This window comes from Entelurus aequoreus, linkage group LG19 (genome assembly GCF_033978785.1).
Source record: "Entelurus aequoreus isolate RoL-2023_Sb linkage group LG19, RoL_Eaeq_v1.1, whole genome shotgun sequence".
In the NCBI taxonomy this organism is placed as follows: domain Eukaryota; kingdom Metazoa; phylum Chordata; class Actinopteri; order Syngnathiformes; family Syngnathidae; genus Entelurus; species Entelurus aequoreus.
Genome location: NC_084749.1, coordinates 10345849 through 10417937, shown reverse-complemented (window position 1 = coordinate 10417937; position 72089 = coordinate 10345849). Strand labels below are relative to the sequence as shown.

The 72089-nt window shown below is 36.3% G+C and overlaps 3 protein-coding genes across 6 annotated transcripts in view; 1 reads left to right on the top strand and 2 right to left on the bottom strand.

Annotated features, from left to right (window-relative positions):
* gclm (glutamate-cysteine ligase, modifier subunit) overlaps window positions 1-8921 on the bottom strand; it is an 18783-nt gene extending 9862 nt beyond the window's left edge. Inside the window, exons 1-3 of one of the 3 annotated variants that reach the window (XM_062027489.1) lie at window positions 8771-8921; window positions 8564-8712; window positions 3841-3903 (exon numbers count right to left, since the gene is read on the bottom strand). In XM_062027489.1, the coding sequence (XP_061883473.1) occupies window positions 3841-3903; window positions 8564-8698 (198 nt within the window). In that variant the 5' untranslated portion in view covers window positions 8699-8712; window positions 8771-8921. Of the gene's footprint in view, window positions 1-3840; window positions 3904-8563 lie in introns of all 3 variants that reach the window. The other 2 variants (XM_062027492.1, XM_062027490.1) reach the window with 2 other exon arrangements.
* Window positions 8922-24710: 15789 nt separating this feature from the next.
* LOC133635103 (C-C motif chemokine 5-like) lies at window positions 24711-50948 on the top strand. The gene is made up of 6 exons (XM_062027873.1): window positions 24711-24789; window positions 29527-29614; window positions 39511-39588; window positions 48857-48974; window positions 49037-49139; window positions 49221-50948. Exons 2-6 carry the CDS (start codon window positions 29551-29553, stop codon window positions 49239-49241), a joined length of 384 nt encoding a protein of 127 aa, XP_061883857.1. The 5' UTR covers window positions 24711-24789; window positions 29527-29550; the 3' UTR covers window positions 49242-50948.
* Window positions 50949-67817: 16869 nt separating this feature from the next.
* LOC133635100 (serine/threonine-protein kinase NIM1-like) overlaps window positions 67818-72089 on the bottom strand; it is a 21034-nt gene continuing 16762 nt past the window's right edge. For both annotated transcript variants that reach the window (XM_062027870.1, XM_062027871.1), the window contains exons 4-5: window positions 71492-71760; window positions 67818-68799 (exon numbers count right to left, since the gene is read on the bottom strand). In XM_062027870.1, coding sequence (XP_061883854.1) covers window positions 68053-68799; window positions 71492-71760 — 1016 coding nt within the window. In that variant the 3' untranslated portion in view covers window positions 67818-68052. The remainder of the gene's footprint in view (window positions 68800-71491; window positions 71761-72089) is intronic.

Sequence of the window (72089 nt, the reverse complement as noted above, 5' to 3'; positions counted from 1 at the left end):
AGGAACAGTCATAGGGAAATTTCTTAAGCGCAAAAATGAGGACTAAATTAATGATTAATTTAGTTTATTTTAACGCAACATAATTGTAAGTACATTTATTTATGAGTCCCCTCTCATGCAGTATATTTGCTTAGTGCTTATTTTTCTAATCAGCCTGACCTAAGCCTAAGGTTTGTGTTAAATAAATCATCTTTGTGATTGACACGTTTTATATCATTTGACAAGGTTGTAAACTGTAAGTAAACCCACTTCAAGAGTAAGATTACTGATTCCTTGTTAATATTTGAGTGGGCCTCACGCCCCTCTGTAGTGGAAAAGTTGGGCCTTAAGCTCAAAAAGCTTCAGAGCCCCTGATATAATGTATGAATGGATGGATATATCCATCCATTCATTTTCTACCGCTTGTCCCTCTCGGGGTCACGGGGGTATATTAATGTCATATATTTGGGAATGTTCTAATCTTTTTATGGCTGTTGAGTAGAGGGGACACGGACATCAGCTTTATTTTTCAACTCACTTACGTAAACAACTTACGCAATGGACGCCACATAAGCAAACAGCGTCAATTCAAGTCTTTCCACAATCTCTATTTCTTTGGAATCAAAATATATATTTTTATATCATATATAGCCTATTATTTGCGCAGTATTTACTAGTGATACACCAACAAATTTGGCCGCCGAAAAAAAGAAACCGGATGTGATGACGTAGGGCTGGGCGATATATGGAATATACTCAATTTATCGCGGGTTTGTCTCTGTGCGATATAGAAAATGACTATATCGAGATATTCGAGTATACGTTCTCACGCAGTTGCTTTTAGCTGCGGGCATTATGGGGTCCATCGTCTGGCGGTGGTTTGGCTTCAAGCGGGAAGATGTTGAACAGACTACCATAATATGTCAAGTATGCTGCAAAAGCGTTGCTACAAAAAGTAGCAGCACTGCTAATATGTAGCATCATCTGAAAAGTCACCCGCTACAGAATGAAGAGTGCTTGAAACTCCGCATGTCAACATCTCGGGCCGGTGCCACACCCACAAAATGCCCAAGCAACCAGCACTGACCCAATTGAGCCTGGCGTCTTCCATTTCCACATCAACACCGTATGAAAAAAATAGTCAACAACAGAAGGAGATAATGTCCGCAGGAACCTACCACATAGCGAAGGACGTACACTATTTGATTTCATATTATGCAGCTCATTTTTATTTGACAGTTATTGAAATATCTTGTGTGACATCATGCACAAAAGTGCACTTTATTTGTTTTAAACTATTGTAGTGGTGTTCTGTACAAAAGGTGCACTTTAATTTAGTGTTGTTTTGATATGTCACAGTGTTTCCCACACATTCATTTATTTGTGGCGGCCCGCCACGAAAGAATTACGTCCGCTACAAATTTTAAAAAATAAATAAAAATAAAAATAAATATATATATATTTTTTTTATTTTTTTGTCCTGTCCAGCTTCTCAGGCAAATCATACAGTTAAAGTAGATGCCCATATCGGCTGTTCAGATTTACTTTACAAAAGAGAAGTGTAGGATACTTCTCTTGTTGCCTTATTTGTATTTGACCACTACTGTTTTCTGTTTATTTGTTACTGACTGTGGCAGGACACCTCTGCCTCTGTTTCACTTTATGTTGCTGGTAAATAATATGGTTGTAGTAGTAGGCTAAAGTTAAATTATTTACTTTGCACTAATTAAAGGGGCAGAGCTTTAAGAGACATTTTAGCTTTTATATTTTATAAGATATATTTTTTGTAAGAACCACAATTAATAAATATATTTCAGTGAATAACTTATTGTTCAAATCTGTATATAAATATGTACATACAGTGTTGTAATTATATTGTAAAATGGATGGATGGATGGATGGATGGACGTTTAAAACAAAACTGTTACTATTAATTAGTAAGTATACATTTTTTGAGCCTTTTTAGAGAAAATCATATCATTGTAGTAAATTATGCAAATTACTCGATGATGTCATGGTGACCACGCCCATAGCCACGCCCACACCGCCACAGGTATCTTGGCAGTTTATGGGAAACACTGTGTCATCTTAGTGACATCATGCACAAAAGTGCACTAATAGCTTGTTTTAAAATGTCTCTGACAATCTTGCACTTTCTGTTTTGGAAATAACGTGAATGTTTGTGCCACTGCTTAATAAATAAAGTTTTGGTAAATTTACTTAGTTGTGATTTCCCTCTCTGCATGAAAGTTTGATAGTAGCATATATTACTGCAGTATGAAGAAGAATGTTTTAATGTAGACACATAGAATCATCATACTGCTGTGATTATATGCATAAAGTGTTCATTCAAGGCTTAGGCAAAATATCGAGATATACACTACTGTTCAAAAGTTTGGGGTCACCCAAACAATTTTGTGAAATAGCCTTAATTTCTAAGAACAAGAATAGTCTGTCGAGTTTCAGATGAAAGTTCTCTTTTTCTGGCCATTTTGAGCGTTTAATTGACCCCACAAATGTGATGCTCCAGAAACTCAATCTGCTCAAAGGAAGGTCCGTTTTGTAGCTTCTGTAACGAGCTAAACTGTCTTCAGATGTGTGAACGTGATTGCACAAGGGTTTTCTAATCATCAATTAGCCTTCTGAGCCAATGAGCAAACACATTGTACCATTAGAACACTGCAGTGATAGTTGCTGGAAATGGGCCTCTATACACCTATGTAGATATTGCACCAAAAACCAGACATTTGCAGCTAGAATAGTCATTTACCACATTAGCAATGTATAGAGTGTATTTCTTTAAAGTTAAGACTAGTTTAAAGTTATCTTCATTGAAAAGTACAGTGCTTTTCCTTCAAAAATAAGGACATTTCAATGTGACCCCAAACTTTTGAACGGTAGTGTATATCGTGTATCGTGACATGGCCTAAAAATATTGAGATATTAATAAAAGGCCATATCGCCCAGCCGTAACAGCCATAAAAAGATTAAAATCCTCCCAAATATATTACACTATATTAGGGCTGCAACTAACAATTAATTTGATAGTCGATTAATTTGTCGATTATTACTTCGATTAATCGATTAATAATCGGATAAAAGAGACAAACTACATTTCTGTCCTTTCCAGTATTTTATTGAAAAAACCCAGCATACTGGCACCATACTTATTTTGAATATTGTTTCTCAGCTGTTTGTACATGTTGCAGTTTATAAATAAAGGTTTATTTAAAAAAATAAAAAATAAAAAAGCCTCTGTGCATGCGCATAGCATAGATCCAACGAATCGATGACTAAATTAATCGGCAACTATTTTTATAATCGATTTTAATCGATTTAATCGATTAGTTGTTGCAGCCCTACACTATATATAACCATTCTTACATTATATTACTTTAAACGATTTTCACGTAAAAAAAAAATTAAAAAAAATTAGGATGTGGTGATTTATTTTATTTTGTAGTCATAGCTACTTCCTTGTTCATTTACGGAATGCGGTCAACTTCCTTTGTTTGGATTTAGAAAAAAAAAACAAATTTGGGCGACTTTGGCCTGCAGTGTAAACGTAGTCCCTGACGTGGCCCAGACCTGATGCAAAAAGATCAGATGAGATGCACTTTGGAGCGTTAAGACTGGTTTAAAAAAACAATCTGAGGGCAAAAAAAATGAGATTTGGTGTGCAGTGTAAACAGATGTGAATCATCCCATCCCCCCCAGTGACAGACTTCTGCCGCTGCATGAACATTGGCCCTGACGGATCCTTTGAAGTCAGTCACATTAGCGGCGTTGGAATCCTGAGTGGACGCTTCAACTAAACACAGCCTGGCCTTTCAAACCAGACTCTGCCCGAGGTGGCCTTACCTCCGTCGGGGGTTGTATCGTGGAGACCCAGCTGCTCAGTGTCGCTTGGATGCACTCCTGGAGCTGGAGAAGATCAAGGAAGGTCAAGTTAGCACACAAAGCTGACATTTCCTCAACTGGACGCCAAGAATGTATTAATGTGCCACGCTTCCAAATGTAACATCTGGACCACATGTGGCTTCACTAGTACTGTACACCTACCTTCCACATTTGAATCGACGCGGTACCGTTTCCTGGTACCTTGGAGTCGATACCAGTACTAAACTGCATGTTAAAATAAAAATATAAAATAGCTGATAATAATAACTGTGCCGTCCAGTTCAGTGTTCGTACACCTTTTCCATGGCCAAATTCAAGCACTTTTTAAGGACTTTCATGATCAATTTTCCAGTTTTTCCAGTACCCTTCAAAAGGCAAAAACCAGTGTGAATCAATCCACAGCCTTGTTGTTTGGGGTCACCAAATGCTGTCTGTAGGAAATATAGGGAAAAGTCTGCTAAAACCTAACATTGAACCAGCAGTTATCATTAACTGAATGGGGCATAGAAAATGAAGCAGTGTGACTATTCAATGTCATCCGTGTTTGCAAACGTGTCTCCATTTGTGTTGTTTTTCACATTGCTTTTTTTCTTTTTCTTACTTACAGCACTCGATGACATCGAACAGCAAGGATTGATTCACAGCGTATTTGTGCTTGTAAACTGCATAATGTGATATAAATACACGCACCCTCAAAATGTCAATTTCACTCATTTATTACCAAAACTGTTCCACATTAATATAAGGGTAATAAATTAAAGGAACATATTTAGTTTGTTTCACAACACCTCAGTCACCTTTCATTAAGCATATCTAGCCTTATAACCGTGGCTATGATAACAAATGAGTTTTACACCCCTGCTCTAAGACTTATCAGGTCGGTAGTGCCTTCTTCACTCACGCTTTAAAAACCAACCCACACTTTGATTAAACATGATGGTAAAAAGAAGTTCGGTGTGCATACTGAACTGTAAAAATGGCGTAGCTAGCATCATTTCCTTTGCAGGCACCTCACTAAGTAATTAGCAGGACATTAACACAATACAAGCATATAATAACCCGTTTCATGTCTTCCTTGAACGCTATTCCCCGCACCTGCTTTGTTCTCGCAATCAATACTATTTAAGTTGTGCGGACGCTATCCTTCTTTGTGGGGACATTGTTGATTTGCTTTTGCAGGAAAATGTGGATATACTTTGTGGACGCCGTCTGCTCCACACGCTGTAAGTCTTTGCTGTCGTCCAGCATTCTGTTTTTGTTTACTTTTGCAGCCAGTTCAGTTTTAGTTTCGTTTTGCATAGCCTCCCTAAGCTTCAATGTCTTGTCTTAGCGGCACTCGCCTTTTATTTATTTTTGTTTTTTAAGTGTTAGATACCTTTAGACCTACACACTACCTCTCGCATATTTTGATCACGACAAACCATGTTCCCGACATCTACAAAGCGATTAGCTACCTGCTGCCACCTACTGATATGGAAGAGTATTACACGGTTACTCTGCCGAGCTCTAGACAGCACAGACACTCAACAAAGGCACATTTGCGGATTATAATTACTCGTTTGCGAAAAATATTTTTTACCCAAATAGGTGAAACTACATAATCTGGTTGAAAAACACTGAATTAAGTATCGTTTATGACAACCTTTTTCCAAAACACAATATAGAATAGGACAGTGTTTTTCAACCAGTGTGCCGTGAGATACAGTCTGGTGTGCCGTGGGAGATTATCTAAGTTCACCTATTTGGGTTAAAAATATTTTTTGCAAACCAGTAATTATAGTCTGCAAATGATGTGTTGTTGTTGAGTGTCGGTGCTGTCTAGAGCTCGGCAGAGTAACCGTGTAATACTCTTCCATATCAGTAGGTGGCAGCAGGTAGCTAATTGCTTTGTAGATGTCGGAAACAGCGGGAGGCAGCGTGCAGGTAAAAAGGTGTCGAATGCTTAAACCAAAAATAAACAAAAAGTGAGTGCCCCTAAGAAAAGGCATTGAAGCTTAGGGAAGGCTATGCAGAACGAAACTAAAACTGAACTGGCTACAAAGTAAACAAAAACAGAATGCTGGACGACAGCAAAGACTTACTGTGGAGCCAAGACGGCGTCCACAATGTACATTCGAACATGACATGACAATCAACAATGTCCCCGCAAAGAAGGATAAAAACAACTGAAATATTCTTGATTGCTAAAACAAAGTAGATGCGGGAAATATCGCTCAAAGGAAGACATGAAACTGCTACAGGAAAATACCAACAAAAGAGGAAAAGCCACCAAAACAGGAGCGCAAGACAAGAACTAAAACACTTCACACGGGAAAACAGCAAAAAACTCCAAATAAGTCTGGGTGTGATGTGACAGGTGGTGACAGTACATCTACTTTGAGACAAGAGCTATAGTCACGCATGCGTGGTTATGCTTTAGAGTCATATCCAACAATTGCGACGACTTTTTACTGTCAACTTAGTTTCGTTTTTTTAATGATTTCTGCTGGTGGTGTGCCTCTGCATTTTTTCAACACAAAAAATGTGTTGAAAAACACTGCTCTACATACCAATTTTCAGCACTTTTGTGTGGGTTTATTTGGTAATCAATGTTAATTTGTCTAATAATAACACAATCTTAATTGTTTTTATACAACATTTAATACACTTTTATTATTTACTATTATTATTATTTACTATTATACCATTTATTATTATTATTATTTGTATTTATGTATTTATTACACTGCATTTATTCAACATTTAAAGGCCTACTGAAAGCCACTACTAGCGACCACGCAGTCTGATAGTTTATATATCAATGATGAAATCTTAACATTGCAACACATGCCAATACGGCCGGGTTAACTTATAAAGTGCAATTTTAAATTTCCCGGGGAACTTCCGGTTGAAAACGTCTATGTATGATGATGTTTGCGCGTGACGTCAATGGTTGAAACAGAAGTATTCGGACACATTGTATCTCAATACAAACAGCTCTGTTTTCATCACAAAATTCCACAGTATTCTGGACATCTGTGTTGAATCTTTTGCAATTTGTTTAATGAACAATGAAGACTGCAAAGAAGAAAGCTGTAGGTGGGATCGGTGTATTAGCGGCTGGCTGCAGCAACACAACCAGGAGGACTTTGACTTGGATAGCAGACGCGCTATCCGACGCTAGCCGCCGACCGCATCGATGATCGGGTGAAGTCCTTCATCGCGCCGTCGATCGCTGGAACGCAGGTGAGCACGGGTGTTGATGAGCAGATGAGGGCTGGCGTAGGTGGATAGCTAATGTTTTTAGCATAGCTCTGTCGAGGTCCCGTAGCTAAGTTAGCTTCAATGGCGTCGTTAGCAACAGCATTGCTAGGCTTCGTCCGGCGGTACAGCATTAACCGTGTGGTTACAGGTCCAGAGTTTGGTAGTATTGTTGATTTTCAGTCTATCCTTCCAGTCAGGGGCTTATTTATTTTGTTTCTATCTGCATTTAAGCACGATGCTATCACGTTAGCTCCGTAGCTAAAGTGCTTCACCGATGAATTGTCATGGAGATAAAAGTCACTGTGAATGTCCATTTCGCGTTCTCGACTCTCATTTTCAAGAGGATATAGTATCCGAAAGGTGGTTTAAAATACAAATCCGTGATCCACAATAGAAAAAGGAGAAAGTGTGGAATCCAATGAGCCCTTGTACCTAAGTTACGGTCAGAGCGAAAAAAGATGCGTCCTGCACTACACTCTAGTCCTTCACTCTCACGTTCCTCATCCACAAATCTTTCATCCTCGCTCAAATTAATGGGGTAATTGTCGCTTTCTCAGTCTCGCTTCTGGTGTAAACAATGGGGAAATGTCAGGAGCCCTTCAACCCGCGACGTCACGCTACTTCCGGTACAGGCAAGGCTTTTTTTTATCAGCGACCAAAAGTTGCGAACTTTATCGTCGATGTTCTCTACTAAATCCTTTCAGCAAAAACATGGCAATATCGCGAAATGATCAAGTATGACACATAGAAATGGATCTGCTATCCCCGTTTAAATAAGAACATTTCATTTCAGTAGGCCTTTAAGAGATATTCCTGGCTCTGAAATTGCTCATTGCTATTTTGATGTTTTTGTGCATTATTTGTTGCCGTCATCATTAAACGAACAGGTTAATCATCAGTTACTCAGTACTTGAGTAGGTTTTTCACAACACACTTTTTACTTTTACTCAAGTAAATATTTGGGTGACGACTCCTTACTTTTACTTGAGTAATAAATTCTCTAAAGTAACAGTACTCTTGCTTGAGTACAATTTCTGGCTACTCTGAATAGGAGATATAACAGGATAACGCATACATTAATCATTTGTTTTCCAAACGGTTACAAAAAAAGTGGGACCCCATACATTTACTGTGGGACCCCATTTTTATGACTTGATGGGGTCCCCCCTGGGACCCCATTTTGAAAATTCCTAGCGCCAACACTGAATAACATATACAAAACAAAGAAATATGCAAGTACTACATTGTGTACCACAGAGTGAGTTATCGACGTGGTTGTTGTAGGAAAAGTCGACATACATGTTTCCAAACTTCATCCAGCCATTGTTGCCCTGTCACGTGACTCCTCCCCTTCAGGTGTTAGTTAGACAACCTACGCCGCTCGCTCATTAATTAAACATGTATTTACTAACCTCACGTCGACGGTAATAAATAAGTTTACCTCCTCGCTGGGAGAGCACGGACATTTCTTTTTCAGGCGAGTTCTGTTGACGAGGTTTCCAGTGTGGAGCCTCAAGGTCTTCGCGTGGCTCAGCAACATCTTCTTGGCCTCCGTGTTCGGGTTGGGGGGATCCATGTGTCGTTATTCGCCTTCAGGGAGTTACACAATAAACAAAAAATAGGTGAAGAACCGCGGCAACAAACTCACGTTCTTGCCTTCGCTGCCGGTTGAAGAAAGTGGCGCCGTCAGGATGACTTGCTGCTTCTGTCATGGAGGTCGGAGGTAAACGCCGGCAACGACACGCCCCCTGGATAATGGCAACATTTTTCCTTTTTTTAATTATAAATAAAAAATGAAAATGTTCCATCACACTTGAAGTGAAATCATGTCAACATTGCTTTTCTTAATGTATTTATTTTTTATAATTATTTGTAATTTCAACCGAAGGCGGGTCCTGGGAAAAATCCGGAAGCGGAAGTTCCGTACGTTGAACCAATCGAAGCCCGCCCCTTTTAAGATTTTTTTTTTTTAAACACTTTATTTATAAAAGTGGACAATTTTACAAAGCACCTTACAAAGTAAACATATTGCATAAGAAACACACAGTTTCCGCCATTAAAAAGATGAAAATACCCCAATGGTAAGTCGTAACCATGAGATAAGAAAGTCGAAATTATGAGATAAAGTCGGAATTAGGAGATAAAAAGTCAAAAGTATAAAATGAAAAGTCGTAATAATTGCTACTTTTTAAACTTTTTATCATAATTAATTGCAATTTTTTTAATCTTATAATTTTTACTTCATCTAATTATTTCATATTTATGACTTTTTTCTCATGATTATGACTATTTCATAATTATGATTTTTTTTAAACTTCAATCAATCAATCAATCAATGTTTATTTATATAGCCCTAAATCACAAGTGTCTCAAAGGGCTGTACAAGCCACAACGACATCCTCGGTGTCGAGTGGGTCTGACATAATATTGTGAAAGTCCAACACATCAGCGAAAGTCCAGTCCATGGTGGGGCCAGCGGGAACCATCCCGAGCGGAGACGGGTCAGCAGCGTAGAGATGTCCCCATCCGATGGACAGGCTAGCGGTCCACCCCGGAGCAGAGTAGAAAAGAAAAGAAAAGAAACGGCAGATCAACTGGTCTAAAAAGGGAGTCTATTTAAAGGCTAGAGTATACAAATGAGTTTTAAGATGAGACTTAAATGCTTCTACTGAGGTAGCATCTCTAACTTTTACCGGGAGGGCATTCCATAGTATTGGAGCCCGAATAGAAAACGCTCTATAGCCCGCAGACTTTTTTTGGGCTCTGGGAATCACTAATAAGCCGGAGTTCTTTGAACACAGATTTCTTGTCGGGACATATGGTACAATACAATCGTCAAGATAGGCAGGAGCTTGACTGTGTAGTATTTTATACGTAAGTACTAAAACCTTAAAGTCGCATCTTAGGTGCACAGGAAGCCAGTGCAAGTGAGCCAGTATAGGCGTAATATGATCAAACTTTCTTGTTTTTGTCAAAAGTCTAGCAGCCGCATTTTGTACCAACTGTAATCTTTTAATGCTAGACATAGGGAGGCCCGAAAATAAAACGTTACAGTAATCGAGACGAGACGTAACGAACGCATGAATAATGATCTCAGCATCGCTTGTGGACAAAATGGAACGAATTTTAGCGATATTACGGAGATGAAAGAAGGCCGTTTTAGTAACACTCTTAATGTGTGACTCAAACGAGAGAGTTGGGTCGAAGATAATACCCAGATTCTTTACCGAGTCTCCTTGTTTAATTGTTTGTTTGTCAAATGTTAAGGTGGTATTATTAAATAGATGTCGGTGTTGAGCAGGACCGATAATCAGCATTTCCGTTTTCTTAGCGTTGAGTTGCAAAAAGTTAGCGGACATCCATTGTTTAATTTCATTAAGACACGCCTCCAGCTGACTACAGTCCGGCGTGTTGGTCAGCTTTAGGGGCATGTAGAGTTGGGTGTCATCAGCATAACAGTGAAAGCTAACACCGTATTTGCGTATAATGTCACCTAGCGGCAGCATGTAAATACTAAAGAGTGCAGGGCCAAGAACCGAACCCTGGGGAACTCCGCACGTTACCTTAACATAGTCCGAGGTCACATTGTTATGGGAGACACACTGCATCCTGTCAGTAAGATAAGAGTTAAACCAAGACAAGGCTAAGTCTGACATACCAATACGCGTTTTGATACGCTCTAATAAAATATTATGATCAACAGTATCGAAAGCGGCGCTAAGATCAAGAAGCAGCAACATAGATGACGCATCAGAATCCATCGTTAGCAATAGATCATTAGTCATTTTTGCGAGGGCTGTCTCCGTAGAGTGATTTGCCCTGAAACCGGATTGAAAAGGTTCACAGAGATTGTTAGTCACTAAGTGTTCATTTAGCTGCTGTGCGACAATTTTTTCGAGAATTTTTGAGATAAACGGTAGGTGGGACACCGGCCGGTAGTTCACCATGAGGTCAGGATCGAGGTTAGGTCTTTTGAGTAGAGGATGAATAACCGCTTTTTTGAATGCTAGAGGAACAGTACCAGAGGAAAGTGATAAGTTTATAATATTTAACACTGATGGACCTAATAAAACAAAAAGCTCCTTGATAAGTTTTCCAGGAATTGGGTCAAGTAAACATGTTGTTTGTTTTGTCCCATTTACACATTTTAACAATTCCTCCAATGTTATTTCATCAAAGAGAGAGAAACTATTTTGGAGGGCAATGTCCGTCGTATATACCGTCGTATTTGTGTTAATAGAACCCAGCTGTAGCTGAGATGCATTGTCTTTAATCTCTTTTCTAATGACTTCAATTTTCTTATTAAAGAAATTCATAAAGTCATCTGCTGAGTGGGTGGAGCTACTGGGAGGAGTCCCTTGTTGGGTTAGCGATGCTACTGTACTAAACAAAAATTTAGGATCATTTTTGTTGAGGTGGATGAGATTTGAGTAATATTTAGCTTTAGCTGAGGTAAGCATGCGTTTATAAGTTATTAAACTATCACTCCATGCTTGATGGAAAACCTCAAGTTTAGTCGCACGCCATTTGCGTTCCAGCTTTCTACATGATAATTTATAATTATGACTTTACCTCATGATTGTAACTTGTATCTAATAATTTCTACTTTTTTTTTTTTTACCGTAACTATGACCACGTTTTATTTATCTAATTATACAATTTCAATGTTTAATTTATAATTTCAATTTACTTTCCTAATTTCAATATTTTATGTAGAAAATGGAGGGATGACTTTTCATCCCATAATTTCGGCGTTATATAAATTTATATTTCTTTTTTATTACATATTTATGAGTTTTTAACTAAAGCGTTCGACATCTCATGTTTTTGACTTCCTATCTCATCGTTTCAACTTTACCTCATACTATTGACTTTTTAATCTCATTATTTTTACTTTATCTCACTAGTTCGACGTTTTATTTCATATTTATGACTTTTTATCTCATGATTAGGACTATTTCATAATTAAGATTTTTTTAAACTTCACAATTATGACTTCACCTCATAATTGTAACTTGTATCTAATAATTTCGACTTTTTTAAAATTGTATTTTATTTTGCCATAACCACGTTTTATTTCATAATTACGATTTCATCCCATAATTTCAATTTTTTATTTAATAATTTGGATTTACTTTTCTAATTTCAACTTTTTATGTAGAAAATGGAGGGACGGATGGAGGTCATCATTAATACATTTTTATCTCATAATTATGACTTTTCATCCCATAATTTTGACGTTATATAAATTTAGATTTCTTTTTTATTCCATATTGATGAGTTTTTAACTAAAGCGTTCAACATCTCGTTTTTGACTTCATATCTCATCATTTGAACTGTCTCTCATACTATTGACTTTTTAATCTCATTATTTTTACTTCATCTCATTATTTCGACGTTTTATTTCATATTTATGACTATTTCATAATTAAAACATTTTTAAACTTCATAATTATGACTTTATGTCATAATTGTAACTTGTATCTAAATATTAATATCGACTTTAAAAAAAAATTTTTTTTTACCGTAACTATGACCACGTTTTATTTCATAATTACGATTTCATCCCATAATTTCAATTTTGTATTTGATAATTTCGATTTACTTTTCTAATTTCAACTTTTTATGTAGAAAATGGAGGGACGGATGGAGGTCATAATTTTTACTTTTTTATCTCATAATTATGACTTTTCATCCCATAATTTCGACGTTGTATAATAATTTAGATTTCTTTTTTTATTCCATATTTATGAGTTTTTAACTAAAGTGTTCGACATCTCATGTTTTTGACTTCATATCTCATCATTTGAACTTTATCTCATACTATTGACTTTTTAATCTCATCATTTTTACTTTATCTCATTATTTCGACGTTTTATTTCATATTTATGACGATTTCATAATTAAGATTTTTCTAAACTTCATAATTATGACTTTACCTCATAATTGTAAATTGTATCTAATAATTACGACTTTTTTTAATTACCGTAACTATGATCACGTTTTATTTCATAATTACGACGTTATCCCATAATTACATTTTTTTATTTCATAATTTCGACTTACTTTTCTAATTTCAACTTTTTATGTAGAAAATGGAGGGACGGATGGATCTCATCATTTCAATTTTATTTAATAATTTGTACTTTTTATCTAATAATTATGACTTTTCATTACATAATTTCGACGTTATATAATCATTTTGATTTATTTTTTATTCCATAGTTTTTAACTAAAGCTTTCGACATGTCATGCTTTTGACTTCATATCTCATAATTTGAACTGTCTCTCATACTATTGACTTTTTATGTCATTATTATAACTAAGGCTTCCATAAAAAAATAAAACAATAAAAAGAAGCAAGCTAAGGATGCCCGGATTGACTTTTATCACATTTCTATACTTACCGGAAATACTTAATTTTAGTTAGGTTATGAAAAGCAAAACAATTAATTTAATATTTTAACAAGGATAAAGATTTAGGCAAATTTAATTTTTTTTTTTGTAAACTACTGTATACTACAAAAAAAATAAAAAAAATAAAAACACCCATTAGCAATACATTTTTTGCCTGACAAATTAAAGTGTTGCCTAAAACATTAGCAGGTTAATTATCTCTTTTTATTTTATTTTTTTTATCACACAGCGTTATAGAAATGTGCTTTTACAAAAACAAGGCATCAATTTGCTTATTGTTTTTGTATTGTGCTACTGCATCTTACTGAATTGTGGCGACATATACATATTTTTTGTTACCTTATTTTGTTTAACAAGGGCGGGCAAAACATTTTACTCTATGACACTTTCATAACAATTCAAAATGCCACCATGTTGTATTAACTGCAACTGTGCCTCAAATGTTGATGAACTGCTCGGTGCAGTGCAGCAAGTGACCACTAGATGTCCCCCTTGCTCTCTGGGTTAGATATTGTACAGTAGTATTTCTTTTTGACTCAAATACACATCCATGACATACAACAATGTGATTACATAATGCAGGCCTTCTGCAATAGAAACACGACTATATGACAAGAATATTAGAAATATGACTGTTATGTCATCTATGAAAGAAAAATAGGAAGCACGTCTGCTTTGTCTTTTTAGTGGCCTTTGTTCCCTTAGTTATGTCTTCTGATGGCAGAAAAGTGTTGTCGTGTAGCAAGAAGTTCCAACTTACACAAAACGTGTCTTACGTCACAATCGTATGCGTATACGCGTGCCCAAACTCAGCTGGGGTAGACTCCAGCCCACCAGCTCTGTTGACAATACATGGAAGAAGGCAATAAAACTGTATTGTACATCTATATTTTACACTCCATGCACAAATCTGTATTTGCTACATTTCCCACAAGCTTGTTATGCATCATGTTTCACGTATGAGTCAAGCAACATCAGCAATTCTTAGTCAACATCTGGATGCAATCAACTCCTTGCAGGGGATAAAGAAGTGACCACGAGCGCAGGATTTTTCTTCTTTTCCACACATAATATTCGCATTAAACATGAGCGTAGTTTTTCTTTCCCACACAACTATAATGTTATTTTGCACAAATAATATTTTTACAATTAATACAAACCTACAGTTTTTCTTTTCCACACATACTATTCACAATAAATATAAATGTACAGTTCTTTTGCTTTTCCGACGTTGGGTCGCGGGGGCAGCAGCCTAAGCAGATAAGCCCAGACTTCCCTCTCCCCAGCTACTTCGTTCCCGAGGCCAGCTGGGAGACATAGTCTCTCCACCATGTCCTGGGTCTTCCCTGTGGTCTCCCACAGGTCGGACTTGCCTAAAACACCTCCCCAGAAAGGCGTTCGGGGGGCATTCTGACCACCCTCAGTTGGCTCCTTTCCATATGAAGGAGCATCGGCTTTACTCTGAGCTCCTCCCAAATGACAGAGCTTCCCACCCTATCTCTAAGGGAGAACCGCACCACCCGACGGAGGATGAGGATAAGGACGTAGATCGACCCGTAAATTGAGAGCTTTGCCTTCCGGCTCAGCTCTTTCTTCACCACGACGGATCGATACAGGGTCCGCACCGACCCACTCTTGCCTCATATTCCAATTTCTTAAAAATTCCAGGAATTCCCAGATTTTCCAAACCCTATTTTCACCCTTTTTTCTGTCGACTACTCTTTCCACATTTTTCAACCCACTTGAACTAGTCCACTGTCAAAACATTCCTCTTAATCAGGAATTTTTCGATTTCAAAAAACAACTTTATTTTTTTGTCCTGGAGAAATTCCCGGTTTTCCCGAAATCCCAGGAATTTCGTAATACCATTTCTCGATTGAAACATTTTACTACTTCAACATTCACAACATAAAAGATTTTTACGATTTTCAAAAAAAATTCCCTGTTTTCCCGGAATTTCCAAATTTTCCCACCCTATCTCTAAGGGAGAACCGCACCACCCGACGGAGGATGAGGATAAGGACGTAGATCGACCCGTAAATTGAGAGCTTTGCCTTCCGGCTCAGCTCTTTCTTCACCACGACGGATCGATACAGGGTCCGCATCACTGCGGAGGCCGCACCGACCCACTCTTGCCGCATTTTCCAATTTCTTAAAAATTCCAGGAATTCCCAGATTTCCAGACCCTATATTCACCCTTTTTTCTGTCGACTACTCTTTCCACATTTTTCAACCCACTTGAACTAGTCCACTGTCAAAACATTCCTCTTAATCAGGAATTTTTCGATTTAAAAAAACAACTTTCTTTTTTGTCCTGGAGAAATTCCCGGTTTTCCCGAAATCCCAGGAATTCCGTAATACCTTTTCTCGATTAAAACATTTTACTACTTCAACATTAACAACATACAAGATTTTTACGATTTTCAAAAAAATTCCCTGTTTTCCCGGAATTTCCAAATTTTCCCACCCTATCTCTAAGGGAAAACCGCACCACCCGACAGAGGATGAGGATAAGGACGTAGATCGACCCATAAATTGAGAGCTTTGCCTTCCGGCTCAGCTCTTTCTTCACCACGACGGATCGATACAGGGTCCGCACCGACCCACTCTTGCCTCATTTTCCAATTTCTTAAAAATTCCAGGAATTCCCAGATTTCCAGACCCTATTTTCACCCTTTTTTCTGTCGACTACTCTTTCCACATTTTTCAACCCACTTGAACTAGTCCACTGTCAAAACATTCCTCTTAATCAGGAATTTTTCGATTTCAAAAAACAACTTTGTTTTTTGTCCTGGAGAAATTCCCGGTTTTCCCGAAATCCCAGGAATTCCATAATACCTTTTCTCGATTAAAACATTTTACTACTTCAACATTGTCAACATACAAGATTTTTACGATTTTCAAAAAAATTCCCTGTTTTCCCGGAATTTCCAAATTTTCCCACCCTATCTCTAAGGAAGAACCGCACCACCCGACGGAGGATGAGGATAAGGACGTAGATCGACCCGTAAATTGAGAGCTTTGCCTTCCGGCTCAGCTCTTTCTTCACCACGACGGATCGATACAGGGTCCGCATCACTGCGGAGGCCGCACCGACCCACTGTTGCCTCATTTTCCAATTTCTTAAAAATTCCAGGAATTCCCAGATTTCCAGACACTATTTTCACCCTTTTTTCTGTCGACTACTCTTTCCACATTTTTCAACCCACTTGAACTAGTCCACTGTCAAAACATTCCTCTTAATCAGGAATTTTTCGATTTCAAAAAACAACTTTATTTTTTGTCCTGGAGAAATTCCCGGTTTTCCCGAAATCCCAGGAATTTCGTAATACCATTTCTCGATTAAAACATTTTACTACTTCAACATTCACAACATACAAGATTTTTACGATTTTCAAAAAAATTCAGTTTTCCCGGAATTTCCAAATTTTCCCACCCTATCTCTAAGGGAAAACCGCACCACCCGACGGAGGATGAGGATAAGGACGTAGATCGACCCGTAAATTGAGAGCTTTGCCTTCCGGCTCAGCTCTTTCTTCACCACGACGGATCGATACAGGGTCCGCACCGACCCACTCTTGCCTCATTTTCCAATTTCTTAAAAATTCCAGGAATTCCCAGACCCTATTTTCACCCTTTTTTCTGTCAACTACTCTTTCCACATTTTTCAACCCACTTGAACTAGTCCACTGTCAAAACATTCCTCTTAATCAGGAATTTTTCGATTTCAAAAAACAACTTTATTTTTTTGTCCTGGAGAAATTCCCGGTTTTCCCGAAATCCCAGGAATTTCGTAATACCATTTCTCGATTAAAACATTTTACTACTTCAACATTCACAACATAAAAGATTTTTACGATTTTCAAAAAAAATTCCCTGTTTTCCCGGAATTTCCAAATTTTCCCACCCTATCTCTAAGGGAAAACCGCACCACCCGACGGAGGATGAGGATAAGGACGTAGATCGACCCGTAAATTGAGAGCTTTGCCTTCCGGCTCAGCTCTTTCTTCACCACGACGGATCGATACAGGGTCCGCATCACTGCGGACGCCGCACCGCCCACTCTTGCCTCATTTTCCAATTTCTTAAAAATTCCAGGAATTCCCAGATTTCCCAACCCTATTTCCACCCTTTTTTCTGTCGACTACTCTTTCCACATTTTTCAACCCACTTTAACTAGTCCACTGTCAAAACATTCCCCTTAATCAGGAATTTTTCGATTTCAAAAAACAACTTTATTTTTTGTCCTGGAGAAATTCCCGGTTTTCCCGAAATCCCAGGAATTTCGTAATACCATTTCTCGATTAAAACATTTTATTACTTCAACATTTCTCGACCCTTTTGAAAAATTCCAACACCAACTCATTCACAACATTCAAGATTTTTACCATTTTCAAAAAAATTCCCTGTTCTCCCGGAATTTCCAAATTTTTATGAAATTCCCATTGAAATGAATGGAACATTTTTCAAAGTTCCACAACTCATACATTTTTCATCTAATTCAAACCATTTCAACTTCAAAATATTCAGCCTGTTCAGGAATTGTGTGCTCCTCTTCAACAAATCCAAAAAAAATTCCGGGATTTCCTAGAATTCCAGGTTTTTGGAGACATTTTCCTCATTCAAAATGAATGGGCCATTATTCACACTTCAACCATTTCAAAAATGTTCAACCTATTCAAACCATTCTACCTTCAACACATTCCACTCATCCTGGACAGTAAAACTATTCTTTTTACAATTTCAAAAAAATTCCAGGAATTCCCAGTTTTCCAAACCCTATTTTCACCCTCTTTTCTCCCACATTTTTCAACCCACTTCAACCGTTCCACCGTCAAATCATTCTTCTTAATTAGGACAAAAAAACAGAGGTTTTTTTTTTAATTGGGGAAATTCCCGGTTTTTCCGAAATTCCAGGAATTCCGTAATGCCATTTCTCAATTAAAAAATGTTACTACTTCAACATTTTTCGACCGTTTTGAAAAATTCCAACACCGACTCATTCAAAACATTAAAGTTTTTTATTATTTTCAAAAAAATTCCCTCTTTTCCCGGAATTCCCAAATTTTTATGCTATTCCCATTGAAATTAATGGAACATTTTTCAAAGTTCCGCAACTCCTACATTTGTCATCTAATTCAAACCGTTTCAACTTCAAAATATTCATCCTTCAACAATTCAAAAAAATTCCTGAATTTCCCAGAATTCCCAGTTTTTCAAACCCTTTTTTCACCATTTTTTCTGTCGACTACTCCTTCCACATTTTTCAACCCACTTTAACTATTGCACTGTCAAAACATTCCTCTTAATCGGGAATTTTTCGAGTTCAAAAAGCAACTTTGTTTTTTGTCCTGGAAAAATTCCCGGTTTTCCCGAAATTCCGTAATGCCATTTCTCAATTAAAAAATGTTACTACTTCAACATTTCTCGACCCTTTTGAAAAATTCAAAACTTGTGAACAAGACTCCAAGATACTTGAACTCCTCCACTGTAATTTTCTCTTTTCAACCCATAATATTCACATTAAATATGAATATATTTAGTCTTTTCTACAAATATTATTCACATTAAATACAGTTGATCTCTTACACACATAATATTCACATTAAATACAAACATTATATTTCTCTTTTCCAAACATAGTATTCACATTAAATAAAAACATTTTTATATACATAATATTCACATTAAATAAAAACATTTTTACATACATAATATTCACATTAAATACAAATGTAGTTTCTCTTTTCCACACACAATAATAACATTAAATACAGCTTCTCTTTTACATACTTAATATTCACATGAAATATGGATGTAGTTTATATTTACTACACACAAACATACGGTTTCTCTTTTCCCCACATAACATTTACATTAAAGGCCTACTGAAACCCACTACTACCGACCACGCAGTCTGATAGTTTATATATCAATGATGAAATCTTAACATTATAACACATGCCAATACGGCCGGGTTAACTTATAAAGTGACATTTTAAATTTGCCGCTAAACTTCCGGTTCGAAACGCCTCTGAGGATGACGTATGCGTGTGACGTAGCCCGGCGAACACGGGTATGCCTTCCACATTGAAGCCGATACGAAAAAGCTCTGTTTTCATTTCATAATTCCACAGTATTCTGGACATCTGTGTTCGTGAATCTGTTTCAATCATGTTCATTGCATTATGGAGAAGGAAGCCGAGCAAGCAAAGAAGAAAGTTGTCGGTGCGAAATGGACGTATTTTTCGAACGTAGTCAGCCACAACAGTACACAGCCGGCGCTTCTTTGTTTACATTCCCGAAAGATGCAGTCAAGATGGAAGAACTCGGATAACAGAGACTCTAACCAGGAGGACTTTTGATTTGGATACACAGACGCCTGTAGAGAACTGGGACAACACAGACTCTTACCAGGATTACTTTGATTTGGATGACAAAGACGCAGACGTGCTACTGTGAGTATGCAGCTTTGGCTTTTTTTTGCGTATGTACGTAACTTTTTTTAAAATATATAAGCTTTATGAACCTTGGGTTAGGTGAACGGTCTTTTGGGCTGAGTGATTGTGTGTGTTGATCAGGTGTTTGAATTGTATTGGCGTGTTCTATGGAGCTAGGAGCTAGCAGAGGAGCTAGCATAACACGTACCGTACCGTACGTGCGCGTCACGTACGTAACTTTTTAAAAATATATAAGCTTTATGAACCTTGGGTTAGGTGAACGGTCTTTTGGGCTGAGTGATTGTGTGTGTTGATCATGTGTTTGAATTGTATTGGCGTGTTCTATGGAGCTAGGAGCTAGCAGAGGAGCTAGGAGCTAGCATAACACGTACCGTACCGTACGTGCGCGTCACGTACGTAACTTTTTAAAAATATATAAGCTTTATGAACCTTGGGTTAGGTGAACGGTCTTTTGGGCTGAGTGATTGTGTGTGTTGATCAGGTGTTTGAATTGTATTGGCGTGTTCTATGGAGCTAGGAGCTAGCAGAGGAGCTAGGAGCTAGCATAACAAACACGCAGGTGTTATTATGCAGGATTAATTTGTGGCATATTAAATATAAGCCTGGTTGTGTTGTGGCTAATAGAGTAAATATATGTCTTGTGTTTATTTACTGTTGTAGTCATTCCCAGCTGAATATCAGGTACCGTGAGTATGCAGCCTTGGCTGCTAAACATTCGATAACTTGACCGTATGTGCGCGTCACGTACGTAACTTTTTAAAAATATATAAGCTTTATGAACCTTGGGTTAGGTAAACGGTCTTTTGGGCTGAGTGATTGTGTGTGTTGATCAGGTGTTTGAATTGTATTGGCGTGTTCTATGGAGCTAGGAGCTAGCAGAGGAGCTAGGAGCTAGCATAACAAACACGCAGGTGTTTTTATGCAGGATTAATTTGTGGCATATTAAATATAAGCCTGGTTGTGTTGTGGCTAATAGAGTATATATATGTCTTGTGTTTATTTACTGTTGTAGTCATTCCCAGCTGAATATCAGGTCACCCCCGGCTCTCACAGCATCTTCCCTATCTGAATAGCTTCAACTCCCCACTAGTCCTTCACTTGCACTTTACTCATCCACAAATCTTTCATCCTCGCTCAAATTAATGGGGAAATTGTCGCTTTCTCGGTCCGAATCTCTCTCACTTCATGCGGCCATCATTGTAAACAATAGGGAACTTTGCGTATATGTTCAACTGACTACGTCACGCTACTTCCGGTAGGTGCAAGCCTTTTTTTTTATCAGATACCAAAAGTTGCAATCTTTATCGTCGTTGTTCTATACTAAATCCTTTCAGCAAAAATATGGCAATATCGCGAAATGATCAAGTATGACACATAGAATAGATCTGCTATCCCCGTTTAAATAAAAAAAATTCATTTCAGTAGGCCTTTAAATATAAACATATACAGTTTCTCTTTTCACACACATAATAGTCACTTTAAATACATAGTTTCTCTTTTCCACATTTCATTCAAATTAGATACAAACACAAACACATAACAATCACATTAAAAACATAAAAATTTATTTTCCACACGTAATATTCACATAAATATAAACATACAGTTTCTCTTTACGACACATAGTATTCACATTAAATAAAACCACTTCATACATAATATTCAAATGAAATACAAATGTAGTTTGTCTTTTCTACACATGCTATTCATATTAAATATGAACATATTTCATCTTTCTCACACATAATATTCACATTAAATACAAACATACAGTTTCTCTTTTCCCCACATAACATTTACATTAAATATAAACATATACACTTTCTCTTTTCCACACATAATATTCACTTTATAATACATAGTTTCTCCTTTCCACACATTTTATTCAAATTAAAGTAGATACAAACATAGTTTCTCTTTACCACACATAACATTCACATTAAAAACATATAATTTCTCTTTTCCACACGTAATAGTCACATAAATATAAACATACGGTTTCTCTTTACGACACATAGTATTCACATTAAATAAAACCATTTCATACATAATATTCAAATTAAATACTAATGTAGTTTCTCTTTTCTACACAATATTCATATTAAATATGAGAATATTTCGTCTTTCTCACACATAATATTCACATTAAATACAATCATACAGTTTCTCTATTCCCCACATAACATTTACATTAAATATAAACATATACAGTTTCTCTTTTCCACACATAATATTCACTTTAATACATAGTTTCTCTTTTCCACACATTTTATTCAAATTAGATACAAACATAGTTTCTCTTTAACACACATAACATTCACATTAAAAACATATAATTTCTCTTTTCCACAAGTAATATTCACATAAATATAAACATACAGTTTCTGTTTACGACACATAGCATTCACATTAAATAAAACCATTTCATACATAATATTCAAATTAAATACAAATGTAGTTCCTCTTTTCTACTCGATATTCATATTAAATATGAACATATTTCGTCTTTCTCACACATAATATTCAAATTAAATACAAACATAGTTTCTATTTTCCACACATGATATTGACATTAAATATAAGCATACAGTTTTTTTTAACAAGCACATTAAATATTAACATAGTTTCTCTTTTTCACACATATCTACATGAAAGACAAATATTTAGTTTCTCTTTTCCACATTTAACACTAACATAAACACAAACATAGTTTTTCTTTCCACGCATAATATGTACATTATATACAAACATATTTTTCTCTTTTCCACACATAGTATTCACATTGAATATTGACATATTTTCTCTTAAGCACACATCATTGTCACATTACATAGTTTCTCTTTTCCACACTTCACATTCAAATTAGATATAAACATTGTTTCTCTTTTTCACACATATCATAGTTTCTCTTTTCCACATCTAACACTAACATAAACACAAACATAGTTTCTCTTTCCACGCATAATATGTACATTATATACAAACATATTTTTCTCTTTTCCACACATAGTATTCACATTGAATATTGACATATTTTCTCTTAAACACACATCATAGTCACATTAAATACATAGTTTCTCTTTTCCACACTTCACATTCAAATTAAATATAAACATAGTTTCTCTTTTTCACACATATCATAGTTTGTCTTTTCCAGATTTAACACTAACATAAACACAAACATAGTTTCTCTTTCCACGCATAATATGTACATTATATACAAACATATTTTTCTCTTTTCCACACATAGTATTCACATTGAATATTGACATATTTTCTCTTAAGCACACATCATTGTCACATTACATAGTTTCTCTTTTCCACACTTCACATTCAAATTAGATATAAACATTGTTTCTCTTTTTCACACATATCATAGTTTCTCTTTTCCACATCTAACACTAACATAAACACAAACATAGTTTCTCTTTCCACGCATAATATGTACATTATATACAAACATATTTTTCTCTTTTCCACACATAGTATTCACATTGAATATTGACATATTTTCTCTTAAACACACATCATAGTCACATTAAATACATAGTTTCTCTTTTCCACACTTCACATTCAAATTAAATATAAACATAGTTTCTCTTTTTCACACATATAGTTTCTCTTTTCCACATTTAACACTAACATAAACACAAACATAGTTTCTCTTTCCACGCATAATATGTACATTATATACAAACATATTTTTCTCTTATCCACACATAGCATTCACATTAAATATTGACATATTTTTTCTTAAACACACATCATAGTCACATTAAATACATAGTTTCTCTTTTGCACACTTAACAAGCACATTAAATATTAACATAGTTTCTCTTTTTCACACATATCTACATGAAAGACAAATATTTAGTTTCTCTTTTCCAAATTTAACACTAACATAAACAAAAACATAGTTTCTCTTTCCATGCATAATATGTACATTATATAAAAAACATATTTTGTCTTTTCCACACATAGTATTCACATTGAATATTGACATATTTTCTCTTAAGCACACATCATAGTCACATGAAATACATAGTTTCTCTTTTCCACACTTCACATTCAAATTAAATATAAACATATTTTCTCTTTTTCACACATATCATAGTTTCTCTTTTCCACATTTAACACTAACATAAACACAAACATAGTTTCTCTTTCCACGCATAATATGTACATTATATACAAACATAGTTTCTCTTTTCCACACTCCACATTCAAATTAAATATTAACATAGTTTCTCTTTTTCACACATAATATTCACATAAATACAAACAGTTTCTCTTTTCCACACTTAACAATCACATTAAATATTAATATAGTTTCCCTTTTCCACACTTACAATTCACCTTACCTGGTTTCTTTTTTCCACACTTAGTAGTCACATAAAGACAAGCAATTTCTCCTTTCCACACTTAATATTCACATTAAATACAGTTTGTTTTTCCACACCTAATATTCACATAAATACAAACATACGGTTTCTCTTTTCCACATGTATATGAGTAATAAAAACAACATACATGTACAGTACAACGTACTCTTTGCTCACCCGAAAGCAAACATTGTGCTATAAAAGTCATTGAAATTGCACAACATGTTAAAGTACGCATTTGCAAAACTTGCTGCTTGTTAGGGGGAGGAGGAGCGGCAAATAAAAAAAATGTGTGTGTCTGTCCATAGTGGGAGGTAAGGGGGGAGGGGGTAATATGTGCACAAAAGGGGTGCAAAGACAACACACTTCAGTTTGTCAGCAGGAGTTGTGGTGAACGTGAGCAGCAGGTAAGTTTCTCTGCATCATTTACACACTGTTATACATGACTAATATGACTAATGATAATAGGACAGACTTCCTGAAATGAAAATGGAGCATAATTGATGTCAAATGTCTTATCATTGTGCTGTAAAGCAGTGGACCCCAACCACTGGTCCGGGGACCGGTACCGGTCCGTGACCTATTAAATAATTTATAAACGACTGCATTTTCTCCAAATTAACTTTCGCCTGTCCCACGAGACACACCGATAAGCTTGTTTCGCATCATAATAATCCCCTCAATTCCCCCTCAAAAAATGGATTAACTCACTGGAATATAAAGACAAAAAACATACATCTATAAACATGGATGCATATGCAAAAGTGCAATATATTTATCTGTACATTAATCTATTTATTTATATCTGCACCTTATTGCGCTTTTATCCTGCACTACAACGAGCTAATGCAACAAAATTTAGTTCTTATCTGTACTGTAGGAAGTCTAAGTCTCTACGTCTAAGTTTATAGACGTAGAGATTTGGTTTTATATTGTGTAGTTATATTTATATGGTAATTATTATTCTGTGACTGTAAATTGTTTGCTTGTTTTTTATTGATGCTTATATTTTTTTCTGCATTGTGTAGCTATAATTATATGCTTTTACTTGTAATTGTATTGAATTGTGGACCCCAGGAAGACTAGTGGGTTGTTGAGGCAACCAGCTAATGGGGATCCTTAATAAAAATCATAAAAAATCATAGATGTACAATAAAACTCCTCATAGGGATTTTCCATTTGTTATTATTTTGTTAAACTTTGTGACATGATGCAATGCACATTAATGAACATAGACAATATAAATGTGACCGATTGTAGCCAAAGGCTGATTTCCATCTGCAAACTCATTGCAAAGAAACAAGTTCAGGGCTAATTCGGTGTTATATTGAGTTGTATTTTTCATGCACTTATTTTTGCTGTATTTATCTGGCACTAGTGGAAAGCCGGTCCCTGAAAATAATGCCCACATTAAACCGGTCCGTGGTGCAAAAATAGAATAGAATAGAATTTTATTTTTTATTTTATTGATCCTTGGGGGAAATTCAGCACCACAATTCGCTCACAATAGACAATAAACACTTAGGTATTTTTTACATGTGAATAATATAAATACAGTCTATTATACAGCATTATTCACATGTAAATAACATAAATACAGTCTATTATACAGCATTATTCACATGTGAATAACATAAATACAGTCCATTATACAGAATTATTCACATGTGAATAATATAAATACAGTCTATTATATAGCATTATTCACATGTGAATAACATAAGTACAGTCTATTATACAGCATTATTCACATGTGAATAATATAAATAAAGTCTATTATACAGCATTATTCACATGTGAATAACATAAATACAGTCTATTATACAGCATTATTCACGTGTGAATCATATAAATACAGTCTATTATACAGCATTATTCACATGTGAATAACATAAATACAGTCTATTATACAGCATTATTCACATGTGAATAATATAAATACAGTCTATTATACAGCATTATTCACATGTGAATAACATAAATACAGTCTATTATACAGCATTATTCACATGTGAATAATATAAATACAGTCTATTATACAGCATTATTCACATGTGAATAACATAAATACAGTCTATTATACAGCATCTTTCACATAAATACAATCTATTATACAGCATTGTTCACATGTGAATAACATAAATACAGTCTATTATACAGCATTGTTCACATGTGAATAACATAAATACAGTCTATTATACAGCATTATTCATATGTGAATAATATAAATACAGTCTAATATACAGCATTATTCACATGTGATAACATAAATACAGTCTATTATACAGCATTATTCACATGTGAATAACATAAATACAGTCTATTATACAGCATTATTCACGTGTGAATAACATAAACACAGTATATTATACAGCATTATTCACACGTGAATAATATAAATACAGTCTATTATACAGCATTATTCACATGTGAATAACATAAATACAGTCTATTATACAGCATTATTCATATGTGAATAATATAAATACAGTCTATTATACAGCATTGTTCACATGTGAATAACATAAATACAGTCTATTATACAGCATTATTCATATGTGAATAATATAAATACAGTCTAATATACAGCATTATTCACATGTGAATAACATAAATACAGTCTGTTATGCAGCATTATTCACATGTGAATAATATAAATACAATCTATTATACAGCATTATTCACATGTGAATAACATAAATACAGTCTATTAAACAGCATTATTCACATGTGAATAATATAAATACAGTCTATTATACAGCATTATTCACATGTGAATAACATAAATACAGTCTATTATACAGCATCATTCAAATGTGAATAACATAAATACAGTCTATTATACAGCATTATTCACATGTGAATAACATAAATACAGTCTATTTTACAGCATTATTCACGTGTGAATCATATAAATACAGTCTATTATACAGCATTATTCACATGTAAATAATATAAATACAGTCTATTATACAGCATTATACACGTGTGAATCATATAAATACAGTCTATTATACAGCATTATTCACATGTGAATAATATAAATACAGTCTATTATACAGCATTATTCACATGTGAATAACATAAATACAGTCTATTATACAGCATCTTTCACATAAATACAATCTATTATACAGCATTGTTCACATGTGAATAACATAAATACAGTCTATTATACAGCATTATTCATATGTGAATAATATAAATACAGTCTATTATACAGCATTGTTCACATGTGAATAACATAAATACAGTCTATTATACAGCATTATTCATATGTGAATAATATAAATACAGTCTATTATACAGCATTGTTCACATGTGAATAACATAAATACAGTCTATTATACAGCATTGTTCACATGTGAATAACATAAATACAGTCTATTATACAGCATTATTCATATGTGAATAATATAAATACAGTCTAATATACAGCATTATTCACATGTGATAACATAAATACAGTCTGTTATACAGCATTATTCACATGTGAATAATATAAATAGTCTATTATACAGCATTATTCACATGTGAATAATATAAATACCGTCTATTATACAGCATTATTCACATGTGAATAACATAAATACAGTCTATTATACAGCATCATTCAAATGTGAATAACATAAATACAGTCTATTGTACAGCATTATTCACATGTGAATAACATAAATACAGTCTATTATACAGCATTTTTCACATGTGAATTATATAAATACAGTCTATTATACAGCATTATTCACATGTGAATAACATAAATACAGTCTATTATACAGCATTATTCACGTGTGAATCATATAAATACAGTCTATTATACAGCATTATTCACATGTGAATAACATAAATACAGTCTATTATACAGCATCTTTCACATAAATACAATCTATTATACAGCATTGTTCACATGTGAATAACATAAATACAGTCTATTATACAGCATTATTCATATGTGAATAATATAAATACAGTCTATTATACAGCATTGTTCACATGTGAATAACATAAATACAGTCTATTATACAGCATTATTCACATGTGAATAACATAAATACAGTCTATTATACAGCATCATTCAAATGTGAATAACATAAATACAGTCTATTGTACAGCATTATTCACATGTAAATAACATAAATACAGTCTATTATACAGCATTATTCACATGTGAATAACATAAATACAGTCTATTATACAGAATTTTTCACATGTGAATTATATAAATACAGTCTATTATACAGCATTATTCACATGTGAATAACATAAATAAGTCTATTATACAGCATTATTCACATGTGAATAATATAAATACAGTCTATTATACAGAAATTTTCACATGTGAATTATATAAATACAGTCTATTGTACAGCATTATTCACATGTGAATAACATAAATACAGTCCATTATACAGCATTATTAACATGTGAATAATATAAATAGTTTATTATACAGCATTATTCACATGTGAATAACATAAATACAGTTTATTATACAGCATTATTCACATGTGAATAACATAAATACAGTCCATTATACAGCATTATTCACATGTGAATAATATAAGTAGTTTATTATACAGCATTATTCACATGTGAATAACATAAATACAGTCCATTATACAGCATTATTCACATGTGAATAATATAAGTAGTTTATTATACAGCATTATTCACATGTGAATAACATAAATACAGTTTATTATACAGCATTATTCACATGTGAATAACATAAATACAGTCCATTATACAGCATTATTCACATGTGAATAATATAAGTAGTTTATTATACAGCATTATTCACATGTGAATAACATAAATACAGTCCATTATACAGCATTATTCACATGTGAATAATATAAGTAGTTTATTATACAGCATTATTCACATGTGAATAACATAAATACAGTCTATTATAAATCATTATTCACAAGTGAATAATATAAATACATTATACATTTCCGGTACATGTACAGTCAAAAGGAACATATGCATTATACAGTCTGGTGGCTGTCGGTATGAAGGAGAAAAAAGGTTGGGGACCACTGCAGTAAAGCACGAAACATTCCACAGTGATAATTACCACGTCCACTTTGCCAGTTGAGTACCGAAGCCACAGCTGCCTGACACTCTTTATTTCTGCACAGCCGAGCGTAGCAGCGACAGCCGACATGAAATTCCAAACTCTTTTGTCCCTGCTGCTCATCATCTGCACCACGCTGTGTGTGGCACAAGGTGGGTACGCCGTGGGTTTGGCAACTCGAGATAGGTTTGGCACATCATTGTGTCAATTATGTTTTTCTACACCAAAATTCATCTATTTATTATTCTACTTCTTCTTCTCCATGTTTTGGCGCGCTCTACCTTCCACATTTTTCATCCAATTCAAACCGATCCCACTTTAAACTGTTCAGCCTATTCGGGAATCGCGGGCTTTCCCATGACAAATTCCCAGATTTCCCAGAATTCCAGGTTTTCCGGGACATTTTTCCCATTCAAAATGAATTGGGCATTTTTCAAACTTCCACCATTTTCACATTTTTCAACCTATTCAAACCATTCCACCTTCAACATATTCCACTCATTCTGGAAATTCAAACTATGATTTTTCCAATTTCTTAAAAATTCCAGGAATTCCCAGTTTTCCAAACCCTATTTTCACCCTTTTTTCTGTCGACTACTCCTCCCACATTTTTCAACCCACTTTAACTAGTCCACTGTCAAAACACTCCTCTTAATTAGGACAAAAAAACAATGTTGTTTTTTTTAAACTGGAAAAATTCCCGGTTTTCCTCATTTAAAAAAAAAACAAAACCCTCTTTTCTCGGAATTCCCAATTTTTAATGAAATTCCCATTGAAATCAATGGAACATTTTTCAAAGTTCCACAACTCTTACATTTTTCATCTAATTCAAACCGTTTCAACTTCAAAATATTCAGCCTGTTCGGGAATTGTGTGCTTTCCTTCAACAATAAAAAAAAAAATTCCCGGATTTCCCAGAATTCCCAGTTTTCCAAACCCTATTTTCACCCTTTTTTCTGTCGACTACTTCTTCCACATTTTTCAACCCACTTAAACTATTCCACTGTCAAAACATTCCTCTTAATCTTGAATTTTTCGAGTTCATAAAACAACTTTGTTTTTTGTCCTGGAAAAATTCCAGGTTTTCCTGAAATTCCAGGAATTCCGGAATACCATTTCTCAATTAAAAATGTTACTACTTCAACATTTCTCGACCCTTTTGAAAAATTCCAACACTCATTCACAACATTCGAGTTTTATTTTTAGCATTTTCAAAAAAATTCCCTCTTTTCCCGGAATTTCCAAATTTTTAAGAAATTCCCATTGAAATGAATGGAACATTTTTCAAAGTACCACAATTCTCAATTTTTTTTTATCTAATTCAAACCGTTTCTACTTCATAATATTCATCCTGTTCAGGAATTGTCTGCTCCACTTCAACAATTTAAAAAACATTCCTGGATTTCCCAGAATCCCCAGTTTTCCAAACCCTATTTTCACCCCTTTTTCTGTCGACTACTCCTCCTACATTTTTCAACCCACTTTAACTAGTCCACTGTCAAAACATTCCTCTTAATCGGGAATTTTTCGAGTTCAAAAAGCAACATAGTTTTTCCAGGAATTTCGTAATATCATTTCTCAATTAAAAAATGTTACTACTTCAACATTTCTCGACCCTTTTGAAAAATTCCAACACCAACCATTCAGAACATTCAAGTTTCATCTAATTCAAACCGTTTCTACTTCAAAATATTCCGCCTGTTCAGGAATTGTGTGCTGTCCTTCAACAAATCTAAAAAAATTCCGGGATTACCTAGAATTCCCAGTTTTTAGAGACATTTTCCTCATTCAAACTTCCACCATTTTCACATTTTTCAACCGATTCAAACCATTCCACCTTCAACATATTCCACTTATTCTGGACATTCAAACTATCATTTTTCAATTTCTTAAAAATTTCAGGAATTCCCAGTTTTCCAAACCCTATTTTCACCCTATTTTCTGTCAATTACTCCTTCCACATTTTTCAACCCACTTGAACTATTCCACTGTCAAAACATTCCTCTTAATCGGGAATTTTTTGATGTTAAAAAAACAACTTTGTTTTTTGTCTTGGAAAAATTCCCGGTTTTCCCGAAATTCCCCTTCAACAAATCAAAAAAAAAAAATCCGGGATTTCCTAGAATTCCCTGTTTTTAGAGACATTTTCATCATTCAAAATGAATTGGCCATTTTTCACACTTCCACCATTTTCACATTTTTCCACCGATTCAAACCATTCCAACATCAACACATTCCACTGTCAAAACATTTTTCCAGTTCAAAAAACAACTTTGTTTTTTGTCCTGGAAAAATTCCCGGTTTTCCCGAAATTCCATAATACCATTTCTCAATTAAAAATGTTACTAGTTCAACATTTGTCGGCCGTTTTGAAAAATTCCAACACCAACCATTCAGAACATTCAAGGTTTTTTTTTACCATTTTCCAAAAATTCTCTCTTTTCTCGGAATTCCCAATTTTTATGAAAGTCCCATTGAAATCAATGGAACATTTTTCAAAGTTCCACAATTCTAACCGTTTGAACTTCAAAATATTCAGCGTGTTCAACAATTCTAAAAAAAAAATTCCCAGATTTCCCAGAATTCCAGGTTTTCCGGGCCATTTTCCCCATTCCAAATGAATTGGCCATTTTTCACACTTCCACCATTTCCACATTTTTCAAACCTAATCAACCATTCCAACATCAACACATTCCACTGTCAAAACATTCCTCGTAATCGGGAATTTTTCCAGTTCAAAAAACAACTTTGTTTTTTTTTTCCTAGAAAAATTCCCGGTTTTCCCGAAATTCCATAATACCATTTCTCAATTAAAAATGTTACTAGTTCAACATTTCTCGGCCGTTTTGAAAAATTCCAACACCAACCATTCAGAACATTCAAGTTATTTTTTACCATTTTCCAAAAATTCTCTCTTTTCTCGGAATTCCCAATTTTTATGAAAGTCCCATTGAAATCAATGGAACATTTTTCAAAGTTCCACAATTCAAACCGTTTGAACTTCAAAATATTCAGCGTGCTCAACAATTTAAAAAAAAAATATCCCAGATTTCCCAGAATTCCAGGTTTTCCGGGCCATTTTCCCCATTCCAAATGAATTGGCCATTTTTCACACTTCCACCATTTCCACATTTTTCAACCTATTCAAACCATTCCAACATCGACACATTCCACTCATCCTGGACATTCAAACTAACACTTTCCCAAGTTCCAAACCAAATTCTGGTTTTCCAGGAAATTCCAACTCTTCGACATTCAAACTATTCTTACATTCATACAACATTCTGTCAGCATTTCAGTTCAACTTCAGCATGGGAGCATTCACACGCACTTCCTTCAGGAATTGCCTCATCTGGTTATCTGTGTTGTTGTTTTTCAAACACTTATTAAATAACGGCGTCCCAGGCAGCAACCGTCTGTTTTTCATCATCCACATTCCTTCTTTGATTTCAGTCTCTAATGGGGAGAAAAGGGGTTGATTATTGAGTAAATAAAGAGGTCAGCCTTTGCCAACATAACCATAAATATGACCGACTCATCTGAAATTGTTTCTCTTTCACTCTTACAAGTGAAACCATGTCACATGACATCATTGTCCAGATAAATAGACCCTAACACCAACTCAACTACATCCTTATCTGTAAACCCTTACCTTCTGTGTAAACCAAACCCCAAACAACCTAATCTTAACCCCAACCCTAAACCTTGATTGATTGAAACTTTTATTAGTAGATTGCACAGTACAGTACTTATTCCGTACAATTGACCACTAAATGGTAACACCCGGATAAGTTTTTCAACTTGTTTAAGTCGGGGTCCACGTTCCCATCACAAACTACACTCCTAACCATAAACCCAACCCTAACCTCACCACTAAAACTCCAGTCAACACTACTATTTGGTTCCAGGCCTGACCATGGTAAATTAATTTCCACAAAGTAGAAATGATTCATCCATTAAGATAACAGCTAGAGCGATATAGGTACTCACGATGTCCGTCACGACTACCAGGTACCGAAGATAATAGCTACAGCTATATAGGTACCCACGATGTACGTCACGACTACCAGGTACCGAAGATAATAGCTACAGCTATATAGGTACTCACGATGTCCGTCAGGACTACCAGGTACCGAAGATAATAGCTACAGCTATATAGGTACCCACGATGTACGTCACGACTACCAGGTACAGAAGATAATAGCTACAGCTATATAGGTACTCACGATGTCCGTCAGGACTACCAGGTACCGAAGATAATAGCTACAGCTATATAGGTACTCACGATGTCCGTCAGGACTACCGGGTACCGAAGATAATAGTTACAGCAATATAGGTACCCACGATGTCCGTAAGGACTACCGGGTACCGAAGATAATAGCTACAGCTACATAGGTACTCACGATGTCCGTCAGGACTACCAGGTACCGAAGATAATAGCTACAGCAAAATAGGTACCCACGATGTCCATCAGGACTACCAGGTACCGAAGATAATAGCTACAGCAATATAGGTACCCACGATGTCCGTAAGGACTACCGGGTACCGAAGATAATAGCTACAGCTATATAGGTACTCACGATGTCCGTCAGGACTACCGGGTACCGAAGATAATAGCTACAGCAATATAGGTACCCACGATGTCCGTCAGGACTACCGGGTACCGAAGATAATAGCTAGAGCAATATAGGTACCCACGATGTCCGTCAGGACTACCGGGTACCGAAGATAATAGCTAGAGCAATATAGGTACCCACGATGTCCGTCAGGACTACCGGGTACCGAAGATAATAGCTACAGCTATATAGGTACCCACGATGTCCGTCAGGACTACCAGGTACCGAAGATAATAGCAACAGCAATATAGGTACCCACGATGTCCGTAAGGACTACCGGGTACAGAAGATAATAGCTACAGCTATATAGGTACTCACGATGTCCGTCAGGACTACCGGGTATCGAAGATAATAGCTACAGCAATATAGGTACCCACGATGTCCGTCAGGACTACCGGGTACCGAAGATAATAGCTACAGCTATATAGGTACTCACGATGTCCGTCAGGACTACCGGGTACCGAAGATAATAGCTACAGCAATATAGGTACCCACGATGTCCGTCAGGACTACCGGGTACCGAAGATAATAGCTAGAGCAATATAGGTACCCACGATGTCCGTCAGGACTACCGGGTACCGAAGATAATAGCTAGAGCGATATACAGTAGGTACCCACGATGTCCGTCACGACTACCAGGTGCCGAAGATAATAGCTAGAGCGATATAGGTACCCACGATGTCCGTCAGGAATACCAGGTACCGACTCCCGCGAAATCAAACAGAGCCATATTTCGATACCTTTGTCTACACCAACAAACACTGCATTTTGGTATTTCTTCTTACCCAGTCATGTGCTAGCTTCTTTAACGTTAGCATTAGAGATGTCCGATAATATCGGTCTGCCGATATTATCGACCGATAAATGCGTTAAAATGTAATATCGGAAATTATCTGTATCGTTTTTTTTATTATCAGTATCGTTTTTTTTTGTTTTTTTTTATTAATCCACATAAAAACACAAGATACACTTACAATTAGTGCACCAACCCAAAAAACCTCCCTCCTCATTTACACTCATTCACACAAAAGGGTTGTTTCTTTTTGTTATTAATATTCTGGTTCCTACATTATATATCAATATATATCAATACAGTCTGCAAGGGATACAGTCCGTAAGCACACATGATTGTGCGTGCTGCTGGTCCACTAATAGTACTAACCTTTAACAGTTAATTTTACAAATTTTCATTAATTACTAGTTTCTATATAACTGTTTTTATATGGTTTTACTTTCTTTTTTATTCAAGAAAATGTTTTTAATTTATTTATCTTATTTTATTTGATTCATTTTTTTAAAAAGTACCTTATCTTCACCATACCTGGTTGTCCAAATTAGGCATAATAATGTGTTAATTCCACGACTGTGTATATCGGTTGATATCGGTATCGGTTGATATCGGTATCGGTAATTAAAGAGTTGGACAATATCGGCATATCGGATATCGGCAAAAAGCCATTATCGGACATCCCTAGTTACCATGCTAGAATGCTAACATTAGCATTAGACCGTTTCCAGCCAATATTACACTTTTTTTTGTGTAATTCCGCAGCCATACACCTTACAGTCATATAACTTGGTATTTGAAAGATGCTAACCGTATGCATGTTTACGTTAGCATAATAGCTTTTTCAGCTAATTTTGCAACCGTTTACCTTATAGAGTTATATAACTTGGTGAAAGTAACTTTTTGAGCTACTTTTGCTACTGTTTAGCTCAGAGTCATATAACTTGGTATGTGACACTTGTTAGCTGTTAGCATGCAAACGATAGCATGCTAGCAAGCTAACTCAGGCTTGCTAACTTTTTCATCTAATTTTACACTTCTTTTTTTTTCAATTTCTGCAGCCATACACCTTGCAGTCATATAACTTGGTATTTGAAAGAGGCTAACCGTATGCATGTTTACGTTAGCATGCTAGCTTTTTCAGCTAATTTTGCAACCGTTTACCTCAGAGTCATATAACTTAGTATGTGACACTTGTTAACTGCTAGCTCAAAAGTAACTTTTTGAGCTACTTTTGCTACCGTTTAGCCCAGAGTGATATAACTTGGTATGTGAGACTTATTAACTGTTAGCGTGCTAACGTTAGCATGCTAGTGCTAACTTTGTTTTGCTACTTTTACGTTTTGTTTTTGCCGAATACCGCCGCCATACACCTTACAGTCATATAACTTGGTATTTGAAAGATGCTAACTGTATGCATGTTTACGTTAGCATGCTAGCTTTTTCAGCTAATTTTCCAACCCTTTACATTATAGAGTCATATAACTTGGTAAAAGTAACTTTTTGAGCTACTTTTGCTACCGTTTAGCCCAGAGTCATATAATTTGGTATGTGACACTTGTTAGCTGTTAGCATGCAAACGATAGCATGCTAGCAAGCTAACTTAGGCTTGCTAACTTTTTCATCTAATTTTACACTTTTTTTTAAAAACAATTTCTGCAGCCATACACCTTGCAGTCATATAACTTGGTATTTGAAAGATGCTAACCATATGCATGTTTACGTTAGCATGCTAGCTTTTTCAGCTAATTTTCCAACCCTTTACATTATAGAGTCATATAACTTGGTAAAAGTAACTTTTAGAGCTACTTTTGCTACCGTTTACCTCAGAGTCATATAACTTGGTATGTGACACTTGTTAACTGTTAGCGTGCTAACGTTAGCATACTAGTGCTAACTTTGTTTTGCTACTTTTACGTTTTGTTTTTGCCGAATTCCGCCGCCATACACCTTACAGTCATATAACTTGGTATTTGAAAGATGCTAACCGTATGCATGTTTACGTTAGCATGCTAGCTTTTTCAGCTAATTTTCCAACCCTTTACATTATAGAGTCATATAACTTGGTAAAAGTCACTTTTTGAGCTACTTTTGCTACCGTTTAGCCCAGAGTCATATAACTTGGTATGTGACACTTGTTAACTGTTAGCCTGCTAACGTTAGCATGCTAGCGCTAACTTTTTTTTGCTACTTTTCCGCTTTTTTGTCTAATTCCGCAGCCATACACCTTACAGTCATATAACTTGGTATTTGAAACATGCTAGCGTATGCATGTTTACGTTAGCATGCTAGCTTTTTTTAGCTAATATTGCAAACGTTTACCTTCGAGTCATATAACTTGGTATGTGACACATGTTAGCCGTTAGCGTGCTAACGTTAGCATGCTAGTGCTAACTTTGTTTTGCTACTTTTACGCTTTTTTTGTCCAATTTCGCAGCCATACACCTTACAGTCATATAACTTGGTATTTGAAACATGCTAACCGTATACATGTTTACGTTAGCATGCTAGCTTTTTCAGCTAATTTTCCAACCGTTTACCTTATACTAGAGTCATATAACTTGGTAAAAGTAACTTTTTGAGCTACTTTTGCTACCGTTTAGCCCAGAGTCATATAACTTGGAATGTGACACTTGTTAACTGTTAGCATGCAAACGATAGCATGCCAGCAAGCTAACTTAGGCTTGCTAACTTTTTCATCTAATTTTTACAAATTTTTTTTTTCAATTCCTGCAGCCATACACCTTACAGTCATGTAACTTGGTATTTGAAAGATGCTAACCGTATGCATGTTTACGTTAGCATGCTAGCTTTTTCAGCTAATTTTCCAACCGTTTACCTTATAGTCATTTAATTTGGTATGTGACACCTGTTAACTGTTAGCGTGCTAACATTAGCATGCTAGTGCTAACTTTTTTTTGTGCTACTTTTACACTTTTTTTGTCTAATTTCGCAGCCATACACCTTACAGTCATATAACTTGGTATTTGAAACATGCTAACTGTATGCATGTTTGCGTTAGCATGCTAGCTTTTTCAGCTAATTTTGCAACCGTTTACCTTATAGAGTCATATAACTTGGTAAAAGTAACTTTTTGAGCTACTTTTGCTACCGTTTAGCCCAGAGTCATATAACTTTATATGTGACATTTGATAACTGTTAGCATGCAAACGGTAGCATGCTAGAAAGCTAACTTAGGCTTGCTAACTTTTTCATCTAATTTTACACTTTTTTCCCCCAATTTCTGCAGCCATACACCTTTGAGTCGTATAACTTGGTATATGAAACATGCTGACTGTTACCATGCTATCGTTAGCACACATGCTAAGTGTTAGCATTTTATGTAAACATGCTACTGATTTAGGCTAGCTCTGATTCCAGTCTCAAATGGGGAGAAGGGCGTTGATTAGTGACAGAGTGTATAGTTATGATTGTAAATGTGATATCTATAGATAAAGAGGTCGGCCTTTGCCAACATAACCATAAATAGGACCAACGTCAGCAATTGTGACGTCGAGTCCGGTTGCAAAGCTGGCACCGGCTCAAACACTTGGCCGGAATACAAGCAGTCAAGCACTCTTGGCAATGTTACAGTTTTCATTGCCATTTAGGGACGGTACCTTTCACATGTGAACTGATACAGTACCAATTCCTTGTACCTAGGAATCAACCGTAACAATTTCCAGTACGTCAAATTTTCTGATAATGACACATGTTCTGTCCAGTTGTCATATCTTGTTTTCTTACACTTCTCATTTGCAAGTATTATATAGTAGACATTTGCATGCAGATAGATAGCAGTAAAAGTACATTTTTACAGACTTCTTTGGCGTACCACTAAATGGAGCTCGCGTACCACAGTGTGAGAATCCCTGGTATAGATAATGTGTTTCCGTAGTCAGTGAGTAGTCTTTGCCATGAAGTTGAAAGAGCCAGTTGTGTCTTGCTGAGTCCTACAAAGTGTTCATACTGTAAGTACTGTAGTTATTACACACCAGCCGTTTGATTGTCACGTGTATTTTAGTAGTAGTTTTTTTAGCCACAAATTTAAAGGTGTTACAATCGTCATGTAAAACCTCTAATGCTAATCAGTAGCATGTCTATGGCAAATCCAATGTAAATTAGCATCAAGCTAGTGCATTTCGAAAAGTGGACCCTTATTTTTTGAGTGTTTTCTATCAGGCATACTTGCTTTGTTGGCATGGAACATTGTAGTGATTAGAGGCAGTTTAACGGAGCCCACTCTAAGGGTTGCCAAGGACCAAACGTGGCGCTGACAACAACCAAGTAAAACAGACTATTTAGAAAAAGGAACAATTTACACTGAATGGTTTAAAAATATTTTTTGTTGGGGGAAAATGAAGTTGTCCATTTGGAGCCATGCTACTGAGGAGCCTATTTAGATTTTGCCCAAGAATAGGTTAGTTTTAAGTCAGTTTTTTCCATTGATTGATTGATTGAAACTTTTATTAGTAGATCGCACAGTACAGTACACATTTCGTACAATTGACCACTAAATGGTAGCACCCGAATAAGTTTTTCAACTTGTTTAAGTCGGGGTCCACGGTAATCAATTCATGGTAAACATAACATTTAAGGTTTACGACATGACAGAACAATAAACCTCTATGCTCTGTTGCACCAGAATCAGCAGTGGCTGCTTCATCTGAGTTTGACCCCCAAGAAAATGCTCACCCCCAGGATTCCTATCAAACCTTTGATGGTGAGTGAGCGGTGTAGACACTGGCAGAGACAAGTACATGAATCTACACCTTGCCTATTTCAATTATATACTAACAAACTATATGTTACATTGTTAATAACTCAATTTTAACTTGAATTAAAATCACATAAGGCCTGTTGTTGGTTTTGATATTTGTTTTACAACAACATATTTAATGTGCTCTTTGTTTTACTTGCACATTTGAGCCAATCATTAGGCCTCATCTAGGGGCCAATACCACTGTAGTATTCATATTTAAAGCTCATTTTGTCATGATCCGCGGTCCGGAACATGTTTTCGTTATGTTCTGTTAGTTTAACTCCATATAGTTCCGTTTTTTTGTGCACTATTGTTTGTTTTGGTTGCTATGGTTGCGTATAATTTTCACCTGCCGCTGGTGTTCGGACGCTCATCTGGCTCTAATCAAGAGACTATTTCAACCGCCTTTGCCAGTCAGTCGGCCTGGCGTCATTAGTTGCTCCATGCCATGTTAGTTAGTTGTTTCATGCCACAGTTTCATGTTTGTTTCTTGCTATGCCATTGTTTATGCTAGTTGTTCGATTCATGCCGTGTCCCTGTAAGTTTTGTTTGTTTCATGCCTGGACTACGTAAGTCGTGTTTATTTCATGACACGGTTTTATAAGTTCTCTATGTCCATAGTCTATGCCAGGGGTCACCAACCTTTTTGAAACCAAGAGCTACTTCTTGGGTACTGATTAATGCGAAGGGCTACCAGTTTGATACACACTTAAATAAATTGCCAGAAATAGCCAAATTGCTCAATTTACCTTTAACTCTATGTTATTATTAATAATTAATGATATTCACACTTAATTGAACGGTTTAAAAGAGGGGAAAACACGAAAAAAATGACAATTAAATTTTGAAACATAGTTTATCTTCAATTTTGACTCTTTAAAATTCAAAATTCAACCGAAAAAAAGAAGAGAAAAACTAGCTAATTCGAATCTTTTTGAAAAAATTTAAAAAATAATTTATGGAACATCATTAGTAATTTTTCCTGATTAAGATTACTTTTAGAATTTTGATGACATATTTTAAATAGGTTAAAATCCAATCTACACTTTGTTAGAATATATAACAAATTGGACCAAGCTATATTTCTAACAAAGACAAATCATTATTTCTTCTAGATTTTCCAGAACAAAAATTTTAAAAGAAATTCAAACGACTTTGAAATAAGATTTAAATTTCATTCTACAGATTTTCTAGATTTGCCAGAATATTTTTTTGGAATTTTAATCATAACAAGTTTAAAGAAATATTTCACAAATATTCGTCGTCGAAAAAACAGAAGCTAAAATGAAGAATTAAATTAAAATGTATTTATTATTCTTTACAATAAAATAAATAAATTTACTTGAACATTGATTTAAATTGTCAGGAAAGAAGAGGAAGGAATTTAAAAGGTAAAAAGGTATATGTGTTTAAAAATCCTAAAATCATTTTTAAGGTTGTATTTTTTCTCTAAAATTGTCTTTCTGAAAGTTAAAAAAAAATAATGAATTTTTTTAAACAAGTGAAGACCAAGTCTTTAAAATATTTTCTTGGATTTTCAATTTCTATTTGAGTTTTGTCTCTCTTAGAATTAAAAATGTCGGGCAAAGCGAGACCAGCTTGCTAGTAAATAAATAAAATTTAAAAAAATAGAGGCAGCTCACTGGTAAGTGCTGCTATTTGAGCTATTTTTAGAACAGGCCAGCGGGCTACTCATCTGGTCCTTACGGGCTACCTGGTGCCCGCGGGCACCGCGTTGGTGACCCCTGGTCTATGCTAAGTATTTGCTTTAACTCCAAGTGCGATCAGCCATGTTTTCCGTTTTTGTACCTTTTTGAGTGAAGATTATTAAATATGTTCCTACCTGCAAGCCTTGTCCGGAATAGTCCGTTTGCATCCCGGGAGAACAAATCTCGCAGTAAGCTGCGAAAACCATGTTGTGACACATTTAGACATAATTATGTATAAAAATAGAGGTGGGAATCTTTGGCCACCTCACGATTTGATTACCAAACTTCTTGTGGTAAGGAGTGGATTCACGGTCGATTCTTGATTCAACACGAGTCTTGTAATAGTTTATTTGGTGGATAAATTATAATGAAGCCTTTTCAAAACAGGTTACAGGTTACAAAAGCTCCTCTTGGCGGCTGACATACGACTTATACACGCAGTGTACAACTCTTTCTTTTAAATCCATTTAAAAACATGTATTTACATAAAGCACATAATGTTAATAAATCTAATAAAAGAAAATAGCGCAAACTCAACTCCAACCTAATCGCAGCTTTACAATACTTAACCTCTTAAGGCCCAAGCTGTTTGTTTACATGCTTTTTTTATTTCTCTTTGCTATTTGGGCTTATTGGACACTAATTAGAATATAAACTAAGAATCATCTTTTGATATGATGTACTTAGTCCATAAGTACACAAACGTGTACTTCATGTTTAGTGACATGCTAATTCTTATTTTTACACTTTTTTTCCCTCCAAATTCCATTGTATGTTATACTCTTCTGACACCACCAGATGGCAGTATAAGTGTCCACATAAGCGGCCATAAGACCCCAATTCAGTAGTGTACACAATTTTGGAAATAAGAGCTAAAAGGTGCTGTCCACGCATGTGGCCACTAAGCCTTTAGAGGTAAGATAGAAATTTATAAAATAAAAAAAAAACTGTAGATTTTACGGTAAAAACTGGCAGCTCAATCACCAAGATTTTACCTTAAAATTGAAAGTAGTTTTTGCACATAATTATTGTAAATTGAAAAATGTTACGTTTGTCATTTTTCTGTTTACATTTCTAGTGACTGAACTGCCAGTTTTAAATCTACATATTTTTTTAAAATTTACAGTGCATTGCTGTAAATTGAAAAATTGTACCACTTTTATTTTTATGGTAAAAGTCTGGCAAATAAGTGGTCAGTTTTATACCGTAAAATATACTGAGTTGTTTTTTTTTGCAGTGTATAAATATAATACAAAACAAAAGAAAGCCAAGAATGTGTAAAAGTCACAGTATCAATAATAATATCAATCATAGTTGTACAAAAAAGTGCTTCCCTAGAGGGCCGTCAAAAAATATCTGTTTCTCAGCTGTGAGTCGTATGGGCCGCAGTGGTAATCCAATGTGATACACTTTTACACCACTTGTGGTGGAAAAGATAATAAACAAACAGAAGAAGTCTGGATCTTAAGTCACAGAGAAGTTTCTTAAGCGCAAAAATTATGACTAAAGGGGTGGAGCTGTATTTTCATTTGCACTTCTATTTCATTGACAGTTTATTAAAAAAATATATTATTATTAGTATTTATTAATTTAGTTACAATTTAATGATTTTATCAGTTTATATGAGTTCCTCTTTTGCAGTTTATTTGATTAGTATTTTTTATTTATTATTCAGCCTGACCTATTTATGCTGTAAACTGTAAATAGGTTGGATTTAATTATTGAATAGACTAAGACTACTAATGTAGGGTTAATATTTGTAGTGGAAAAGTTGGGCCCCGAGGTCAAAAAGGTTAAGGACACCTGGTTTACAGTTTTAAAAAAAAGTGTTTTGAAAAGAAAAAACTGCCATATATATGTGTATATATATATATATATATGTGTATATATATATATATATATATATATATATATATATATATATATATATATATATATATATATATATATACCTTCTCATTTCAATGCATTTTCTTAATTTCAATACTATTTACACTGTAGATTGTCACTGAAGGCATCCCAACTATGACACTTGTGAAGTGAAAACCATTTCAGGTGACTACCTGTTGAAGCTCATGGAGAGAATGCCAAGAGTGTGCAAAGCAGCAATCAGAGCAAAGGGTGGCTATTTTGAAGAAACTAGAATATAAAACATGTTTTCAGTTATTTCACCTTATGTGTTCATTCATAGTTTTGATGCCTTCAGTGACAATCTACAATGTAAATAGTCATGAAAATAAAGAAAATGCATTGAATGAGAAGGTGTGTCCAAACTTTTGGCCTGTACTATATATGTATTTTATATATATATATATATATATATATATATATATATATATATATATATATATATATATATATATATATATATATATATATATATATATATATATATATATATATATATATATATATATATATATATATATATATATATATATATAAATATATATTTATATATATAAATATATATATATATATATATATATATATATATATATTTATATATATATTATATATTTATATATATAAATATATATATTATATTTATATATATAAATATATATTTAAATATGTAAATATATATATAAATATATATATATATATATATATATATATATATATATATATATATATATATATATATATATATATATATATATATATATATATATATATATATATATATATATTAGGGCTGCAACAACTAATCGATTAAAATCGATTATAAAAATAGTTGGCAACTAATTTAGTCATCGATTTGTTGGATCTATGCTATGCGCGTGCACAGAGGCTCCTTTTTTTTTTTATAAACCTTTATTTATAAACTGCAACATTTACAAACAGCTGAGAAACAATAATCAAAATAAGTATGGTGCCAGTATGCTGTTTTTTTTTTCAATAATATACTGGAAAGGATAGAAATGTAGTTTGTCTCTTTTATCCGATTAATAATCGATTAATCGAAGTAATAATCGACAGATTAATCGATTATCAAATTAGTTGTTAGTTGCAGCCCTAATATATATATATATATATATATATATATATATATATATATATATATATATATATATATATATATATATATATATATATATATATATATAAGTTAGCTGGCTTTCAGCTAACTTCCTGAGCCTAAATGAAGACAAAACAGAAGTTATGTTGTTTGGTCCAAGTCGCTCTCCCTCCCCCAACGTTGACCTCGGCACTCTGACCCCGTATCTCAGCGACTGTGTCACAAACCTGGGGGTATTTTAAAAATTTTGATGTCTATTTTACTGTTTTAATTGGTTTTACCCTTTAAAATCGTTTTTAATTATATTTATTTTTTATATTGTCTCTGTATTGGTTTTCTATTCATTTATTCTTTGTTTTTATTCAGTCATTGGTGTAGCATAATATTGTTTTTAATATTGTTTTTGAAAACATTCTTGTTGTGTAAATGTGCTATATAAATAAAGTGGATTGGATTGGATTGATTGGATTGGTAAAGTTCGACTCAGATTTTAAATTCGAAAAACAAATCAGCAGCGTCGTTCAAAAAAGCTTTTATCAATCACGCCAAATAGCGAAAGTGAAACCGCTTCTATCAGGACATGATCTCGAGAAATTAATCCACGCCTTTATCTCGACTCGTCTTGACTACTGCAATGCCCTGTATGTAGGCATTAGCCAGGCCTCCCTCGCCCGCCTGCAGCTCGTGCAGAACTCTGCTGCTCGTCTGCTAACACAGACCCGCAGACGTGAGCACATCACCCCTATATTAGCGTCCTTTCACTGGCTCCCTGTGCGTTACCGAATCAATTTTAAACTCCTTTTATTTGTTTTTAAATGTCTAATCAACCTCGCGCCAACATATCTCTCCGACCTCCTTCAGCCTTACTGCCCCACCCGATCCCTAAGATCAGCCTAACAGCTGCTACTGACGGTCCCAGACACAAGGCTGAAGCTTAGAAGTGACAGAGCTTTCGCCGCTGCTGCTCCCAAGCTCTGGAACGACCTACCTCTTAGTGTTAGACCAGCCTCCTCTCTTCCTGTTTTTAAATCTCTCTTAAAAACATACTTTTATTCCATGGCTTTTAACACTAAGTGATATCCATCCTGCAATGGCGCCCCATAATACACCTGCTGTGAACCTGTTTTTATGTTTTATTTATTTTATTTATTTATCGTGTTCTGTTTGTGTTGTGTTGTGTTTGCTCGGTTCTCGTATTATCTTTTAACCTGCCCATTGTACAGCACTTTGGCTACCCCTGTGGTAAATTTTAAATGTGCTTTATAAATAAAGTTGATTTGATTTGATTTATATATACATAAAAATATATTATATATACAATATGTATATATATATATATATATATATATATATATATATATATATATATATATATATATATATATATATATATATTATATAAAATATTATATATATAAAATAAATACAAAATACCATGTATATAAAATATTATATATACATATATGTAATATGTATACAGAACTGATAATTAGGCACAGAGTCTAGAACAGGAATACATATATGTGACGGTTGCTTACCGCAAACAAGGAAGACAGGACGAGTGAACAGAAAGGCAGGCTTAAATAGTGTCAGTGATGGAAAACAGGTGCGCGTCGGGAACACAAGCGGCAGGTGAAAATAATAAGTAACCATGGTAACAAACTCAAACAAGGAAGTGCAACCAGGAACTAAAGAAGTCCAAAACTAACAGAACTAAACTAAACATGATCCGGATCATGACAATATGTAAATGTATATGTAAATGTGTATTATTTATATGTGTGTGTGTATGTGTATATATATATATATTTATATATATACATATATTTATATATATATATACATATATATATATACACTGTATATATATATATATATTAGGGGTGTGGGAAAAAATCGATTCAAATTCTAATCGCGATTCTCACCTTGTGCGATTCAGAATCGATTCTCATTTTTAAAAAATCGATTTTTTTATTTTTTATTATTATTTATTAATTTTTTTTTTTTTAAATCAATCCAACAAAACAATACACAGCAATACCATAACAATGCAGTCCAATTCCAAAACCAAACCCGACCCAGCAACACTCAGAACTGCAATAAACAGAGCAATTGAGAGGAGACACAAACACGACACAGAACAAACCAAAAGTAGTGAAACAAAAATGAATATTATCAACAACAGTATCAATATTAGTTACAATTTCAACATAGCAGTGATTAAAAATCCCTCATTGACATTATCATTAGACATTTATAAAAAAAAAAAAAAAAGAACAATAGTGGCTTGCACTTGCATCGCATCTCATAAGCTTGACAACACACTGTGTCCAATATTTTCACAAATATAAAATAAGTCATATTTTTGGTTCATTTATTACTTAAAACAAATTTACATTATTGCAATCAGTTGATAAAATCCTAAAGATAAACTGACTCAATTTAAGATATTGAATAAATTGTATTTGACATCTTCTCAGCTGTTTAAAATTGGTGTAGTAGATAGCAAGTTATGTATGAAGTGTCGGGCAGCCGAGGCAACTCTTGTTCATTTATTGTGGGAATGTCAGAGAATAAAAGAGTTATGGTTGAAAGCAACAAAAGAAGCAATCACAGTCTTTAATATAAACATCCCAATGACACTGCAAACTTGTATTCTTGGGGATCTCCATCAATTTAGTAACGTGTCATCAAAGAGTAAAAATGCATTTCTTTCAATATGTATAATAACAAAAAGGGTAATATTAAAAAAATGGATAGATGTTGATAGTCCAACTCATACTGACTGGTACACACAAGCTATGGAGATAATATCAGTAGAAAAAACTGCATTTAGTTTAGATAATAATGAGTGTTACTAATATTGATACTGTTGTTGATAATATTCATTTTTGTCTCACTACTTTTAGATTGTTCCGTGTCATGTTTGTGTGTCCTCAATTGCTCTGTTTATTGCTATTCTGAATGTCGCTGGGTCGGGTTTGGTTTTGAAATTGTATTGCATTATTATGGTATTGTTGTGTATTGTTTTCATTAAAAAATAAAAAAAATAAAAAAATAAAAAAAAATATCGGTTTTGAATCGAGAATCGTGTTGAATTGAAAAAAAGAATCGAGTCGTGACCCCAAGAATTAATTTTGAATCGAATCGTGGGACACCCAAAGATTCACAGCCCTAATATATATATATATATATATATATATATATATATATATATATATATATATATATATATATATATATATATATATATATATCATACTTGCCAACCCTCCCATTTTTAGCGGGAGAATCCCGGTATTCAGAGCCTCTCCCGATAACCTCCCGGCAGAGATTTTCTCCCTACAAACTCCCGGTATTCAGCCGGACATGGAGGCCACGCCCCCTCCAGCTCAATGCGGACCTGAGACTGAGTGGGGACAGTCTGTTCTCACGTCCGCTTTCCCACAATATAAACAGCTTGCCTGCCCAATGACGACATAACATCTCGGGCTTTTAGAGAGTAGAGTGCACAACTGCGCACACAACAAGGAGACGAAGCAGAAGAACGAGGAAATTACAGACATGGCGACGCCGTCGACGAGCAAGATGAAGAAATACGCTTGCAAGTTCCAAAACGAATGGATACAAGAATTTCAGTTCATCCAGGACAGTTCGAAGGGGAAGGTGTATGTTGCCTGTAAATATGTAGAACAGACTTCTCCATTGAACACGGTGGCCGAAATGATATACTCATCATGAACGGAGAAGTTAAACAGGACAATACTGCCATCTACTGGATAGCCACCGGAACACTGAAATTCAAGTATTTCTTTTATGTAAATAAAATATATATATATATATATAAATATATATATATATATATATATATATAGCTAGAATTCAATGAAAGTCAAGTATTTCATACATATATATATATATATATATATATATATATATATATATATATATATATATATATGAAATACTCGAGTTGGTGAATTCTAGCTGTAAATAACCACGCCCCCAACCCCCCCCACCCCATCCAAGCCCCACCCCCCCCCCACCCCCTACCCCCCACCTCCCGATATTGGAGGTCTCAAGGTTGGCAAGTATGATATATATATATATCCTTTTTTTTAAATCAATGTTTGAAAATGATTAATTGATTTAGAATCGGAATAAATAAAAATTACGATTTGGATGTAAATTGATTTTTTTTAGTACCTTTTAATAAAGATGCTTAATTTAAGACAAAAATATGACCGTTGAATGAAGCCAAAAACTTTTCAAGCGAAATACGGCGAGGGATGACTCTATTCCTACTTGTAACCCTAATCCTATACTAAACCCAAAGCTTATTTCCAACGCTTTAAGTGCAACAATACAAAATAGGAAATCCTACTCACATTGGGGAGTGTTTTTTTTTTTTTTTGTGTGTGTGTGGATGTTTTCATGAGCGTTATCGCTGCTACTCGTGGTCTCTGATGAGCTCGTGTGAACCTGACCTTGTCCGCAGGTTCCTACGGCAACTGCTGTTTGGGCCACGTGCGCAGGATGAGAGCCAACGCCATCGTCAACATCGAGAGCTACAGGATACAGGAAACAGATGGAGACTGCAACATCAGAGCTGTCGTGTGAGTATTCAAATCTGTTTTGGTTTTTTGGAAAAGCCAGTGACCGTGAGCGATGTGTGCAGCTTCACCATGATGAGAACGCCCGGCCGTAAAAACCAGCGCACCGTCTGCGCCGACCCGGACAAGAAATGGGTGAAGAAGCTGAAGGAGGCTGTGGACGCCAGGGTAAGTATTAGTAAATATTACACAATATGTGACTTTGGATTAAAAATACGCAACATTTTTTTTTAAATTTCTTCCCACTAGGAGAAAATCAGCAGGAGATAAACATAAAACATCATAAATCTTCCAGCACGCCTGTAAATGTGCTATTTCCTGCCACTGACAAAAGAATGTAAGTTAGATCAGGACACGTCGTCTATTTTGGGAACTACATTGGAACTTTGTTTTATTTCCTGTGTGGAGCCTGCAAGAAATGAGCCAATATTGGACAGCTTTGGACTGTACAGCCCTCAAATATTCATATAATTCATATTCATATATTCATCCTATAAACATAGTTTCACTAGGAATCAACAATGAGCACATTTGAGCTGGAAAAGACACAAAAAAGTCAATTTTTCCCCCCATATTTTCTGACACAAAAGGTTCTACAGTGGAGACGGGATTCATGTAGCCCCCATTTCTGGGTGGATCTCGCGTGAGAGGGAGGAGGGGGTTAATCATTTTGCAATGCACAAATGTAATGCCGAGCGCATATCATTATGTCAAGATAATGGCACTAGCATTTACTTCATTTAAGAATATTTTTCAACATATTGAGCAAAAAGGTCTCCTTTTTTTTCTCCCAAGAAAAGTGCACTTGTTATTAGTGAGAATATACTTATTTTAAGGTATTTTTGGGTTCATTGAGGTTAGCTAATTTAACTTGTTTTGGAAAGTCTTGACAAGCCACATTTTCTTGTTCTATTGGCAGATAATTTTGCTTAGTTCAGATAAAATACCCCTAATTTTTGTATTTTTTATTTTCTTGTTTTTGAACACTGACTTTTTGCAGTGTAGACCCCGAGAGTAACAAGTGGTTGCCTTGTTGCCTTTCCATTAAGAACAATAAACTCGTTTTTAGTATAAATTTGCTAGTTTCTAGAAATATAATGCCGAGCGCATATCATTATGTCAAGATAATGGCACTAGCATTTACTTCATTTAAGAATATTTTTCAACATATTGAGCAAAAAGGTCTCCTTTTTTTTCTCCCAAGAAAAGTGCACTTGTTATTAGTGAGAATATACTTATTTTAAGGTATTTTGGGGTTCATTGAGGTTAGCTAATTTGACTTGTTTTGTAAAGTCTTGAAAAGCCAAATTTTCTTGTTCTATTGGCAGATAATTTTGCTTAGTTCAAATAAAATACCCCTCATTTTTGGAATTTTTTTTGTTGTTGTTTTGGAACACTGACTTTTTGCAGTGTAGACCCCGAGAGTAACAAGTGGTTGCCTTGTTGCCTTTCCATTAAGAACAATAAATGAGTTTTAGTATAAATTTGCTGGTTTCAAGAAATGTAATGCCGAGCGCATATCATTATGTCAAGATAATGGCACTAGCATTTACTTCATTTAAGAATATTTTTCAACATATTGAGCAAAAAAAATCTCTTTTTTTTTCTACCAAGAAAAGTGCACTTGTTATTAGTGAGAATATACTTATTTTAAGGTATTTTGGGGTTCATTGAGGTTAGCTAATTTTACTTGTTTTGGAAAGTCTTGACAAGCCAAATTTTCTTGTTCTATTGGCAGATAATTTTGCTTAGTTCAAGGAAAATACCCCTCATTTCTGTTTTTCTTGTTTTTGAACACTGACTTTTAGCAGTGTAGACCCCGAGAGTAACAAGTGGTTGCCTTGTTACCTTTCCATTAAGAACAATAAACTAGTTCTTAATGCCGAGCGCATATCATTATGTCAAGATAATGGCACTAGCATTTACTTCATTTAAGAATATTTTTCAACATATTAAGCAAAAAGGTCTCCTTTTTTTTCTCCCAAGAAAAGTGCACTTATTATTAGTGAGAATATACTTATTTTAAGGTATTTTTGGGTTAATTGAGATGAGCTAATTTGACTTGTTTTGGAAAGTCTTGACCAGCCACATTTTCTTGTTCTATTGGCAGATAATTTTGCTTAGTTCAAATAAAATACCCTTAATTTTTGTATTTTTTTTTCTTGTTTTTGAACACTGACTTTTTGCAGTGTAGACCCCGAGAGTAACAAGCGGTTGCCTTGTTGCCTTTCCATTAAATATACATTAGTTTTTAGTATAAGTTTGCTGGTTTCAAGAAATGTAATGCCGAGTGCATATCATTATGTCAAGATAATGGCACTAGCATTTATTTCATTTAAGAATATCTTTCAACATATTGAGCAAAAAGGTCTTTTTTTTGATACCAAGAAAAGTGCACTTGTTATTAGTGAGAATATACTTATTTTAAGGTATTTTGGGGTTCATTGAGGTTAGCTAATTTGACTTGTTTTGGAAAGTCTTGACAAGCCGAATTTTCTTGTTCTATTGGCAGATAATTTTGCTTAGTTCAAATAAAATACCCCTCATTTTTGTACTTTTCTTTCTTGTTTTTGAACACTGACTTTTTGCAGTGCAGAAATTACTGTTTTTAAAAAATATATATATTCTCCGAGGGCAGAATCCCTAAGCCACTTTTTGAAAACCCTGCCAGAAAATGGTTAAGAAAAACATCTTTGTTTTATTTCTTCCACTATTCAGCAACTTTCCTGTGTCTTTTCCAGCCAGAAACGAAAGTAATTAGTTTTTTTTGGCGTGTGTTCAATAAGTGAGTGTATTTTTATACACGTATTTTTGTATCGGCACTCCAGTTGTACTTTGCTTATTAAAAGACAAGATGCTATCAAATAAACGTCTTCCAATATCTTTGCTTATGCGGTATTTTTTTTAAACATGTCAGTGCAACCAGCTGCTTTTTATCAAAGCCACTTAATTTGAGGGGCCAGTGACCCCCCCCCCCCCCCCCCCCCCCCACTGAGGTTCACTTCGGATTATTGGCAGCCATTCGGTAAACAAAAAGCAGATGAATTGTCACGACGACCCGCTGGAAGCTGTTTTTCTTTCTTAAACGAGGACGGCGGAGGATTGAACCCGGGGGTTAAGAAGGCCGCCATGCAGGTTGTATTTCATAACAGTGGAAGCGATAACAGGACGTGACAACGTTTTCCCGTAATTTAGCGGAGCGGCGGCGGCACATGGAGGAGATTGTGCAACACGAAAAGCAAATAAAGACGTCAGGACTTGTGAGCGCTGAGAAAAAAAACTATTAACGCTTAGTCTGTCGGCTCTCATAAACTGACAGACATTTAGCGGACACAACATTAGGTACATGATCCAATACAAGACTTTGGTCCAGAGAAAAGATCATTCATGCAACTAGAAAAAAGCAATCCAGGTAGAAATTGCGTGTTAATCTACAGTCCGTAATATCATCAAAAGGTTCAGAGAATCTGGAGAAATCACTGCACGTAACATTGAATGCCTGTGACATTGGACCCCCCAGGCGGTACTGCATCAAAAAGCGACATCAGTGTGTAAAGGATATCACCACATGGGCTCAGGGACACTTCAGAAAACCACTGTCAGTACCTACAGTTGGTCGCTACATCTGTAAGTGCAAGTTAAAACTCTACTAAGCAAAGCCAAAGCCATTTATCAACAACACCCAGAAACACAGCCGAGCTCATCTAAGATGGACTGATGCAAAGTGGAAAAGTATTATGTGGTCTGACGAGTGCACATTTCAAATTGTTTTTGGAAACTGCGGACGTCGTGTCCTCCGGACCAAAGAGGAAAAGAACCATCTGAATTGTTATAGGCGCAAAGTGTAAAAGCCAGCATGTGTGATGGTATGGGGGTGTATTAGTGCCCAAGGCATGAGTAACTTACACATCTGTGAAGGCGCCATTAATGCTGAAAGGTACATACAGGTTTTGGAGCAACATATGTTGCCATTCAAGCTATCTTATCATGGACGCCCCTGCTTATTTCAGCAAGACAATGCCAAGCCACGCGTTACAACATCGTGGCTTCATAGTAAAAGAGTGCGGGTACTAGACTGGCCTGCCTGTAGTCCAGACCTGTCTCCCATTGAAAATGTGTGGTGCAATATGAAGCCTACAATACCACAACAGAGACCCCCGGACCGTTGAACAACTTAAGCTGTACATCAAGCAAGAATGGGAAAGAATTCCACCTGAAAAGCTTCAAAAATGTGTCTCCTCAGTTCCCAAACGTTAAAAGTGTTGTTAAAAGGAAAGGCCATGTAACACAATGTGTTGCTGCCATTAAATTCTAAGTTCATGATTATTTGAAAAAAAAAACTGAATTTCTCAGTGTAAACATTGAGCATCTTGTCTTTGCAGTCTATTCAATTGAATATAAATTGAAAAGGATTTGCAAATCATTGTATTCTGTTTTTATTTACGAATTACACAACGTGACAACTTCACTGGTTTTGGCTTTTGTAGAAAAATATCAATAAAAACTTTAAGTAGGATATATGTTCCAAATCTGCTGTTTTTGTTCAGTTTTTTTTTTTTCTCCACTTTTGATCAACATGATAATTTAGTCATCAATAAATTTCTATTTATTGTTATAGTGTATTTGTCAGGTTCACACACTGATGACATCTATTAAACAGACAAAGAAGCAAGGAATTAAACAGAGACACAATTACATTTGGCTCAATTGAGGAGAAACGTCTGGGCTGTACTCTTGGACAGTCTCTCACCACGCTCTGACGAAAGATTGTACGCCTCCTCTTTTATTTGGACTTTCCCTGATTACATGGCAACAGCTGTTTCTAAAGGAAGGGGGGTCGTAAACAGCCATCGCCTTTGGGCACAAAACAGTTCAAAGAAAAGGTGCCTAGAGGGGAGTCAGGTCCTGCTTCCTCACCGCTTTGTAGATCTCAGGTCAAGATAAAATCTTCCTGTGGATTACAATACATCAAAGAAACCGACACCTTTATGTCGCTTCCCATCCTACACAGTGGAGTTTTACAAGCTTTTTGATTGGTAAGATCAAAGACAGCTTTTGTCTGCTTGCCGGGAACTCATTGAAACACAAAGTTTTGTGATAACTTAGATACAATTATTCTGACAGCATTATTGTGATTTGAACCACTTTTATTTTTGCTGTAAAATTCAGGCAACTAACTTGCCAGTTCTTTTTTCTTTTTACAGCAAAATTTCCAGTCACTGTTTTAACAGTGCATTAGTGTGAATAGAAAAACGGCGTTAGAATAATTGTTTCTAAATGATCACAAAAGCTTTGTATTACATTGAGTTCCTGGCAGGGGGACGGGAGCTGTCTTTGGGGCCTACCAGGAGGAAGGCTCGTAAAACTCCACTGAGACTTCAAAGCAGGACAAATGGCAGGATCTGCCCAATTTCCAGACGAACTCTTTTTGAAGTATTTTACAAACCCTTTTTGAACTATTTTATGGAACTCTTTTTGAACTATTTTACGACCTCTCCTTTTGAACTGTTCGGTAACCAAAGGCAACGCTGTTTACGACCCACTTCCCTCCGGAAGCAGCTGGGGTCAGGTGGGGGGAGAAAGTCAAATAAAGAAGGAGGAGTGCAATCTTTTGGCAGAGCGTGCTGAGATACTGAACAAGGGTACAGTGTGTCCAGACGTGTCTCCTCAATTGAGTCCAAATTGAATTCTGTCTCTGTTTAATTTCTTTGCCTCTTGTCTTGTTTAATAGATGTCATCAGTGTTTAAACCTGACAAACGGTACCACTGTTATTTTTACAGTAAAATCCCGGCAAAATAAAGACCAGTTTTGCTACATTTCCTTCTTAATTTAGTGTGATATTGCAGCGCCATCAGTGGAGTTCCGTCTGCGTGTGAAAGTCAAATAACACGGGAAAGAAACCAAAATAGTAAGTAATCAGTGATGACAGTCCTTGATGGTTCAATAACAGTACAAAAGGGTTGGAACATTCACTTCTGAAGTGAAAGTTGCACACATGGATGGTATTTCAAACAAGTTGCATCCTGCTGCAATTTAGCATCCATTGACTTGGGTTCTGTGTCATGTTGCACAAACACAAACACCGCATCCAACATCCTGGCTCGCTTACCATAGAGGAAAACTTTCACTAAGTGAAGACAGGAAATTGTCCATAAAAAGGCAAAACATTCTCCTTCACACAAACATTTTAAATGTTTTTCCCATTTATTGCAGCTGTGGTCGATTTTGAGCCCTAAGAAATGTTCTTAGTGTTCTTGTCAAGGTAACACAAACATGAAACATTCAGCACCGTGAATTGAATTGGGGTTTTTTCGATTGGATCCTGTGGACTTTGAAGAAAAATACAAATTAACTCAAATAAAATCAGAATACAATTTCTGTAAAAAAAAAACAATTATTTCATATTTATCAATATTATATGTGTTTGTAAATAGGGTTGTTATTAAATCCATTAATTAATCAATTATTCGTTGGAAAAATTACCGTATTTTCCGGACCATAGGGCGCACCGGATTATAAAGCGCACTATTCAGGTCTATTTCCATGCATAAGGCGCACCGGATTATGGGGCTCATTAAAGGGGTCATATTATGATTTTTTTTTCTAAATTTAAAACACTTCCTTGTGGTCTACATCAGTGGTCCCCAACCACCGGGCCGATTGGTACCGGGCCGCACAAGAAATAAAAATAAAAAATAAAATAAAATAAAATAAAATAAAATAAAAATAAAAATATATTTTTTTAAATTAAATAACATAAAAAACACAATATATACATTATATATCAATTAGTCTGCTGGAATACAATCCGTAAGCACACATGATTGTATTTCTTTATGGAAAAAAAAAAATAATAATAATTTTCTTTTTATTTTTTAAATTTCACCCCCCCACCCCCCACGCCCCCCGGTCCGTGGGACAAATTTTCAAGCGTTGACCGGTCCGCAGCTACAAAAAGGTTGGGGACCACTGGTCTACATAACATGTAATGGTGGTTCTTTGGTCAAAATGTTTGCACAGATGATGTTTTACAGATTAGAATAATCATGTATATACATTATCACACAACTTTATGCTTAAGGGCCGTTGCAATGGTTATTATTTGTATTTTTGTATCTGTGCAAAGCTGGCAATCCAAAAGATCGCCAGCCGTCTCGTATCAGTGTCGTGTCCAGACTCGGCCTGCTGACTGCCAAGGCCAAACATCGAGTACCGGGACGCAGACGAAGCAGAGACGGGGCGATAGCACCAGCGTCAACACATTTGGAATTTTGTATAATAATATATTGTGTCTAACTGGAGTTGTCGAGATTACCCCCTTCCCTCAGCGACAGCTTCAGTGATGTAACAGGGACCTCCCAAATAAATAGAGGAAGCACGCGGGCTGGACTTTTAGAACGTAGTTTGGATCTGTAACTAGAATACAGCCCAAAACACGTGTCTCCTCATATGAGCCAAATTGAACTCTGTCTCTGCATGATTCCTTGCTTCTCGTCTGTTTAATAGATTTCATCAGTGTTTGAACCAGACAGTAAATAGGGCTGTTATAAAATCCATTAATTCATCAATTATTCATTGGAAAAATTACCGTATTTTCCGGACCATAGGGCGCACCGCCGATGAGTGGGTCTATTCAGGTCTATTTTCATGCATAAGGCACACTGGATTATAGGGGTCATATTATGATTTTTTTTCTAAATGTAAAACACTTCCTTGTGGTCTACATAACATTTAATGGTGGTTCTTTGGTGAAAATGTTGCATAGATGATGTTTTACAGATCATCTTTAAGTCGCTTTCTGACAGTCGCTTCCGGATGCGCCGTTTTGTGGGCGGTCTTATTTACGTGGCTCACCTTCGACAGCGTCTTCTCCCCGTCATCTTTGTTGTAGCGGTGTAGCGTGCAAGGACGGGAGTGGAAGAAGTGTCAAAAGATGGCGCTGACTGTTTTAATGACATTCAGACTTTACTTAGATCAATAACGGAGCAGCATCTCCTCATCTGTGGCTCACTAGGGCAACAACAACGCCGGAAACGTGTCCCGTGAAAAAACGTCCGACCGGAACTCTCTAAAAACTAAAGTTCCTTGGGTGAATAATGTAAAAACTCACTACACCGGTATGTTTTAGCACTTTCATGGCGAGTTTACTGACAGATATAAGTAAGAACTTTACACTATTTTATATTAGAAAATGCCCATAACAAGAAGATAGAGAAAAAGAAGAAGCTTATTGTCAGAATAATTGTATCTACGTTATCACAAAACTTTGTGTTTCAATGAGTTCCCGGTGAGAGGACAAAAGCTGTCTTTAATCCTACCAAGCAGAAGGCTTGTAAAACTCCACTGTGTAGGATGGGAAGCAACATGAAAGTGTTGTTTCTTTCATGTATTGTAATCAACAGAAAGATATTGTATTGACCCGAGATCTACAAAGCGAAGAGGAAGCAGGACCTGATATTTCAACATATATTTAAACATTTTCCACACATTAAAAAAAATATATTTGTGATTTCAAACTGCACTATACTACCTACTGTTTGGCTTGTTTTTTAATTGACAAAACATGATTGTACCAGTAGCATCAAAAACAATCTAATTTCCAATGATTTCATTATTATATATACTTTAAAAAAAATGTTTGAAAGTACATTGCTACACTGATTTGTATAATTTGTAATTAAATAAATGATTAACAATTTAACGTATTTATAAATATTACATACAAAAATGTATGTACGGTATATATTTGTGCATTGTGAGATTTGCCGGAATAAGTAAAAGGTAAATTACAAAAATATTTAAACATTTTTCCACACATTAAAAAAACACATGTAAATTCAAACTGCACTATAATATCTATTGGTTGGTTTGTCACTGAATGGCAAAAACATAATTGTACCACTAGCATTCAACAAAATCAAAATCACGTTATCAATAAAGTGTTTAACAGGAATGGTTAATTTCTAATGATTTGTTACACCAATATGTGATTAAATAAGTTAATCATTTATAATTTACCATTTTTATAAAAATTACATAGAATTTGTACGATATTATATGTGTGCATTGTGAGATTTGCCAGTATAATTAAGAGCTACATTGTGGGGAAAAAAAATTGTGTTAACATATATTTACAATTTTTCCACACATTAAAAATTAATAGTAATCATTTTAATTAATTCAACAGTAAACACACTATCAGTTTTTATTACAATAACCTTGTTTTTGTTGATTGATACTAAATGAGACAATTACTGCAGTGCCAATCAAAGGTAGATGTGAACTGAACGTGTCCGGATGACTTTTAGTCAACCGCACATGAGGAAATGATAAAAGGGACTTTGGACTCAGGATGAGGATTGAGCAAGATTCTTACATAAACAACAAGCCAGGACTCCTGCCCACACATGGCGCACACATTCCTGTGAGAGCAGGGTTCACTTGGCGGGGAAAAAACTACAAGGAGTGCAAAAAGCTCATTATGATCATCATCAATGCTAATCAGGTACAATAATTGCAAGGTGATGGGAAAGGCGGCCAAAGAGTCTTTCAAAGTGGACCCGCTAAGTCCATAAAGAATTTCACTGAGGTCAAAGTTACATATTTTTACACGCACGCACACACTAGTAAATACATGTAACTGCACACCATCTTCTTGTTTTACTGCATATAGCAGGAGTGTACAAAGTGCGGGCTGGGGGTTATTAGTGGTGCGCAGCTTGTTTTCTTTCAGCCCACATTGGAATGCCCTCCCGGTAACAGTTAGAGATGCTACCTCAGTAGAAGCATTTAAGTCCCATCTTAAAACTCATTTGTATAATCTAGCCTTTAAATAGACCCCCCTTTTTAGACCAGTTGATCTGCCGATTCTTTTCTTCTCTCCTCTTCTCCCCTGTCCCTTGCGAGGGGGAGTTGCATAGGTCCGGTGGCCATGGATGAAGTGCTGGCTGTCCAGAGTCGGGACCCCGGGGTGGACCACTAGCCTGTGCATCGGTTGGGGACATCTCTGCGCTGCTGACCCGTCTCCGCTCGGGATGGTTTCCTGTTGGCCCCGCTGTGGACTGGACTCTCGCTGATGTGTTGGATCCACTGTGGACTGGACTTTCAAAATATTATGTCAGACCCACTCGACATCCATTGCTTTCGGTCTCCCCTAGAGGGGGGGGGGGGGGGGGGGGTTACCCACATATGCGGTCCTCTCCAAGGTTTCTCATAGTCATTCACAGACGTCCCACTGGGGTGAGTTTTTCCTTGCCTGTATGTGGGCTCTGTACCGAGGATGTCGTTATGGCTTGTGCAGCCCTTTGAGACACTTGTGATTTAGGGCTATATAAATAAACATTGATTGATTGTAGGGATGCCGATAAATGCGTTAAAATGTAATATCGGAAATTATCGGTATCGGTTTTTTTATTATCTGTATCTGTTTTTTTATTTATTTATTTTTTTTTAAAAATTAAATCAACATAAAAAACACAAGATACACTTACAATTAGTGCACCAACCCAAAAAACCTCCCTCCCCCATTTCTTTCTGTTATCAATATTCTGGTTCCTACATTATATATCAATATATATCAATACAGTCTGCAAGGGATACAGTCCGTAAGCACACATGATTGTGCGTGCTGCTGGTCCACTAATAGTACTAACCTTTAACAGTTAATTTTACTCATTTTCATTAATTACTAGTTTCTATGTAACTGTTTTTATATTGTTTTACTTTCTTTTTTATTCAAGAAAATGTTTTTAATTTAGTTATCTTATTTTATTATTATTTTTAAAAAGTACCTTATCTTCACCATACATGGTTGTCCAAATTAGGCATAATAATGTGTTAATTCCACGACTGCATGTATCGGTTGATATCGGTATCGGTTGATATCGGTATCGGTAATTAAAGAGTTGGACAATATCGGAATATCGGATATCGGCAAAAAGCCATTAGCGGACATCCCTAATTGATTAATATAAATGTATAACATTTTAAAAAAACAGCGATGTTTACACTAATAACAAGAATATTTAGAGATGCTGCAAATAAATGCTTTAAAATGTAGTATCGTAAATTATCGTTATCGGTTTTAAAAAGTAACATTTATGACTAGGGATGTCCGATAATGGCTTTTTTGCCGATATCCGATATTCCGATATTGTCCAACTCTTAATTACCGATACTGATATCAACCGATACCGATATATACAGTCGTGGAATTAACACATTATTATGCCTAATTTGGACAACCAGGTATGGTGAAGATAAGGTCCTTTTTTTTTAATTAATAAAATAAAATAAGATAAATAAATTAAAAACATTTTCTTGAATAAAAAAGAAAGTAAAACAATATAAAAACAGTTACATAGAAACTAGTAATTAATGAAAATGAGTAAAATTAACTGTTAAAGGTTAGTACTATTAGTGGACCAGCAGCACGCACAATCATGTGTGCTTACGGACTGTATCCCTTGCAGACTGTATTGATATATATTGATATATAATGTAGGAACCAGAATATTAATAACAGAAAGAAACAACCCTTTTGTGTGAATGAGTGTAAATGGGAGAGGCAGGTTCTTTTGGGTTGGTGCACTAATTGTAAGTGTATCTTGTGTTTTTTATGTGGATTTAATAAAAATTAAAATTAAAATTTGAAAAATAAAAAGGTACCGATAATAAAAAAAACGATACCGATAATTTCCGATATTACATTTTAAAGCATTTAAAATCGACAGGCCGCCTTAAAGGCACTGCCTTAGCGTGCCGGCCCAATCACGTAATAACTACGGCTTATCACACACACGAGTGAATGCAATGCATACTTGGTCAACAGCCATACAGGTCACACTGAGGGTGTCCGTATAAACAACTTTAACACTGTCACAAATATGCGCCACACTGTGAACCCACACCAAACGAGAATGACAAAACACATTTCGGGAGAACATCCGCACCGTAACACAACATAAATACAACAGAACAAATACCCAGAACCCCTTGCAGCACTAACTCTTCCGGGACGCTACAATATACACCCCTACCTCCCCCCACCTCAACCCCGCCGCAACCAGCCCTGCCCACCTCAACCTCCTCATGCTCTTTCAGGGAGAGCATGTCCCAAATTCCAAGCTGCTGTTTTGAGGCATGTTAAAAAAAATAATGCACTTCGTGACTTCAATAATAAATATGGCAGTGCCATGTTGGCATTTTTTTCCATAACTTGAGTTGATTTATTTAGGAAAACCTTGTTACATTCTTTAATGCGTCCAGCGGGGCATCACAACAAAATTAGGCATAATGTGTTAATTCCACGACTGTATATATCGGTATCGGTTGATATCAGAATCGGTCATTAAGAGTTGGACAATATCGGAATATCGGATATCGGCAAAAAAGCCATTATCGGACATTATTATTGTTTGGTGCCTATGAAAAATAACAAAATGGCCACAAAACATCCTTCGATTGTTCAGTCCGTAAAGTAAATCAAAAATGACAACATATTTATTTTAGAGAACAGATATTCATTCTTACAGTACCTATTAGACGCCACTAGGTGACAGTATCGCTCTGCTAACGCCTTCCTGCTTACACACCATTGTCAGTGAGGGAGTAGCTGTACTTTATTTAGCACCGGTGGTGCAATGTACACGTTGCTGCTTTTCCGGCCGAGTCCCCCGACACCTAGGAGATGTCCCAAGCCCGGATAAATGGAGGGTAGGTCAAAAAGGGCATCCGGCGTATAAAAAACGACGCCCGACAAATCATACCGACTTGACTCGCTGTGGGGACCCCTGACGGGAAAAACCAAAAGATGACCAAAACAGCCTAATACACTGCTTAAATGTTTTTTACGGGGGTGAGAGTTTGACCCTGGAACCGATCAAGTTCATTTTAGATGACTTCCTGTGTTAAGTTAAGCAGCGTCACAGATGAAAGTTTGTTGATATAGTGGACTTTACTGCAGTAAAAAACCTAATGATCATTCCAACAAAAGCCTCAGCACTATCAATAGCAATAAATTAATTTAACTATATCTTTAAAGGGGAACTGCACTTTTTTTTTTTTTTATTTCGCCTCACATTCACAATCCTTGTGCAAGACAGGAAAACATATGTTTTTCTTTATTTTCTGCATTCTAAATCACAAAATACAGCAAGTAGGAGGTGGCTAACAATGCAGCTAAGGGGAGTACACGAAAAGATGCTTGTTTGCGGCACCTTTTTTTCAAACCTTTGTGAGAATTACGTCACGACGGGGTTTCCACAGTATGCGGGGTCGTTCTCCCAGGAAGGCAAATGGGCGACTCTGGACAGGACTTGCAGGTAGGAACATGATTACATTTTAAGAAACAATCAACAAGGTACAAAACAGAAAACGACCCGAAGGCAAGCGTGCCTATCGCACGCGGAAGCTAAGGCAAAAACTTAGGACATGAACCTCAAGAAACTGTGCCATGAAACAAACACAAAACTGTGGCATGAAACAACTAGCATTAACTATAGCATAGAAAAAAAACAGAAACTGTGGCATGAAACCAATAGCATTAACTATGACATAGAAAAAACCCGAAACTGTGGCATGAAACCAATAGCATCAACTATGGCATAGAACAAACCCGAAACTGTGGCATGAAACCAATATCATTAACTATGGCATAGAACAAACCCGAAACTGTGGCATGAAACCAATAGCATTAACTATGGCATAGAACAAACCCGAAACTGTGGCATGAAACCAATAGCATTAACTGTGGCATAGAACAAATCCGAAACTGTGGCATGAAACCAATAGCATTAACTATGGCATGGAACAAACCCGAAACTGTGGCATGAAACCAATAGCATTAACTATGGCATGGAACAAACCCGAAACTGTGGCATGAAACCAATAGCATTAACTATGGCATGGAACAAACCCGAAACTGTGGCATGAAACCAATAGCATTAACTATGGCATGGAACAAACCCGAAACTGTGGCATGAAACCAATAGCATTAACTATGGCATAGAACAAACCCGAAACTGTGGCATGAAACCAATAGCATTAACTATGGCATAGAACAAACCCGAAACTGTGGCATGAAACCAATAGCATTAACTATGGCATAGAACAAACCCGAAACTGTGGCATGAAACCAGTAATGACGCCCGGCCGACTGACTGTCAAAGGCAGGCTTAAATAGTCCTCTGATTAGAAGCCGGTACGCGTCCCTAACACCAGGGGCAGGTGAAAATCATAAGTAGCCATGGTAACTAAAACAAACTCAGGTGTCAAACAGGAACTAAAAGAGTCCAAAACTAACAGAACATAACAAAAACATGATCCGGACCACGGATCATGACAAATTCTCGTTAATTCTTCATCTAAACGGGAGCTCAGTGTTTTGCTAAAGAAATATATGTTTAGCACACAGCTTCTAAAACTTGTAGATCATCATTCATGAATTTAGGCTCAAAATTATAAAATTCTGAAACATCATTCGTCCCAAAGTAGTCGTCGTCGCTCATGTAGTCTGCCGTGATTAGTAGTGTTGTTGTTGAAAGGAAAAGTGAACGTCTTTGAAATGAATACGCCGCCGTATACTTAAAATGAGCAAAATAGGTAAATATTACATGTTATTATGGATGTGACAGTTACCACATTACATATGTACTTACAGCATGTACAGTGCATCAGCAAAGTATTCACAGCGCTTCACTTTTTCCACATTTTCTTACATACAAAGGCGCCAAGTTGTGCGAAGCAAACAGGACCACCGCCGCAGAAAAGAAAAGGCAAGCCCGAAAAGCCCGTGGCATCAACCCCCCTGGAGACGTCCCACTTGTCCCATGTCCCTTTTGTACCCGGACCTTCCATGTCAGGATCGGCCTCGTTAGCCATCTGCGTACGCACAGACAGAGCCAGTCCCAGAAACCCTACGATGACTAGAGTGGTCCTCGTCGACCCGACGGACGAACAAAGATACTTACAGCATGTACAGCGCATCAGCAAAGTATTCACAGCGCTTCACTTTTTCCATTTTTTTTTAATATTACAGCCTTTTTTTCTTAAAATGCAATTAATACATTTTTGTTCTCAAAATTCTACAAACAATTCCCCGTAATGACAATGTAAAAAGTACAAAAATGTATAAATAAATAAAAAAATCCCATGTACATAGGTACTCACAGCCTTTGCTCAATACTTTGTTGATGCACCTTTGGCAGCAATTACAGCCTTAAGTCTTTTTGAAGCTTGGCACACCTATCTTTTGGCAGTTTTTTTCCCCATTCCTCTTTGCAGCACCTCTCAAGCTCCATCAGATTGGATGGGAAATGTTGGTTTTTCGTCCGGGATGTCTCTGTACTTTGCTGCATTCATCTTTCCCTCTATCCTGACTAGTCTCCCAGTTTCTGCACGCTGAAAACCATCCCCACCACCATGCTTACACACCCTGGCTTCCACCTGTTCGACCTGCTACCATCGGGCAGGCGCTACAGGTGCATCAGAGCCAGAACAAACCGGCTCAGAGACAGCTTCTTTCCCAGAGCTGTCACCATCTTGAACTCTAACTTATAATAAATAATTCACCTCTCTGCAATATCCTACCCTAATACCCTACTGTGCAATATTACCCTTCGAGTGCAATACATCCGACACTGATTGTTATCACTCCGGTACTCTTGTATTGTTTTGTATATTGTACAGGATTGCTTATTATTTTTATTGGATAGTAGTCTATTTATTTCAATTCTTAGTTTTATCTTTATTACTTCTTGTGTAATTTATTTTTATCCCATATTTGTTCCAACTACCACACCTTAAATTGGAGTCTTTAATCTCGTTATATGCAAATATAATGACAATAAAGTCAATTCTATTCTATTCTATGCTTCACTGTAGGCATTGGCCTGGTGATGAGCGGTGCCTGCTTTCCTCCAAAGTTTTGCTAGTGTTTATTTAAGAGTTAGAATGCATTTAAAAAAAAAGGTGTTCTTGGCTTACATACAGGTTGTGAATATTAGGCAAAATTCCCCCAAAAAAGTTTAGGGGATGATACATGGACTGGACTCTCACTATTATGTTAGATCCACTATGGACTGGACTCTCACTATTATGTTGGATCCACTATGGACTGGACTCTCACACTATTATGTTAGATCCACTATGGACTGGACTCTCACTATTATGTCAGATCCACTATGGACTGGACTCTTACACTATTATGTTAGATCCACTATGGACTGGACTCTCACTATTATGTTAGATCCACTATGGCCTGGACTCTCACAATATTATGTTAGATCCACTATGGACTGGACTCTCACACTATTATGTTAGATCCACTATGGACTGGACTCTCACTATTATGTTAGATCCACTATGGACTGGACTCTTATTATATTATGCTAGATCCACTATGGACTGGACTCTCACTATTATGCTAGATCCGCTATGGACTGGACTCTCACTATTATGTTGGATCCACTATGGACTGGACTCTCACACTATTATGTTAGATCCACTATGGACTGGACTCTCACTATTATGTCAGATCCACTATGGACTGGACTCTTACACTATTATGTTAGATCCACTATGGACTGGACTCTCACTATTATGTTAGATCCACTATGGCCTGGACTCTCACAATATTATGTTAGATCCACTATGGACTGGACTCTCACACTATTATGTTAGATCCACTATGGACTGGACTCTCACTATTATGTTAGATCCACTATGGACTGGACTCTTATTATATTATGCTAGATCCACTATGGACTGGACTCTCACTATTATGCTAGATCCGCTATGGACTGGACTCTCACTATTATGCTAGATCCACTATGGACTGGACTCTCACTATTATGTTAGATCCACTATGGACTGGACTCTCACTATTATGCTAGATCCACTATGGACTGGACTCTCACTATTATGTTAGATCCACTATGGACTGGACTCTCACTATTATATTAGAGCCACTATGGACTGGACTCTCACTATTATGTTAGATCCACTATGGACTGGACTCTCACACTATTATGTTAGATCCACTATGGACTGGACTCTCACTATTATGTTAGATCCACTATGGCCTGGACTCTCACAATATTATGTTAGATCCACTATGGACTGGACTCTCACTATTATGTTAGATCCACTATGGCCTGGACTCTCACAATATTATGTTAGATCCACTATGGACTGGACTCTCACTATTATGTTAGATCCACTATGGACTACACTCTCACTATTATGTTAGATCCACTCTGGACTGGACTCTCACTATTATGTTAGATCCACTTTGGCCTGGACTCTCACAATATTATGTTAGATCCACTATGGACTGGACTCTCACACTATTATGTTAGATCCACTATGGACTGGACTCTCACTATTATGTTAGATCCACTTTGGCCTGGACTCTCACAATATTATGTTAGATCCACTATGGACTGGATTCTCACTATTATGTTAGATCCACTATGGACTGGACTCTCACTATTATGTTAGATCCACTATGGACTGGATTCTCACTATTATGTTAGATCCACAATGGACTGGACTCTCACACTATTATGTTAGATCCATTATGGACTGGACTCTCACTATTATGTTAGATCCACTATGGACTGGACTCTCACACTATTATGTTAGATCCATTATGGACTGGACTCTCACTATTATGTTAGATCCACTATGGATTGGACTCTCACACTATTATGTTAGATTCATTGTGGACTGGACTCACACTATTATGTTAGATCCACTATGGACTGGACTATCACTATTATGCTAGATCCACTATGGACTGGACTCTCACTATTATGTTAGATCCACTATGGACTGGACTCTCACTATTATGTTAGATCCACTATGGTCTGGACTCTCACAATATTATGTTAGATCCTCTATGGACTTGACTCTCCCTATTATGTTAGATCCACTATGGACTGGACTCTCACAATATTATGCTAGATCCACTATGGACTGGACTCTCACTATTATGTTAGATCCACTATAGACTGGACTCTCACAATATTATGCTAGATCCACTATGGACTGGACTCTCACTATTATGTTAGATCCACTATGGACTGGACTCTCACACTATTATGTTAGATCCACTATAGACTGGACTCTCACTATTATGTTAGATCCACTATGGACTGGACTCTCACACTATTATGCTAGATCCACTATGGAGTGGACTCTCACTATTATGTTAGATCCACTATGGACTGGACTCTCACTATTATGTTAGATCCACTATGGACTGGACTCTCACACTATTATGTTAGATCCACTATGGACTGGACTCTCATACTATTATGTTAGATCCACTATGGACTGGACTCTTTCCCCACATCTGCGGTCCTCTACAAAGGTTTCTCATTGTCGCATTGGGTTGAGTTTTTCCTTGCCCTGATGTGGAATCTGAACCGAGGATGTCGTTGTGGCTTGTGCAGCCCTTTGAGACACTTGTGATTTAGGGCTATATAAGTAAACATTGATTGATTGATACATACAAAATGAATGAACACTTTACTGAGAGTAATTGAGAATGTAAAGGCATGCATATTCTCCTGACTGAGAAGCAGCGTCCTCTGCAGTGGACATTTTGTCAGTGCTGCACTGAAAAAAAAAGAAAAGCGCCCTGCAGGAGACCCTGGCTCTTTAAGACGTTATATTAGATTGTGCGCCTTGTCTAAGTACAGTATCACAGTGTATCGTTGTCTGTACATTTTTTGCGTGGTCCTGCGTGGACTCCGTCGACACTTTTCATTTAATTTCCAAGCCAGACGTGTTTTTCCAGTCTCAGCTTTCATTGCTGTCGGAGCGAGCATGTTCTCAGGACCCCCTGCTGGGATTACCTGTGGCCTCGTCGGCTTAGCCGTGCAGATTTATACGCCGCGTCTGCGAGGGATTTCAGCGCGGTGACTGATGAATCCTGAGCATTGCTGGCACGGAGCGAGTCACGGCTCATTACTTCAGGAGAAACGTCTTTAAAGTGTGAGATGAAGGACGCCCCTCCCCTTCCTGGCCCGTCTTCTCCACCCGAGTCTTGCATAACTTCGACGGTCTTCCACGGTGTCAGAGTATAAGACAGACGGCGGAAGGGTCGTGTTTGTCCACAGACGCTGCGCACCACTTACTCTTACAGTCGTCTGGGCGCAGCGCCTCGTAGCCGACGGCCTCCGGCAACCTCCTCTTCTGCACCCGGTGCAGGAGGATGCGGTAGGTGCCGGTCAGAGGGCTCTTGGAGTCCGAACAGGGGTTGTTCTGCAGGTGAAGCGCCGCAATTCCCAGATCGGACAATAGCGTTTTCACCTCCTCCTCTTCCTCGCTTAGAGTCGGCGCGGCCTGAGCAAAGTGGGGCGGCGACAGAGGCAGGGAGCCAAAAGGACGAGGGCCCTCGGTCCCCCTGAGCCAAGCGCTGTCTGCTATTTGGGTAAGCGAGGAGCGGTCCACTGGTACCGGACGCAGCATACCTTTGATGAGCATCTGGCACTGGTCAGGCACGTACGGCGGGATGCTGTAGGCCCCTTGAAGGATGCAACGCTTCAGCCGCCCCAAATTGTCCCCGAAAAAAGGCAAGGTGGCGGTCACGGTGAAGTAGAGAAGAATACCTAGAGCCCAGATGTCCGAGCAGCAGCCCATGTAGCCTTTGTCTCGGAAAAGTTCGGGCGCGGCGTACGGCGGGGAGCCGCAGAAATTGCTGAGCAACTCGTGGGGTGCGCTTTCGGTGCTGAAGCCGAAGTCACCCACCTTGATGCAGTAGCTGGTGGTGTAGAAGATGTTCTCCGCTTTCAGGTCTCTGTGGACGATGTTGTTGTCGTGCTGCAACAGAAGAAAAAAAAATCAACAGTGTTCACCAAGCATTCATTTGCGGCGGCCCGCCACTAAAACATTTGGACCGACACAACGTGAGAATCGCGAATCGAATTCGAATCGATTTTTTCCCACACCCCTACTCTGTACCGTATGGGTTCAAATGTGAACGGTAGCCATCCTTAGCGCAATAGATTTGGCGCTAAGGATGGCTACCGTTCACATTTGAACCCATACGGTACAGAGTAGGGGTGTGGGAAAAAATCGATTCGAATTCGAATCGCGATTCTCACGTTGTGCTATTCAGAATCGATTCTCATTTTGAAAAAATCGATTTTTTTATTTATTTTTTTATTAATCAATCCAACAAAACAATACACAGCAATACCATAACAATGCAATCCAGTTCCAAAACCAAACCCGACCCAGCAAACACTCAGAACTGCAATAAACAGAACAATTGAGAGGAGACACAAACACGACACAGAACAAACCAAAAGTAGTGAAACAAAAATGAATATTATCAACAACAGTATCAATATTAGTTACAATTTCAACATAGCAGTGATTAAAAATCCCTCATTGACATTATCATTAGACATTTATTAAAAAAAAAAAAAAGAACAATAGTGTCACAGTGGCTTACACTTGCATCGCATCTCATAAGCTTGACAACACACTGTGTCCAATATTTTCACAAAGATAAAATAAGTCATATTTTTGGTTCATTTAATACTTAAAACAAATTTACATTATTGCAATCAGTTGATAAAACATTGTCCTTTACAATTATAAAAGCTTTTTACAAAAATCTACTACTCTGCTTGCATGTCAGCAGACTGGGGTAGATCCTGCTGAAATCTATGTATTGAATGAATAGAGAATCCTTTTGAATTGGGAAAAAATCGTTTTTGAATCGAGAATCTTGTTAAATTGAAAAAAAAAAAATCGATTTGGAATCGAATCGTGACCCCAAGAATCGATATTGAATCGAATCGTGGGACACCCAAAGATTCACAGCCCTATTACACACCATAGGAGGATACAAAAATGCATAACTAACTGCTAAGCTTGAGCTCTAGAACGTAAACTGGGAGGCAGATCAATAGAAATGTTGACAGTAACGATACAAAGTAAAGTATCAGTATATGATCGATACTACATCAGATCAGTATTTTATAGTACTGTATAAAAAAAATGTTTTTGTTATTGTTTACAAACTCGGGAAATAAGAGACAACAGTAGTTTTTGCTTTTGTTTAGATATTTTGCACTGTGGACTGTATTATAAATGTTGCATGTAGTAATAAAAGGAAGTAAGGAAATAATTTAAACATGAATTGATATTGTCGGATTGTAACAAAAAATTTAATCATTTTATGATGAATTCAAATCTTAAACATGCATTGGCCAATTCTGCCCCAGGAACTGCCTGCTATTACATCAATACCCTAATTAGTAGTATCGTCCTAAACTAATGTAAAGTCTCCAAACAACAGAATAAAAAATGCTTATTACATTTTAATTGAACTATAAATGGATTTGTGTTACAGCAGAAAGTAACCAGATAATAACAGTAAATCAGCAAGTACATTTTGAGAGAATAATACAACTGGAAATGTAGTAATATGTTAACGGATACATCTGCACATAAATTAGGAGCTATCAATTTTTATTAGAGATGTCCGATAATGGCTTTTTTGCCGATATTCCGATATTGTCCAACTCTTAATTACCGATTCCTATATCAACCGATACCGATATATACAGTCGTGGAATGAACACATTATTATGCCTAATTTTGTTGTGATGCCCCGCTGGATGCATTAAACAATGTAACAAGGTTTTCCAAAATAAATCAACTCAAGTTATGGAAGAAAATGCCAAGATGGCACTGCCATATTTATTATTGAAGTCACAAAGTGCATTATTTTTTTTAACACGCCTCAAAACAGCAGCTTGGAATTTGGGACATGCTCTCCCTGAGAGAGCATGAGGAGGTTGAGGTGGGCGGGGAGGTGGGGGGCGGGTATGGGGGTAGGGGGTAGCGGGGGGTGTATATTGTAGCATCCCGGAAGAGTTAGTGCTGCAAGGGGTTCTGGGTATTTGTTCTGTTGTGTTTATGTTGTGTTACGGTGCGGATGTTCTCCCGAAATGTGTTTGTCATTCTTGTTTGGTGTGGGATCACAGTGTGGCACATATTTGTAACAGTGTTAAAGTTGTTTATACGTCCACCCTCAGTGTGACCTGTATGGCTGTTGACCAAATATGGCTTGCATTCACTTGTGTGTGTGAAAAGCCGTAGATATTATGTGACTGGGCCGGCACGCAAAGGAAGTGCCTTTAAGGTTTATTGGCGCTCTGTACTTTTCCCTACGTCCGTGTACACAGCGGCGTTTTAAAAAGCCATAAGTTTTACTTTTTGAAACCGATACAGATAATTTCCGATATTACATTTTAAAGCATTTATCGGACGATATTATCGGACATCCCTAATTTTATTACCATTTATATGCCAAAAATATATTTTTTTTATTGCAATATGCTACAACATATATACTGCGGTATAAATTTTAGGCCATATCGCGCATCACTAATATCAATAAAATACGAAGGTTACTATGATACATCTTTGAGGCATGGTATTTTCCAGCACACCACAAGTAAAGAGATGTGTAATAAAAGGTGCAACTGATGCTCACCATGTGTTTCACCGCAGAGACCACTTGAGCAAAGATCAGTTTGGCCTCCAAGTCGCCTAGCTTGCCCCTGGTGGTGATACGAGAGAACAGGTCGCCGCCGCTGCCGTACTCCATCGCCAGGTAGATCTTCCTGCTGGTCTCCATCACCTCGTACAGACGCACCACGTTGGGGTGGCACAGCTTTTCCATGCAGCGGATCTCGGAGGAGGTGATCGGCTGGCCTCCCTTATCCAGACGCTGCTTGTCCACGACCTTCACTGCCACTCTTTCTGGCGGAAAACACGGGGGAGGAGATTTTGACAAGAGGGTCGAAACATCTGTCAGGTGCGGTCCGTCAGATAAAGCAGATGTGTCCAAAGTGCGGCCCAGAGGTCTTTTGCTGTCCGCAGATAATTTTCTAATGGCCCGTGGCACGTTCTAAAATTACTTATACAAAAAAAAAACACTCAAAAGTGGAATTGAATAGCCTTCAGGTGAAATGTAACAAGAATAAATTGCAATGTTGACTCTAATAACACAGAGCTGCCATGCAAGCAGTTTTATTTATTTTTTACTAAAAAAATAATAATGAATCAAAATAACTGTGGTTTTGAATTAT

Excerpts from the sequence above, each read along its gene's own strand:
- LOC133635103 (XM_062027873.1), top strand. The coding sequence starts at position 29,551 with ATGAAATTCCAAACTCTTTTGTCCCTGCTGCTCATCATCTGCACCACG. Across the intron at positions 29,615-39,510 it reads CACGCTGTGTGTGGCACAAG|AATCAGCAGTGGCTGCTTCA; the intron begins GTGGGTACGCCG and ends CTGTTGCACCAG. Across the intron at positions 39,589-48,856 it reads TTCCTATCAAACCTTTGATG|GTTCCTACGGCAACTGCTGT; the intron begins GTGAGTGAGCGG and ends CCTTGTCCGCAG.